We start from the raw sequence: 72,089 nt of genomic DNA, 5'->3' as shown, positions 1-72,089 counted from the left end.
GTACACTGACTGACAGTGACAATGCAACACCAAGGAGGAGTGGTTCGAAAGGGATGAAAGTTGGGGAAAAAACAGAGACGGCACGGACGAATAATTGATGTTTATTTCAAACCGATATGCAGGTTACACAATGCGCACGGCATCGACTCAGTAGGATGTAGGACCACCGCGAGCGGCGATGCACGCAGAAACACGTCGAGGTACAGAGTCAATAAGAGTGCGGATGGTGTCCTGAGGGATGGTTCTCCATTCTCTGTCAACCATTTGCCACAGTTGGTCGTCCGTACGAGGCTGGGGCAGAGTTTGCAAACGGCGTCCAATGAGATCCCACACGTGTTCGATTGGTGAGAGATCCGGAGAGTACGCTGGCCACGGAAGCATCTGTACACCTCGTAGAGCCTGTTGGGAGATGCGAGCAGTGTGTGGGCGGGCATTATCCTGCTGAAACAGAGCATTGGACAGCCCCTGAAGGTACGGGAGTGCCACCGGCCGCAGCACATGCTGAACGTAGCGGTGGGCATTTAACGTGCCTTGAATACGCACTAGAGGTGACGTGGAATCATACGCAATAGCGCCCCAAACCATGATGCCGCGTTGTCTAGCGGTAGGGCGCTCCACAGTTACTGCCGGATTTGACCTTTCTCCACGCCGACGCCACACTCGTCTGCGGTGACTATCACTGACAGAACAGAAGCGTGACTCATCGGAGAACACGACGTTCCGCCATTCCCTCATCCAAGTCGCTCTAGCCCGGCACCATGCCAGGCGTGCACGTCTATGCTGTGGAGTCAATGGTAGCCTTCTGAGCGGACGCCGGGAGTGCAGGCCTCCTTCAACCAATCGACGGGAAATTGTTCTGGTCGATATTGGAACAGCCAGGGTGTCTTGCACATGCTGAAGAATGGCGGTTGACGTGGCGTGCGGCGTGCGGGGCTGCCACCGCTTGGCGGCGGATGCGCCGATCCTCGCGTGCTGACGTCACTCGGGCTGCGCCTGGACCCCTCGCACGTGCCACATGTTCCTGCGCCAACCATCTTCGCCACAGGCGCTGCACCGTGGACACATCCCTATGGGTATCGGCTGCGATTTGACGAAGCGACCAACCTGCCCTTCTCAGCCCGATCACCATACCCCTCGTAAAGTCGTCTGTCTGCTGGAAATGTCTCCGTTGACGGCGGCCTGGCATTCTTAGCTATACACGTGTCCTGTGGCACACGACAACACGTTCTACAATGACTGTCGGCTGAGAAATCACGGTACGAAGTGGGCCATTCGCCAACGCCGTGTCCCATTTATCGTTCGCTACGTGCGCAGCACAGCGGCGCATTTCACATCATGAGCATACCTCAGTGACGTCAGTCTACCCTGCAATTGGCATAAAGTTCTGACCACTCCTTCTTGGTGTTGCATTTGCTCTGTCAGTCAGTGTATTTAATTGATTTAAGGTACAAGACTTATTTTAACATACGCGCGAGAAAAGACATCGCAAATGTGCTATGCTGGTCCATTAATAACCGATGTAATCGCCTGGCTCTTGAATGCAGGCTTGCAAACGTGCATGCATTGTGTCGTACAGGTGCTGGATGTCAGCTTGTGGCATGGAGTTCTATGCCTGTTGCATTTGGCCGGTCAATACAGGGACGGTTAGTGCCGGTTGTTGATGACGCTGGAGTTGCCGTCCAATTATATCCCATACGTGTTCGACTGGGGATAGATCGGGGGATTGAGCAGGCCAAACAAACATGACGACACTCTGTAGAGCACGTTGGGTTACAACAGAGGCATGGAGGCGTGCATTATCTTGTTGGAAAACACCTCCGGGAATGCCGTTCATGAATGGCTGCACCACCAATCACCAAACGGACGTACACATCTGCAGTCAGGGTGCGTGGTATAACCACGAGAGTGCTCCTATTATCATAGGAAATTGCTCCCCAAACCAGAACTCCCCGTGTAGGTAGTGTGTGTCGACGCCGAAGACAGGTGGAATGCAGGTGCTCACCTGGCCTCCTTCTAACCAACACACGGCCATCACTGGCACCAAGCAGAACCGGCTTTCATCGGAAAGCACAACAGACTTCCACTCCATCCTCCAATGAGCTCTCGCTTGACACCACTGAAGTCGCAGACGGCGGTGCTTTGGGGTAAGTGGAATGCACGCCGCAGGGCGTCTGGCTCGGAGCTCGATTGCGAACAGTCTAAGGCTCTATAAGATGGGTATGCTTAGCGCCATTTTGGTTCGTACATGTGCAGTGGGCCATGTGGTCAAACTCTAGTTTCTCCTACGAGCGATCGCTTGGTCACATTGAACGTATTGCTTTCATCACCGCGTGCATGGGCAGAATAGTGCTACGTTTGTGTGGATATTTATCACATAATGGTTGGTGTTCTGCACCTAATTGTAGTAATGTCTCTACTGCGGAATAGAGGTTGCTTAGATTCCCTGAGATCTGCATTATGCCTCCAACGCCTTCTACTTCAATTGCTGACTTAAACGTGCATCCAGCTCGCACTGACATTACTACACACCTTAATTCAGTCACATTGATCATTCAATATTCAGTTCTGCCCCAGAGTCTGGCAACAGGAGTTCAACAACCAAACACCACAGTTACAATATTTGTCAAAACTAACTTCATATGCTGCCTGCTGTCATTTCTTGATGGATACAGTACTTTTGCATCCATCTCTTGGCACAGGCCAGAGTAAAGTGTAGCTTCCACCGAAGTCCCAGTCAACATCCATGGCTGTGACAATATGGAAGTTGCTGGGGTATGGGTAGTGCTGAGTAATGACTTTCAGAGCACAACTAGTGCATCTGAGTGTTATGAAAGGTGCTGCTCATAGGGTCAGTCGTGCTGCAATAGCACTTTCTGACCCAGTGAGGAAAGCAATGGCAAACTACCTCACTCCTCATCTTGCCTAGTACGCCTCATTTTGGTGCTGCCATTGGTGTTTGGGGTTTCCTTATAACAGCACAGCCTTTGGTGGTGCTATTTGAGGATCCAACCAGCCTCTGGGCTGTTGACCTGACGGACATACAGACAAATTCATATGGCAGAAACAATTTGTTTAACATTGGTGGTAGTACAACAAATGCATGATTGAAAACCAAGATCTGTGGTAGGCCTATATGCAGACATGTTTTAAACTATGAGCATTCTGACTCAAACTCTAAAACATTCGTATTTTTTAAAAATTTTGGTGATCTAAAGAAACCAAATTGTGAATTTATGAAATTAATTTGTAACTGTGAGATCTTCTATAGGGACTATATAATGCAAAATGGTGCTAATCTTGTAATGGAGAAAATTTTGAATGATAAATGTACAAGTACATGTTCTCCAATTTAAAAGAAAAAATTGTTGGACACTTCATCAAAATCAAAATTCGATCCTATGCTGTTGTGACTCTAACAAGAATGTACGGAAACGAGATCAAATGTATGGGACAGCTTCGGAAAATAAGAGAAAATTGTAAACAAGAAATTGTATGCTATTGTTTTGTAAATACTGTACTAAAAGGAGACAGCAATTTTGTAAAATATTACTGAAATATAATGTTTTTTTTAATGTGCTGTCTGAGCAAGTTAACCAATGTTGCAGCCCTTTAAAGTTTAATAAGGAGAGTCGTGTTGAGAAACCATAGTACTTCCCCTCAAACCAGAGGAATCTCTGTAAAACAAAGTACTGTTAACTTTGCCAAAGTCAAAAATTGTCAATATTCTCCACAGCCTGTGCGTCACTGGTAACTGATTAGCAGTGCAATACTTCAGATTGGGAGAGAAGAATCAGCTATAGAAGTAGTTACTCTATTCCTATTTTCTTCCTGAATGTAATTTATAATAAAATAACATTTATTTCATGAATGTTCGGTTGAATAAACTAAAATCCTCTGTTCATTATAACTGAATAAGCTCATGAGATTCATAACAATCGCCAAAAATTAGGTTTAATTTTTACGTAGAATGTATTTTTTTAAATACTGGTAACTTAAATAAGAAAAGGGGCTAAATTTTAGAAGAAATAAATAAAGAATCCCAGTTACTTGGGTTTGTTCGTCTTCGTGCATCACATTTCAGCGTTACTTTTGTTCGAAGAATTGTCTCTTTTAATTTCGACAACATTGAAAATGGCGCTGTATCAATTTCACGGAAATATGAAATACCGACTGAGATCATATGGTATCAAAATCTTCTATCACAATTTATATATCTTCAACACTGACCGATTACCACGTCAAATCCCCAGATTTAAGAATGACAGTAGCCTAAATCAATACCACAGTGCCCCTCATTTCATTTGACGGTACCGCGGCGCATAGCTTACGAACATTCTACTTATCAATAATAATAATAATAATAATAATAATAATAATAATAATAATAATAATAATAATAATAATAATCGATTTATCATTAAGCTATTTTTCTAATACTTCTCCAGTGAGAGTACATGCCTAGTTTATTTGTTTGTTAAAAAGCAAATTATCAACGACCTTGCTTTTACAATCTCCGTCTCGAGTAAAAATTACACAATAATGTACGAAATATACTAATATTTATGCATAGTAACCGTTTGAGTAATATTGAGAATGAGTAGGCCTATTTTTATAGTATGTTAGTTCAGCATTATTTTCTAGCGTGGAGAACAGTGAAAAGAGGGATATACAAGACTAGGGCGGTCAACTGCCTTACCAACGTAGCGCAGGAATGAACCATAATGGCGGACGAGCATATCTAGTCTTTAGAGAGCCCTAGAACTGTCCGTTGCGTCACGGTGGTGCCAACTGCCGCTCGAATTGCTCCTGAAGACGCAGTCCGCTGCGCCACATCCATACACCGAATACAGCGGTCCTCCCTCTCGGTGGTGCGACAGGAGCGTGCAGAGCCCGGTCTTCTTGCGAGCGTACTTTCTCGTAACCATTGCTGCCAGCACGCATGCACAGTGGAGACAATTCTGCCAAGTCGTTCTGCAATAGCCCTATTATGCGGCCTCGTTCAACCGCAGTGAACTGTTGATACTGGCCTCTTCGTCGTCGTAAGGACATTCTTGACCCACTCAAAGTCACTCCGTTCAATCTCACAGGTAACTAACGCTCTTGCACAGTACAGCCCGTGTTTAAAGCAAACTTAATGTGCAATGTCATGGAGTCGCTACAAGCGCCACGGGAAATTTAAATCAACGTCATCTTTCAGATGTTTTAAAACACACCTGTCAACGTTCGTTAATCTAACACAACGCCTTCTTGGTGTTTGGACCTTCTTTCCGCCAGTGTATTTCAGCTTAGAACCTTCGACCACCGAGCTCGATAGCTGCAGTCGCTTAAGTGGGGCCAGTATCCAGTAATCGGGAAATAGTGGGTTCGAGCCCCACTGTCGGCAGCCCTGAAGATGGTTTTCCCTGGCTTCCCATTTTCACACCAGGCAAATGCTGGGGCTGTACCTTAATTAAGGCCACGGCCGCTTCCTTCCAATTCCTAAGCCTTTCCACTCCCATCGTCGCCATAAGACTTATCTGTGTGTCGGTGCGACGTAAAGCAAATAACGAAAACAAAAAACAAAAACAAAAGAACCTTCGACCGCTAAGTTACTGTCATCTAAGGTTCAATACTGTGTGAGTAAATTCAAAGAATTTACGCTCTTGATGGCATATGTGCTGCGGGTCAGTATTTCTACCGAAACATTATCACATAGCGGTTTTCGCAAGCGCAACGGCGATATTTGAAATTACTTCATTCGGAGTATCTAAAAAAGGGTATCATGTAACTTTTAGGACAAAATGTTATTCAGAAAATAAATCATTTTCAAATATCTGTAAAGAAATAATGTGAATCATCATCATCATCTTCATCTTCATCTTCATCTTCTTCTTCTTCTTCTTCTTCTTCTTTTTTTGCTACCGTTCTCCCACACATGTGGGATCGTGGGTGCAAATTGCGTCACACACATGTGGATTTGGCCCTTTTTATGGCCGGATGCCCTTCTTGACGCCAACCCTATATGGAGATATCACTAGGGGTCGGATGTTTAAGACCTAAAAATAGCCCAAATAAGCAAGCAAATATGACCTCAAATGTGACGAAATATGGCGCAAAAATTAAAAAATATGGCGCAAAATTTACAAAATATGCCCCGAAAATGATTAATCTAAATATGGCCATTTTAAAATAAATTATGAATCGTAACGGCGACTCCTTTGATACACATTTGTATTTATTCTTACTTTCATATTCATTTTCTGAATATACGTCTTTAGCAGTTTTTCACTGTCTATTGCCCTTGATTCACTTATCAAGCATTTGTTAATACATACCTGTAAAGTAGCCTACTAATTTCACTAAGATTGTCAGATCAACAACATTTTGAAAGTCAGAACTTGTTTGCACTCTGTATTGATGGTTTGAAATACGAGAAAACTGGAAATTAATCTATTTTTTTAACATTTTGGAACTTTTAGCCCAGATTTCATTAATATTATTCAAATTCGTTAAAGTTTAAATTGAGTACCACGAAACGAATAATTTATATGCCTTTCAATACATCGCGATAGGGCGACAGGCCCTATAATGCACTCACATACGTTTTTCATTCTTCTCCGCGGCTGGAATGGAAGTGTACGACAAGATTAATGTTTCGTGAACACTTGTTCGATTCGGTAAGTTGAAGATGATTTTGCACAGCTACAGCTGTCGTCATACCGCCGAAACATGACCAAAATATGACGTTTCTACAAAAATTGCTCAAATATGACCCTATGACAAAAAATAGCCAAAATATGCATTTATATGACAAATAAAGGTCGCCTAGTTGTAACCATGCCAACGGCCGTAGCCGTGTTGAAACACCGGATCCCGTGAGATCTCCGAAGTTAAGCAACATTGGGCGTGGTCAGGAGTTGGATGGGTTGCCACGCGCTGTTGGTGGGGGGTAAGGGAATGGAGGAGCGGAAAGGAACTGGCCACCCTACCGCACGTAAACTCCGGCTAAGGGACACCTCTGCGGAGGTTCGGACCTGCCTTCGGGCAGAATAACCCTTGAAGTTGTAACCATAATCACCTGACTTGTACCAACATCCAATCAGGCAAGAAAATAGACAAAGAAAAAATATGACTTTTCCTAAATATCCGAGCCCTAGTAATCACTATTGCGTGTTTCTGTGGTGGTCGGTAGTGTGGTATCTTCTCTGAATATGATGAGGAGTGTGCTGGGACGGACACATAACCCAAGTCCCCGTGCCAGAAGAATTAATCAGAAGCGATCAAAATCCCCGACCCGGCCGGGAATCGAACTCCGGACCCTCTGAACTGACTGCCAGTAAGCTAACCATTCAATCAACGAGTCGGACTAAAGAAATAATTTGAATGTGATATGAAAATCAACATTTCGAAGATCGATGTGATGTCAGTATGGAAGAAACATAAGAGAAATGAATGGCAGGACGAGAATTCTGAACTGGAGCAGGCGGATAATTTAATGTATTTGGATTTGTGTTCTAATAATAATAATAATAATAATAATAATAATAATAATAATAATATCGGCTTTACGTCTCACTAACTACTTTTACCATTTGTGGAGACGCCGAGGTGCCGAAGCTTAGCCCCGCAGAAGTTCTTTTACGTGCCAGTAAATCTACCGACACGAGGCTGACATATTTGAGCACCTTCAAATATCACCGGACTGAGCGAGGATCGAACCTGCGAAGTTTTTTTTTTTTTGCTAGGGGCTTTACGTTGCACCGACACAGATAGGTCTTATGGCGACGATGGGATAGGAAAGGCCTAGGAGTTGGAAGGAAGCGGCCGTGGCCTTAATTAAGGTACAGCCCCAGCATTTGCCTGGTGTGAAAATGGGAAACCACGGAAAACCATCTTCAGGGCTGCCGATAGTGGGATTCGAACCTACTATCTCCCGGATGCAAGCTCACAGCCACGCGCCTCTACGCGCACGGCCAACTCGCCCGGTAACCTGCGAAGTTAGGATCAGAAGGCCTGCACCTCAACCGTCTGAGCCACTCTACCCGTCGAAGTGTGTTCTCATAAGATGAAATGAAAAATGAATTGGCGTATGTCTTTTAGCGCGGGGAGTGTCCGAGGACATGATTTGACACCCGTAGGCAACTTGAGCGTCGTGACGAGGACGACGCATACACCCAGCCCCCGTGCCAGAGAAATTAACCAATGATGGTTAAATTTCCCTACCCTGCCAGGTATCGAACCAGGAACCCATGTGAACAAAGGCCAGCACGCTAACCATTTAGCCATGGAGCCGGACTCTCTTAAGATGGTACTGTACTATGTGAAATTGAATCAAAAGTCAAGAGAGTTAATGCAATGAGCTCAGAGTTGCTGTCAACGGTATTTTGTAAGAAATAAGTAAGCTCCCAGTCGAAACTATGTTTACATCTGTCTGTTTACACACCGACTTTGCTGTACGGGATTGAAAGATGGGTAGACTCGCGATATCGTATTCATAAGTTGGAAGTAACAGACATGAAACTAGCGGGTATGATTATAGGCTAAGGCAACACGAATCTCTCTTGAGCACCTACATTTGAAATTCAATTACTTTTTGCAGGTAAACACCAAATATGTCACCAGAGGTATTTAATTTCCGACATCGTGCGACATGGAGGGCTGAATGGACCTCTGTCCACCCTCCAGATATCCGAATCCGTCTGTCGCGTTTCAACGCGCGTTCTTGGCATCTGGAGACAGTCTACAGCTCTGATTCATATATGGAGATCGAATTGTTGTTGTTGTTGTTGTTGTTGTTGTTGTTGTTTGAGTCATCAGTTCATAGACTGGTTTGATGCAGCTCTCCATGCAACCCTATTCTATGCTATTTTCATATCTACGTAACTATTGCATCCTACATCTGCTGTAATCTGCGTATCATATTCATACCTTGGTCTACTCCTACCGTTCTTACCGCCTACATATCCTTTAAAAACCAACTGAACAAGTCCTGGGTGTCTTATCATTCTCTCTCTTCTTCTCGTCAAATTTAGCGAAATCTATCTCCTCTCACCAGTTCGATTCAGTATATTTCCATTCGTGATTCAATCTATCCACCTCACCTTCAGCATTCTTCTGTAACACCACATTTCAAAAGCTTCTATTCTCTTTCTTTCTGAGCTAGTTATCGTCCATGTTTCACTTTCATACAATGCCACGCTCCAGATGAAAGTCTTGAGAAACATATTTCTAATTCCTATATCAATATTTGAAGTGAGAAAATGTATTGTCTTAAGAAAGCTCTTCCTTGCTTGTGCTAGTCCACATTTGATGTCCTCCTTACTTCTGCTATCCTTAGTTATTTTACTACCCGAGTAACAATATTCATCTACTTCCTTTAAGACTTAATTTCCTAACCTAATATCTCCTGCATCACCTGCTTTCGTTCTACTGCACTCTATTACATTTGTTTTATTTATTTTCGACTTGTACTTCTTACCCAAGACTTCGTCCATACCATTCAACAACTTCTCGAGATCTTCTGCAGTCTCAGGTAAGATAACAGTATCGTCGGCAAATTTCAAGGTTTTTATTTCCTCTTCTTGGATTGTGATTCCCTTTCCAAATTCCGGAGATATAATTAACAAATAAAATGTCAAGCCCATTCTAATTACTTTATTTCAGCAATTCCTTTCACATAACACGTAGTCTACACCAAAACTTGCATCCGTTACCCCGACATAGCTCCATTGGCAGTTTTTGTTTGCAAATAAATGAATAGAACCTAATTAGATTCTAGGATGCTCTGAAGGAATAGACGATGTAAGGAAGCCTTCCTAAGAATTATGGAATTTATGAATGAGGGTGCTCATTATTAAACACCTCTGGATATCCACGAACAAAACATAAAGAACGCACTCGCTGAAAGAATCACTACATAAAGAATTGTGCGACTACCATGTTGTTCTCCTGCTGAACTCATTGGCCTCCAGAACAAGGAACATTGTAATTTGAATCATGATTAGAGATTTGGTCTCCGTTGTCAGTACAGGAACCTAATTTTTAATGTAATGTAGTGTACATTGTGCCGAAATTGAATATTAAATAACTCATTCAAAATGTTATTTAAATGGGCGAGTTGGCCTTGCGGGATATAGTGGGTTCGAACCCCACTGTCGGCAGCCCTGAAGATGGTTTTCAGTGGTTTCCCATTTTCTCACCACGCTGTACCTTGATTAAGGCCAGGGCCGATTATTTCCCATTCCTAGGCCTTTCCTATTCCATCGTCGCCATAAGACCTATCTTTGTCGGTGCGACGTAAAGCAAATTGTAAAAAATAAAAAAAATAAAAAAAATAAAAAAATAACAGGCCCGATCCTCTATTAGAAAAATGGGACTAATGGATAGACATACATTCAAAATGTTAACAGAAAAAAATGGAAAATTGCACGATATAACTTAGGTTTGGAAACCTAGAGGGCGAAAATATCTTCCGTGAACATGCGCCTGAAAGACAAAATTACTGCTATATCGAATTCAACGATACTACCTTCTGAAGCTTTTTGAAGTTCAAACTTCATCATATCAATATTTTCTATTGTTTTATTAGAAAAGAAGGCATTGCGAATTAGATCCAAAAATTATTTTAATCTCATAATCATTTTTAATCATAATTTATTTTATATTCTAGTGAGTGGATAAATTTTTAAATTTTAAATATCACGTATTTTCGTTACATCACATACCATTTCGGACCGATGACCTATCTGATAGACCCCTTTAAACAAGAATCATCATCATCACAATCATCATCATCATCATCATTATCGTCATCAAACTTCATCATTTTATGTCATTTGTTAACGACTACCTTGTGTTCTTATTTCATGTTAGGGGTTCACAGCTTCAAAGACTTTTGGAGATCACATGGTCTCATTTGAATCCATTTACTGGTATCATAATTCCTCCCTTTCCTCAGAGGAATGAGAGAGTGGAATGGCGCCCGTGGGATCCCAACTTAGTATATGGCATAGCTTTTATCTAGTTGTACCAACTGTACCATTTTATCCTTCCTATCCGACATTTCTTCGCCAACTATCTATTACTCTCTTCCAGAGATTTCCTCTGATCATCGTTCCTATTCTTTAGCCGAACTTCTGCTAACCTGAGTGAGATTTGAAGAGATTTCACAGTGAAGTGTTTAATTTGTTCCAATCATCTCAAAGGTACTCTACCTCTAGGAGGCTGTGCAGTAATTTTTCCTTGAATCATTTGTTCTTGAAAGCTAGTACCATCACATCCGTTCGGCTCCATGGCTAAATAGCGTGCTGGCCTTTGGTCGCCGGTTCTATTCCCGATAGGGTCGGGAATTTTAACTTTAATTAGTTAATTTCGCTGGCACGGGGGCTGGGTGTATGTGCCGTCTTCATCATCATTTCATCCTCATCACGACGCGCAGGTCGCCTACGGGAGTCAAATCAAAAGAACTGCATCTGGCGAGCCGAACTTGCCCTCGGACACTCCCGGCACTAAAAGCCACACGCCATTTAATTTCACGTCGTACAACGTGCCCAAAGTATTGGGGAATTCGACGTCGACAAATCGTCGAGAGCCTGAAACAAATACCAAGATCATTTTTAAATTGGTACGTTCGTTCTTATTGTTATCAATAGAGCCCTGCGTGGATGTACAAAATAATATCCGCATCCGCGAATTGTTATCCGCATCCGGAAAAGGTTATCCGCGGATATTATAAATATTTACCTACAGTACATTACACCCAAGGTATTGAAACAGATAAATCTATTAACATAATATAATAAGCCTCACACCTGACACCAGAACCCCTACAGTCACAGGTTTATGAGTGATTTTCTCTTGCAACAACTACCGACGTATTGACCTTTGTTCCTTCCTTCCATTAATTACGGACAGGAGCCAGGTAGGCTACTGTCAGATTTACGGCTTTATTGGCTCAAGGCTCTCACCATTCTCCCATACCAATGTCAAGGGTCGCCTAACCACAAGCAAACTTAAGGATATACCTGAGTGAAGGTCAATAAACATCATCATTTAGAAATTATCAGTAAAATTATGCGCACTGGCATACAGTTTGCATCCGGCAAGAGAAAATAACTTTTCGGATATCCGCATCCGTGCAGGGCTCTGGAGCAACTGCAACCAGCAGCACATTTCGAAGACGTCAATTAGTTTCACATCAGATGCCCTCAGTGTCCAGAATTCTGCACCCTACAAGAATCTGGAGGACACTTGAGTTTCCATGAGCTGATTCTTTGTGCTTTACGTTATCTGCCTGTTGGACCAAATATTCGTAAAGCTGATCACTGCACTGCGAGCAATAGATCTGCGTCTTTTGATTTCTATTCTGCAGTTGCCCCGACTAGAAATGAATGATCCGAGGTGGTTGAATACAGTAATCACTTCAATGGGTGGTGGTAAGTCCTGCAGTTGAAGAGTCTGCCGTTAATTGACAGTCATTAATTTCTTTCTTGTTGCAAATTGATGTCCAGCATGTGTGTAAGTTTTTTACAATGGACTTTATGTCGCACCGACACAGATACGTCTTATGGCGGCGATGGCATAGGAAAGGGCTAGGAGTGGGAAGGAAACAGCCGTGGCCTTAATTAAGGTACAGACCCAGCATCTGCCTTGTGTGAAAATGGGGAAACCACGGAAAACCATCTTCAGGGCGGCGACAGCTGGGTTCAAACCCACTATCTTTTTTTACAATTTGCTTTACGTCGCACCGACACAGATAGGTTTTATGGCGACTATGGGATAGGAAAGGGCTAGGAGAGGGAAGGTAATGGCCGTGGCCTTAATTAAGGTACAGATCCAGCATTTGCCTTGTGTGAAAATGGGGAAACCACGGAAAACCATCTTCAGGTCTCCTGACAGTGGAGTTCGAACCCACTATCTCCCGGATGCAAGCTCACAGCTGCGTGCCCTTAACCGCACGGCCATCTCACACGGTATCTATAAGTTGAGGGATATCCCTGGCAAGTAAAGTGGTATTATCTGCAGTCTTCTCCCTCCTATTCACACACCAACACTTGTGATAAATTCACCGTAAGAATTAAACAGTCTTGGACACAGAATGCAACCTTATTGCACATACTTTTAGCGTAGACTTACGTTCCTCAAGAACGGGTACACGGAAATAAACATTTTAAGACGCTTTTAATTTTTGGATAGAACACGTACATCACCGAGAATATTTAACTTACGATAATGTTTAATGTCTCAGCTGACAGAGAAAAAAGAGAAGCCTACGTGATGAAAATTTAAAAATCAACATCTGACACGCAGTTTTCATGAAATAGTGCTTCAAAATAAGGCAAAATTTGTGCTAAATATGTGACGTCACACGCATACTCTCTTCTAAGATGGCGCTGTATTGAGTCGCACGCCTAATTAGAGGTCAGCTGTCGTTGTGAATACATTGTGTTCAGTTGTATTACTCGTATTATTACACCCGAACTCTTAAATTATGCATCTTATTTCTCATGTCAAAGATCCTCACTACACCGGGTTATTGGCCACATTCCAAGTGTACCACATTATATTGAATCCAATTTATTATCCACATAATATTTGTCATTTATTTCTAGCTAGTACTTTAAAAATATCATGTGTGATTATTCATCTCAGCAACCACGAAATCTATGGATTCGACAATATTTTCGATTATTTTTATGTATCACTCACCCTTCGCCCCCACCCCAAAGAGGGCTGAAGTTCGACTTCAAAAAATTCCGGAGTGTCACTATTCATTTCAGCGACCCCGAAATCTATGGATTCGACACTACTGTCGATTACTTTTATATATCACTTCCCCCTCTCCCCCCACTCCAATCCTCCTGTGGGTGGGGGCCGTAGAATATCACCCACGGTATCCCCTGCCTGTCGTAAGAGGCGACTAAAAGGGGCCCCAGGGGCTCTGAATTTTGGAGTGTGGGTTGGCGACCACGGTGCCCTTAGCTGAGTCCTGGCATTGCTTCCACTTACTTGTGCCAGGCTCCTCACTTTCATATATCCTATCCGACCTCTCTTGGTCAACACTTATTCTTTTCCGACCCCGACGCTATTAGGTTTGCGAGGGCTAGGGAGTTTTTCATTTTCATGCTCTTCGTGGCCCTTATCTTCCTTTGGCCGATACCTTCATTTTTCGAAGTGTCGGACCCCTTCCAGTTTTTCTCTCTGATTAGTGTTATATAGAGGATGGTTGCCCAGTTGTACTTCCTCTTAAAACAATAATCACCACCACCACCCACTCCAAGGGGGGCTGAACTTGGACTTTATAATATCCGCAATGTCACTGTTCATCTCAGTGACCCAGAGAAGTATGGATTCGACACTATTTTCGATTATTTTTATAAATCACTCCCCCCTTGTCCCCCACACAGAGGGGGGCCAAACGTGGACTTTAACAAAGTCCGGAGTGTCACTATTCATCTCAGCGACCCCAAAAAGTATGGATTCGACACTATTTTCTAGTATTTTTATGTCAGCCCCATCGCCCCCAAGCCCCTCAGGGTACTTGGGGTGTCTTACCCCCACAAGGTTCGTCTCCTGAAGTCGTAGGTGTACCAAGTTTGGTGTAAATCGCTCCAGTGGTTTTAGGAGATGTAATACATACGTGCATACATACACACAATGACATTTATATATGTACATATAAGTAAGCCTACAAAACCCCGCGGCGTTTCAACAGTGACTGTATACCGCCAATTTTTTGATCTTCAAGTGTTTTGATAATTACGTAATTGTCTATTCGTACAGCTCCAGTGTGGTTATCATACCGTTTCTTCATTAGGAAGACCAAATGTCTCGGAATTCTCATTTCAGTTAGCACTTCCTGAAGACTGATCCATTAAACACAATAAAGCACAACAACATTGGTATTTTAAATTCTCAATGAGCTGTCGGATCAATAAAGCTGCCGACGCAGCACTGACGTTTTTGAACACCCTCAAACACCGCGATCAGAACTGCTTACTTGACCTCAGAGAGCTAGCTTCTTTACCATCTGGGCTACCATTTGAGAATATGCTTGATGTACACAGAGCCCGATGTCGGTCAGAACACTGCTTCCAGTTAAAGTCCACCTGCCTCGTTCTATGATATTATCCAGCTGAAAATGAACATGTTGGTAGTATTTGAAGGTGCTCAGATACGTCAGCTTCACGTGGAAAAATTTACTGGCACGTCAGAAAACTCCTGAGAGACAAAATTCCGGTACCTCGGTCCCCGAGGAAAGCAAAAGTGGTCAGTAAGACATAAAACAAATAACATGATTGTTCAAAATGTACATAATTGTGTTGAAGTATACAGAAAAGCAATTAAAAATATTTGAAATATTTAAAAGTGTTCATTTGTTTGTATAATAAACATTCGGCTTTAAAATACAAAAAAACAAACAAACAGATAATTCAAATATTTCTAAATATATTAATAAAAATATGAAAACTATGCATCTGCAGATAAAATGGTGTGGCAATTTCTTTCTTTATCAGTTTACCCTTCAGACTTGGTTTCTCCATCGCACTCAGCGAGGGAGGGATCCCATCCCGATCGACTCAAGGGCAGAGTTTTGGAGCGTGAGACTTTGGTTCGGGGGATAAAAGTGCAGTGAACGACCAGTATCTCCCCCAGTGGCCTCACATGCTCTGCTGAACAGGGCCCTTGTGGGCGGATGGGAAGATTGGAAGGTATAGACAAGGAAGAGGGAAGGAAGCGGCCGTAGCCTTAAGTTAGGTACCATCCCGGCATTTGCCTAGATGAGAAGTGGGAAACCACGGAAAACCATTTCAAGGATGATTGAGGAAGTAATCAAAGCCCTTCTACTCAGTTGATCTCCCGAGGCTGAATGAACCCCATTCCAGTTCTCGTACTACATTTCACAGTCCGCGGCAGAACCTGGAATCGGACGCGGGCGTACAGGTGTGGCAGTTAATCACACTAATCAATACACCACAGAGGCGGGCGTGTGCCCATTTACGTAGTGAAATAATCGAGATCGGCTAGCACTCAAAGGGTTAACCTTAATTCGGAGTGTTCCAGTCCTCAAGTTTGTCCCTTAATACACCCGGAGCCGGAAAACGAAGTCGGGAAATGAACAGAAAAACACTTACCTCTCGGTGAAATCATCTCTAATAATAATAATAATAATAATAATAATAATAATAATAATAATAATAATATTCTTCGTCAGACGAGAACACAAAAATTCACCGAAGGAGGAAAGACGGATGATTATAGAATGGGGTAGCTGGACTAAAAGTGGAAGTAGCCGAGCCGGATACCTCAGGCGATAGAGCGCAGGCCCTCTGAGCTTAAGTTGCCGGGTTCAATCTCGGCTTAGTCCGGGGGAATTTTAAGGAGCTCAAATATGTCAGCTTCGTGTCGTAGATTTACTGGAATACTAACTAACTCCCGCAGGACAAAATTGACTCCTCGGCTCTCATAAAACCGTAAAATTAGTTTTTTTTTTACATGTTGCATTACGTCTGCCGATACAGATAGGTCTTAAGGCGACGCGTAAAAATAGTTAGTGGGACGTAAAATCAAATTACACTATTATTAAAGTAGAAGCAGGCTAGTGATTTTTCCGAGCTCTGCATTTATTCCATTAAGTGCGACTTACCAGTGATGAACCCCTAAATAAGTTACAAGTAACAGCTGTTCCTTATTTTGCAAACCCTGCCTCTGTAAATGTCATATTAAGAGTTCTGAACCCGAAGCCTATGTAATAACTTGCTCGTATTTTACATTACGGCACTGAGCGGGATCTCAGTTTATTGCATTAAGTCCTACTTGGGTATAAATTACTCGGGTGACAGTGGGCGGGATGATTTTCATCTTTTTTAACCGTTGACACTCTGCTAAAGTAACCTGCTCCGCTGGCTTCCTGCCACCATCACCACACAGTAGAACCGAACATTATTACATGCCGTGAGTACTGGAATGCATCCTCTGTCACCGCAAGGCTATATTTAATTCCTCATTCACAAGTACAGTTAAAGATGTAATATTTTTGACAGAACCAGGCGAATTGGCTGCGTGGTTCAGGCTGCGCTGCTGTCGCTTCTGTTCGGGAGATAGCGGGTTCGAATTCGTCCGTCGACAGACTTGCTATACGTCGCACCGACACAGATCGGTCTTATGGCGACGATGGGATAGAAAAGGGCTAGGAGTTGGAAGAAAGCGGCCGTGACCTTAGTTAAGGTACAGCCCCCAGCATTTGCCTGGTATAAAAATGGGAAACCACGGAAAACCATCTTCAGGGCTGCCGACAGATGGGCTTGAATCCACTATCTCCCGGATGCAAGCTCACAGATGTGCACCCCTAACCGCAAGGCCAACTCGCCCGGTTATTATTATTATTATTATTATTATTATTATTATTATTATTATTATTATTATTAGAGGTCTAGAGGTCTACAGTGATTTCACCGATATGTAAGTGTCTTTCTGTTCATTTTCCCTACTTCGTTTCCCGGCTCCGGTGCGATTATAAGACAAGCTTGAGGACTGGAACACTCCGACTCAAGATAAACTCGTATGTTCATCCCGAGGTGGTGCAGCTCTTTTAAGGCACACCCCAAATGGAGGTGAACTGCACGTACCATTCCAACCACATACCAGCCAGTCCTCTTGCCATTCATAAATTTTCGGCGGTACCGGGAATCGAACCTGGGCCCCCGACGACGGCAACTAATAACAGTCACCGTTACACTACGGAGGCGGTAATCCGCAAGGGGTTGTTTTGATCGTGGACCCAACTCGAACGTGCCCGGATTTCCCGCGATAGAACGAGATAAAAGAAATGCTCGAATTTCATTTCATCCAACATACAGAAATTGAATGATCTTATATAAGTATATAGTCTTGTATTAAAGCATCGTCCCTCCCTTGGAAATCGACAAAACAAAAACATGAAAACCAATTTATGACCAAACTTTCGAAAACAAAATGTGTCGATAACATTTCAACATCTCAATTCTGTTCGTGTTCGTTGTTTATGTGGTACCCACAAACTGTGAACCAATTTACTTGTTGGTTCTAGTATATTATGCAGGCGATTAAATCTCTGCCCAATAAAGAACACCAGTACAATATCGATTGACTACATGCCACGTTCCAGTGTGATGCTGATTCTATCGCCATGCTTGAATCACAAAGTCGATGCCAGCCTTCAGAACATTTTACACCGTACTAAAATCTTTGCTCAGCGCGGAACTTTACAAAATTCTTTCAGAAAACCTTATTTATGCACCATTTTGTACGTCGACAGTCTTATGTTTAGTAAAGTCCACGCCTGCCATCGTATAGAAGTCACATAAGTTTCATCTGTAACGTATAAAGGAGCACTTTATTTCAATCTGCAGTGATATAATTCTTACAAAATTATTCTAGAAACGATAATGTAACTGCTGTGAAGGAAATGCATTAGTAGAATCTAGAATTCGAACCGCTTAAATATTAAATCAGTAATACGTCGTTGATTGTTAAGAGGGGGCCGTGATTAACGCCCTGGCTTGGATACAGCTTTTCCACCCAGACGGCCTTGGTCCGAATTCCCGTGGATTGTAGGGCTGAGGTTATGTTGGCCCCGCTTTGTAGGGATAGCGTGCCTGCCTCTTTCCAGGAGGCCCCGGGTTCGATTTCCGGCCAGGTTAGGGATTTTTTACTCTATCTGAGGGCTGGTTCGAAGTCCACTCTGGCTGCGTGATTACAGTTGGGGAGTTACTTTACGGGGAAATAGCGGCCCCGGTCTAAAAAGCCAAACATATTGCTTGAAAATATTCATCGTACTGACCACATGATATCTCGTTATCTGCTGGCCTTCGGGCTGAGCAGTGGTCGCTTGGTAGGCCATGGCCCTTCGGGGCTGTTACGCTATGTGCTTGGGTTTGGTTTGGTCTAGGGCGGAAATTTTGCGTGGAAATTTATGCCAGGACGGACAACAGACCTTACTCCCCCAACCTAAACCCAAAACGAGCTAGTCTGACTCCAGTGACCAAAGAAATAATTGAGATAAACTGAATAATGTAGTGGACGCTGGCACCGTTGGCTCCCAACCCAATTGCCTCTGCTTAGAATCCCGGTGACTTGGAATGGGGCAGGTGACAGGAAGCGGGTCGTGACAGGAACTTAAACCATTGACCTAAAAAAAAAACTCAACCAACACCAATGTTCCCTCATAAACATGAAAACCTGCTGTTGAATTACTTTGAAGAAAAGTTGATAACTTACCCCTTATCTCGCCTTCATGTGGAGTGTGATAACACAGTAGAAATCTGTAAACTAACAGTCTAGATTCAACTACTCGTAAATCCTGGGAACACAAATTAAGTGACAAACCCTTCCCAACTCTTAAGGATTTAATTATTTTCCTCGAAAAGCGAAGAGAGGTGGGAGGTAGTTTAGAGCCTAGCAATCCCCTACTAATGTTCAACGTGAGTTCAAATCTAGTAAAGCTAAACATGACAAGATCATTCGCCACTCTAATGCATGCATTGTTGCCACTGACAAAAATAGTTACTGTGTTTTGTTCTCATGGTGTTTATCCCCTCTAGAAGTGCAGGGATATTCGTGATGCTAATTTTAAGGTCATTGTAGTCAAGCATTATCTGTACATAAACTGTTTACAGGCTGGCCATTATGACTCGATTCCTAATCAATTTGTGAAGTATAGCTGAAATGGGAATTATCGTGCTGATGTGTCGAATAACGCAGAGAAGTGTATCCTTCGTGGTATATGAACACAAGACATAAGGTCACGTAAAACTAAAAATTGGCTTGCCTTTATCATTTTAGGGAAGTCCTCGCTATAGAAAGTGATACTTATAAGTGGTAGCAACCTTTAATTCCTTATTTTGTAAAAGTGAATTATTATTATTATTATTATTATTATTATTATTATTATTATTATTATTATTATTATTATTATTATTATTATTCCCGCGTTGGCTGCTTGTTCCCTGGGAGTGTTGATCATTTAGTCAGTTCATCTGAAGAGGTTGTGCTGCGGTTCATTTTGGTACGTTTATACTTCTTTCGTCTTGTTCACTTCTCTAATTCAAATAGTTGTCAAGTTTATAACTGGGAAAACAGTTCCCTATGTGAAAGTACATTTGTCGTCTACAGTTTCATTTACTTGAACTGCGGGTGAATCATCAGCTACTTTATAATAAAATTGCACTGTATATTGCATTTTCTAAAGCCATTTTGTAATTTTTAGAGCCCAATTTTTTATTTCTGTAGCCTATTGAAAGTGCCTAAAAGTTCATATTTTTATGCCTGAAATTTCGAGGCCTAGTTATAAAATGCAGTTATTCACCACGTTCATTTTTATTATTATTATTATTATTATTATTATTATTATTATTATTATTATTATTATTATTATTATTATTATTATTATTATTATTATTATTATTATTACGGGGATTTCGTGGAGCAGAGAGGTGTAAGAATGGATGGACAGAAAAAGATCAAATCTTAATTTAAAACTCTAAAATTTGAAATTTTATTTCTTTCCCTTTTTTATTTCTGAATTCCAATCTAGATGAACAGCTCCAAATAAAAAAATAACAGTTGGATAGACAAAGGTGATCTCGTCAGCTCTAGAGATAATAATTAGAATTTTAATAAGAATAGTTAAAATTTAACAGAGGCAATAAGTGCCTATTCTAGATGGCCTTAGTGGAAAAGAAAAGGTTTACGTTATTGGCCGTAAACAAAAATGATAAAAGGTGAACACTTGCACTTCTTTCAAAATATACTAAAAATACTTAAAACCCTATGTGGGCTTACGGTCCAAAGTTACAGAGGCTGAGCCTATACTACAGAGGTGACTAGATAGAGAAAAGCTGAATAAAAGTTAAGTTCCAAAAGAAGAGATAAGGTTCAAATTTTATGAAATCATAGTCACCCCAATACCAAGTTGAATGGGAATTAAACGAGGGTTAACACTCCTTAATCCCTAATTTAGAATAAAGTCCTTAGACTTACTGGAAAATTTACAATGAAAGGTAGATTTACATTAGGAAAGAATTTTGAAACCTTTCTCTCAAGGCATCTTTCTGAGACTATCACATGATGTCTGTCATTACCTTGAGCTGGTGGGTCTTCCGATGACGGGCAAGACTTGCCCCATGCCTCCGCTACGTACGCACTATAAACCTCTTGACTGGAGCGATGGAAAAGACAACATGGCCCAAAAGGTCCCAGCTTTTATAGCGGAGAGGAGGGTTCCAGAACTCTCTGGGCCGAAGCCCAGTACACACCCTCAATTTCTATTGGCCAATTTAATAAATATCCGAAATTTGTGATTGGTGGAAAATTTACGTGAAGAAGGAATGGATAGCAGTGCTAGTAACCTAAGAACCCAGAAAAGAATCTACAAACATTACAGTTTTGAAACTCAGAACCTAAAATTGTGTTTGAAGATTAATTGTCTATCTTCCCACCAGAGCGGGCACATAAGTCGACAGTAGAAACATCTGAAGATAAAGTTCGGAACTTCTTCAGCTAGACAGTTCACTGATCGTATTACAGATGGCCTCCTAAAAGGCGCTCAGTTTCAATGTAAGGAGTGGGTGTACCTCCGGTATAATTATTATTATTTCCTGGCCCTTTTTTTTTTCAGTTATTTGTGGTCAGCATTTCTTTACGTGGATTAAGCATATTTTTACGGTCGGACGCAAAACGTATACGGATGGATGTACAGTCTTCACTACTGCGTATTTATGTGATGATTAGTTGTGTGATAAGTTGTAAGTGAAGATGTGTATCAGGGCAATCACAAACACCCAGTCCCGGATCTAGAGGGATTAACCCAGACGTGCTTAAAATCCAGCCCAGCCAGGAATATAAACCGTGCCCTTCTGAACATTATTATTATTATTATTATTATTATTATTATTATTATTATTATTATTATTATTATTATTATTATTATTATTATTTCTTTCCTTCTTGATCTCCTTACCCTCCAGCGTTGGTTTTTCCATCGGACTCAGCGAGGGATTCCACCTCTACCGCCTCAAGGACAGTGTCCTGAAGCGTGGGACTTCGGGTCAGGGGGTACAACTGGGGAGGAGGACCAGACCTTGCCCAGGCGGCCTCACCTGCTATGCTGAACAGGGGCCTTGTGCAGGCATGGAAAAAATTGGAAGGGATTGACAAGGAAGAGGGAAGAAGAGGCCTTGGCTTTAAGTTAGGTACCATCCAGGCATTTGCCTGGAGGAGAAGTGGGAAACCACGGAAAATCACTTCCAGGATGGCTGAGGTGGGAATCGAACCCACCTGTATTCAGTTGACCTCCCGAGACTGAGTGGACTCCGTTCCAACCGTCGTACCACTTTTCAAACATCGTGGCAGAGACGGGAATCGAACCCGGACCTCCGAGGGTGGCAGTTAATCATGCTAACCACTACACCACAGAGGCGTATATTATTGTTGTTGTTATTATTATTATTAGTATTATAGAATTATGCTTTACGTCGCACTGACACCGATAGGTTTTATGGCGACGATGGGACAGGAAAGGCCTAGGAGTGGGCAGGAAGCGGCCGTGGCCTTAGAGTACAGCCCTAGTATTTGCCAGGTGTGAAAATGGGAAACCACGGGAACCATCTTCAGGGCTGCCGACAGTGAGTTTCGAACCCACTATCTCCCGGATGCAAGCTCACAGTTGCGCGCCCCTAATCGCTCAGCTAACTCGCCCCGTATTATTATTATTATTATTAGGAGTGGGAAGGAAGCGGCCGTGGCCTTAATTAAGGTACAGCCCCAGCATTTGCCTGGTGTGAAAATGGGAAACCACGGAAAACCATTTTCAGAGCTGCCGACAGTGGGGTTCGAACCTACTATCTCCCGAATACTGGATACTGGCCGCACTTAAGCGACTGCAGCTATCGAGCTCGGTATTATTGTTTTTACTGAATGTGAATTTTATTCTTATTTCACACATTGATTGTCGCATTAGCATTGTTCCGAGAGTGCATTAGGTTCTGAGTTACAGCACGGTACATTTCGAAGCGCGAGAGGCAGTTCGCTGCCAACTTTAAGCCGCTTTACGAGTTGGGTGCTTGCTGTCTTCGCTTTACTGCTGACGGACTTCCCTTACGCACTGTAGTTTTTATCCTCTTTCAAAGCAAGACGTACTTAAGAAACAATTACTCTCTTGAAATTTCCTAGCATAATTCATAACGTTGTTTATTTAACGTTAGTATTCAGAATAGCCTTTATTATTTTGATGGCTAAGTCGAAGACATGAATAATCTATCGTAATTATCTTCATGTTTCTATAATTAATTCATAATGAGCTAGAAGTGGCTTGTTCTTTCATAAAAGTGACCCGAACAAGCCATTCACTGATATATGACAAATAATCGGGGAAGGGCCCATTTAGGTGAACAGTGAACACAAGCTTTATAGCCAGTAAATTGTTGTCACTAACAAGAGAACAGTTATTTATCCCGACAGTCGCTGGCTCATTTCAGAGTCAGACCAGCCCATTATCAAACAAGAAACTAGAAGGGACACATTAAATCAAGATCCGTGTATCAGAGCCTTTTAGTGGAACAAGGGAGGCGTTTAACATAGCTTGGGCACGCCGGCAATTGAGTGCCAGGTTCCAGTTTTAGATTAGGAATGTAGTTAGAACGATTTTCTTTTTCTTTATAGTAATTAGTGGACACTGGCTCACTAGCTTGTGTTGTACTCTTCCTGACCTAAGAATTGAGGGGACTGTTGTGCGGAAAAATCGGTGTCAAACTTTGCACAACTCGTCCTGTACCGTGGTCTTTCATAATCAAACATATTGTCTTTCTCTACCATGAGAGTTGCTTCTGTGGTTCACGTAGCTGTGGGCTTGCATTCTGAAGTTGGTGAGTTCGAAACCCACCGAAGGCAGAACTGAAGATACCTTTCCGTGGTTTCCAATTTCCTTACCAACTGAGACTGCACCGTAACTAAGTCTACGACCGCTTCCTTCCCAACACCAGTCCAGTTCCATCCTTGTACACATAAATACTTCTTCCGCGTATTAGTGCAACGTTAAAACCACCAACAAATAAATATAAATAAATGTAATATAAAGTCATATCTGTCTAACGCACACTTTGCTAATAAATTTAAGTTCTACTATGTTGAGGAAGTGACAGGAATTGGCACAGAGCAATTTTCAGCGAATGTTATCATTTAAACTCATTCTAAACAGCTTGAAAGTGATCCACTTTATCGGAAAAGTCTGGCTCATTGGCTAAATGGTCAGCGTTGAGGCCTTCGGATCAGAGGGTCCCGGGTTCGATTCCCGGCCGGGTCAGTGATTTTAATCGCCTCCGATTAATTCTTCTGGCTAGGGGACTGAGTGTTTGTGTTTGTCCCAACTCTTTCCTCTTCATATTCACACAACACTGTACACTACCAACCACCACACAAACACGCAATAGTGATTACATCCCTCTATATAGGGTTGGCGTCAGGAAGGGCATTCGGCCTTAAAACAGGGCCAAATCCACATATGTGTGACACATTTCGCACCCGCGACCCCATAGGTGTTGGGAAAGCGGTAGAAAATATTATTATTATTATTATTATTATTATTATTATTATTATTATTATTATTATTATTATTATCGTGGAACACATAGGTGTAAGAAGGTACCGGGGTGAATGGGCGGACAAGGAAATCAAAGCAAAGCAAAGCAAAGTCACCTCCGTACAGGCCATGAAGGCCCTTGGAGGAGTGGAAGGTAAAGGCTTCCACCATTGTTAACCTCGGCACATGATGGGGTAGAGTTGTTAGCTCTACGCCCGACCGCCTTTGCCCCCAGGAATTAACCTGATACTCATTTTTAGTGTAGACTGAGTGAACCTCAGGGCCATATGCACCTCCGGAAGTGGAAATCTCGTTTCTTAAATTTTACGAACCCACGTCCTTCCGGGCGAACCGAGCACGCCTTTAACGCCTCGGCCAGGCAGCCCCTTGCAAAAGCCTATACTTCTGTTAAAACGCTTTTTTGATATTGAAATAAATGTCTGTTCCAAATGATGCCCATTGATCATTTCCTGTTTACTGCACAGAAGCATGTTGTTAGACATCTATAGGGAAAAGGAATGATAAAGACGATCCAGTGCTAACACCGTTTGATTTTCCAGATCAAATAAGCGTACTTGCAGGTCAAGTCATTTGAATCAAATATTATATTAAGTCCCCACTTGAGCAGCTCTACGATTTTTCTAACAGTAGGTCTAGCAGTAAATTATAGGCCACATAGTATTTAAAAAATAAACTAAAATTTGTAGAACAAAGAAATATTAAGCGAATGACTTGTTAGAAATAAGCAAACTGTTACTCTGAATGAAGAGAATGCTAGGTGCAAGGAAAGGTGTGACAGCAGATAATACAAATCAGTGTCCTCAGAAACCAAACTAAAGAATTAAAGGAATAAAATTTAACTAGCAAATGTACCCGTGCTTCGCTGCGGTATCCTACGTTGACCACGGATATCGAATTAACGCAGGGAATAATATTTTAAATTGCATGTCTCTTAGCGTTATCCGAGAAACATAATGGGGAGATCCCCATACTGAGTTGCGGAGTTGTGATGACAACGGCAGACTCACTTGCCTACTGTCATTCACAACGAGTTGGGAAGTTTTCATTGTAATGGCAGTCCCCCTTGCCTACTGCCGGTCACAATCCATTTGGGTAGATGAACATTCCCTCTTTCCTACTTCCAGACTCATGCCAGTTGAGGAGTTTTCATTATAAGGGCTGACACCTTCCCTAATGCCAGTCAAAACAGAATTGTGCTGTTATCATTATAATGGAGTCCGCCTCCGTAGCGTAACGGTTAGTGTTATTAGCTGCCGTCCTCGGGGGCCCGGGTTCCATTCCCGGTACTGCCAGGAATTTAAGAATGGCAGGAGGGCTGGTATGTGGTTAAAATGGTACATGCAGCTCACCTCCAATGGGGGTGTGCCTAAAAAGAGCTGCACAACCTCAGGATGAGGACACGAGTTTACTTTACTTATTATAATGGAAGGCCACTTTTCCTAATGCCAGTCAGCTTACTGCAAGTCATACTCGAGTTGATGATTTTCGATTATAATAGCAGGCCACTTTGCCTAAAGCCAGTCACAATTTAGATGGATAAATTTGTTTATAAAGGCGGGCACACTTGCCTACTGCAAGACACACAATCGGCTAGGGGAGTTTTTAACAAAATTGTATGGTTCCTTGCCTTATGCCAGTCAAATCGAGAATGGAATTATTCATTACAAAGGTAGGCCCTCCTTTCTAATGCCAGATACCCAGGAGTTGGAGAAGGTCCCCATTCCTACTGCCAGTCAAAGTCGATGTGGGAAGAATTGATTACAATTGCAGACGCCCCTCTTACTGACCTATTGACGGTCACGATCGATTTGTAAAGGATTATTTATAACGACAGACACCCCCTTTCAAGATCGCTACAAATCGACTTCAATGAATATACGTATACATATATACGGCAGTATATGCACGTTTAAATATACTGCAGAAGTTCATTTACAGATTAAGTGTTGTTTAACGGTACGTCATATCGGCAAACGGATTGCACCGTACGGCGGCTCTTTTAGCTATCTATATGTTTAGTTCTATGACATTTTTTCGTATCTCATTTATTTATGGGTTAGACTGACTTACAAAAGTTGAACAGGGCATACTTTGGGTATAGCTTTCACACTTCATTACTTTTCGGATACTTCTGTGACAGATAGAAACATAGCATATGGCACACATATTTCTACTGGGCAGTCCAGTTTTCGTGCCGAAATTGATGATTCTATCTTTACTATAAGTGTGTCAAACTATGAAATATACGTGTAAAAAGTACACAATTACCTAAAGCCAGGAAACAGACAAATCTAACGTATAAGGGATAGAGATAGGAAAAAACACAATATGATCAAAGTTGAAGATCACTCCAAATTGAACGAAGATTGTGCCATCCATTCTGTGAAACGACTTACCGTTTATCCAACCAATACCTCGAAAGGAAGGTCTGAACTGTCATTAAAATTGTCTACATATTTCGATATTTTTCGGGGCTAAAAGTGAACAATTTTAACATCATGGAATTTTTCCGTCAGTTACAAGCTAAGAGCTATAATTTCGGCAAATTTCAATTTTTTAGCTCATCTTTTTTTTTGCTAGTTGTTTTACGTCGCACCGACACAGATAGGTCTTATGGCGACTATGGGACAGGAAAGGGCTAAGAGTGGGAAGAAATCGGCCGTGGCCTTAATTAAGGTACAGCCCCAGCATTTGCCTGGTGTGAAAATGGGAAACCACGGAAAACCATTTTCAGGGCTGCCGACAGTGAGGTTCGAACATATTATCTCCCGAATACTGGATACTTGCCGCACTTAAGCGACTGCAGCTATCGAGCTCGGTTTTAGCTCATTTGGCATATTGTGCCACCATCTTCATTTTTGGGTGAAGAGGGGTAAAATTGAGGAATTTCCTGAAAATTTTAAGCCCAAGAAACTTATATGTTATAACTTTGGATAAATATATCCGAATGTGTTCTTATGCTGATCCCCAAATTTGAAACCCCAGTGTGCCCCACTCAGAGAATTTTGAAAATTTTCGATTTTTCAGGGAATCCTGAGGTCATCAGCTTCTCTGGTACCAAGTTGTAAGTTTCTGAGATGCCTGGAAGTGCCTCATTAACTCACGTCTTTTTACATTTTTATACCTTTATATATACTGTACATAGATCGCTCCAAACCAACTTGAATTTATTAATATAGATGACCATTTACTTGTAATTATTCATAATCACCATGTGGAATTTAGTTTTAAAATGGTAGCACAGTAGTTTTATTCACGAATTTGCGCGCAGAATTTCTGCTTTTTGTCTCGAAATATCTCCAGTTTCGAGGCATCAAGTTATCATCTACCATACTGTCTTATTCGGCGTCATAGGACTAAAAATAACAATTCGACAGACATTATTTCATTCGTGAGATATGTTGTTCTTTAATACAGTCTCCTCAGCTCACTGAGGAGCTCCTTTAAGAGACGATATTGTAATATCCACTTTTCCCTAGCCATACGTTCGTTCGTTCGTAATCTGTTTACCCTCCAGGGTCGGTTCTTTCCCCCGGATCAACCTCTACGGCCTCAAGGGCAGTATCCTGGAGCTTCACACTCTGGGTCGGGGGATACAACTGGGGAGGATGCCCAGGACCTCGCGCAGGCAGCCACACCTGCTTTGTTGAACAGGAGCCTTGTGGGGGGGGGGGAAGTTTGGAAGGGATAAACAAGGAAGAGGGAAGGAAGCGGCCGGGGCCTTAAGTGAGGTACCATCCCGGCATTTGCCTGGAGGAGAAGTGGGAAACCACGGAAAACCACTTCCAGGATGGCTGAGGTAGGAATCGAACCCACCTCTGCTCAGTTGACTTCCCGAGGCTGAGTGGACCCAGTTCTAGCCCTCGTACCACTTTTCAAATTTCGTGGCAGAGCCGGGAATCGAACCCGGGCCTCTGGGGGTGACAGCTAATCACACTAACCACTACACCACAGAGGTAGCCATACGTTACTGTGCGGGAATCAACGTGGGGTTTCACTTCTTCCACTACCCCCCGAATACCACTAGAGCTCAAAATGAGTTCAACTTGCTTTTTTATGTCACACTTTTCCATTTCTTCCATGAGGCAAAGTGTGTGTTACTGTTCTGATGTTGCTGATCAATTACAGACGGAGCCGGGGAAAATGCATGAATATTTCAACCAGTGAGGGTGTCTTCTGAACAGGAAACAAACAAGATTTTATGCCAGTCTTGATAACATGATCACACCTACGTCGAACATGAATTACTGGAAGGATGTTTCCTATTTCAGAAATCCCACATGCATTGGCAATCTTGGTAGGAAGCCAGCGATTACGTCACTCGGCAAAAGCACACCTTGTTTTGAATTGGGTCATTGACTCTTTTAAGGAATTGCCGACCTCAGTGAAGCAGTCAGTTAGTCCGACTCATTAGTTGAATGGGCATAGGGTCCTGGGTTCGATTCGCGGCTGGGTCGGGGATTTTAATCTAGCGTGATTAATTCTTCTTGCTCGGGAAATGTTTTTTTTTTGTCCCAACACCATCCCCTTCATATTCAAACAGCACACCACACTACCAACCACCTGAGAAATACGCAACAGCGATTACATCCCTCCACGAATGGTTGGTGTCAGGAAGAGCATCCGGCCATAAAACAGGGCAAAATCCACATGCGCGACACGGTTCGCACTCGCGACCCCACTGATGTGGTAAGAACTGTAGAAAAAGGAGTGAAACAGTCTGTTAATCGTTGTTCTTCTGCTTTCAATAAAGCCTTTTGATCCTGGTTGTAGTCTGTAGAACACGAGGGTGTTTAAATGGGACAATATCTGAAGATAAAATAACTTCTGCAGAAAATATTTCGGACAACCAAGCATCTTTCAAAACCTATACTAATTGAGATTTTGAAGAGTGAAATAATAATAATAATAATAATAATAATAATAATAATAATAATTGTACCGGGCGGTACACCTCTACACCGTTTATTTAAAAGTTGCGCCAGTTGAAACTCCTCTTCTGGAGGAAGGTTGAACTTTATCTACTCTATTAATTCTCTACTTTCTCAGAAGATGTCACCACGTGGAAAATTTTGAGTTTTTGAACTGTGTCACTTTTGATGTGTTTTTGTTTCGCTTGAAGTAAGAAGTGTGAACTTTCTCTTCTAGAGGACACTACTGAAGATCAACAATAGTGCACCCTAGTGCGGAGTCAAAGAACTATTTTGTTGGAGAAATTTTTATTTCAAAAGTTTGTTTCTTGTTAAATTTCTTTCTGTTATGGTTTAAGTTGGCTGTTTACCCCTCTTTTTCCCCTTGTTTTAGATTTATCCAATCCCGAATTTCTTTTAGTAATTTCTGACCAATCTGGTGTATTTTCCCCCAACTTGTATCTGTTGCGGGGTCCTATCCAATAAAAACATTGTGGGCGGGTGTTTTCTTTCCCCTAACGCCTAGAAACTTCCGCGAGAGTATTTAAACTGCTGATTTTTGGGTCTCTGGGCCACTTCTGTTCCATCTTTCAGTGTGTTAAGTACCTAGCAGGAGGCGGGAGGCGCCTCTTTCTTCGGCAGCGGTCAACAATAAGGTAATGGCCGATTAATAAATTCTTTCTTTTCTTGCTCAGCAGTTTAACTCTCGGGGCGGGTGCGAAGCGTTCCACCATGTAACCTTTTCCTAAAATGTAACTAGTCTTTTCTTCTATTCTCTTGAAAAGCTACATACTGGGATAGAGAGTGCTAACCCTCTCGAGCTCCCACTCATAATGTTTTGAGGTGAACTTATTGTTTCTCAACCTATTCTTCCGTAATGTAATGTAAATTGCTATTAAGTCACCTCTGTAGTATGGGATTAGCCCTTGTAATAACGGCCTAGTGCCAAAGTAGGTTTTAAAATCAAAGTGTATTAGGAGTGCAAGTTCGCCTCCTCTCAAATTGTTTTAGAGGTCATTTAATTAACCTGCTTTTCATTTAATAGACCTCAGTAGATTGGGTATTTTACCCCTGGGTTTGTGTCCGTTGTGGACAACTTGAAGGTGGAGTTTGGTGTGGCCTGGGAGAGGCTTAAATTAAAGAGCGTGTGGCTCTTTTGGAAACGGAGTGTTGTGTGCCTCGAGGAGGCTTAACTGTGTAATTTGGAGCAAGTGCTCCAGGGTTTGATTGGGGTCTTCTGCCCCTTTGTTAAAATTTGTATATCGGAAAGTTGGGCTAGTTGCTCAAGAATTGTGAACTCAGGGCTCGAAGCCCAAACTCTGTAACCCCTGTAATTGTACATTTCAAATTGTGTTTTGGCTACTAAGTACCTGTTCTTTGTTATTACTTAATATTGAAAAGAAAATATAACCTCGTTAAATTTTACATTAACTTTGATTCCGTTGTTTAAAAACCCATTCACGCCCGCACCTTCTTACACCTCTACCTACCGCTAAAACACGGTAACAAGTGGTAGCAGAGCGTGGTTGAATGGGTCTCAATTTAGCCCCTTTTGACGGCTAAACATTGTTTGTTCCGAACTCTAACTATTTTCCCAGTTGCTGGAATTTTTTGAGTTTTTCAAAATTGTTCTGTCACCATGCCCGGCCCTCGCGATGTTCTCCTTCTTAACTATTTGCGCAAGGAGGAGTTGATCTATGAATTAACTATCAGAAATGTGCAATCTGGAGGCACGGTTGCAATAGACACTAACAAGCTTAGAGAGTCTCTTGATTTGCCCATTTCCATCCCCAATTTGGGAGAGAAAGAAATTGACGACTCTCTTTCCACGATCACGGAGAATATTACTGGGCTAGCTTCTGTAGTTAGTTTTTTTGATGAAAATGATCCGTCTCCTAATCAAATTAAGCGTGTGCAAGGCAGGCTATATCATTTTTCGAATAGGGTTAACGATCTGTTGTCTCTAAAACTGAATGACGTTCAGAGGAAGGAAGCTAGTACGCTCCTGGAAAATATTTCTGAATTATCTAGTAAGGTCACTCAATTGTTAACTGGGGAAGTTCCTCCCAAATCTGATCAACCCACCATAGTGAATGCAGGTAGTGAGGAAGCGCCTCCCAAGGGAGAAGTTAATAGGATAACCGTTGCTGCTCAAACTATCCCTGCCCCATTGGACAACGAATCTGAACGTCGTGCATCATTGAGTAACATCCGTTCTGAATTGACTTCCTTGCCATTGAAACCTTTACCTACTATGTCACCCGGATTTAGTAGCTTGCCTCATCCATTGGCAATGTTGCTCAGAGGTATATCCAAGTTTTCTGTTAATACCACCAGTGACGTAATTTCATTTTTAAGATTTCTAGTGGAATTTCAGGATCATGCCCTTGTTTTTTCTCTGTCTCCGTGTCAAATCTTGCAAATTATCTATCCGTATGCTATTGGTATTCTCTCCGACAAAATAGTAAGAGCCATAGCTGAACAGTCATCCATCGAAGATTTTCATGCACATCTACTTGCTAATTTTATTCCTGCCCGCGCAAGGTCATCTCTGATTCAGAAATACTATTATCGAGTACAGAGGTTGGATGAAAACTTGGCTGATTTCATACAAGACATTAAGTTTTATACCAGGGTGTTTGCTCTTCACTTCCCTGAGGACCAAATTGTACAAGCTATTGTGGAAGGCATTTCACCATCTTATAGGTCATACTTGTGTTTTGCGGCGTGCCCGCAAACTTTTTCTGAACTTGAAGCGTTGGCCGTCTCAGCGGAAGGAGTTAGATACGCCGATTCTTTGCGTGTAGCGAAAGAACCCCCGCCTTCCTTTAGTAACACTCGGCCTCCACCTCGCCGACCAGTCACACCCCGTAAATGTTATGCTTGCGGGTCGCCTGACCATCTTCGCAATAAATGTCCATTTGTCAAAAGTAGTAGGGCAAATAATGGAGCTGGTTCAGCACAAGGCTGTTTTAAATGTGGGGCCTTCTCACATATCGCCAAGAATTGTCCGAACTCAAATAGCACCCCCTCCTGCTCAACTTCTGGTGCAAATTCCACCTATGCCAATAATAAAAAGTGACTAGTGGCTTCGGTTGAGTCGACTAATCCATCTTCCCGAGACTCAGCCCCTAGTAAACAGATTGTAAATGCAGAGAACGATCAGCCTTCAAATTCATCTTTTGAATGCCCTAAAGAATGTCTTAGGATTGCGGCGGATGCCCCCGCACCTGTTCCTTTTCTTAAGATTGAGTTAAATAACGAGCCTATAACAGCTCTCTTAGATTCAGGTAGTGTTTGTTCGATTATTGCGGCTGAATGGTATTCTAAATTGAAATCGGTTTGTAAACTTCCTGACTATGTCTCTTCTCCTGTTCAATACGTTTCGGCTAATTCATCTCCATTAGAAATTCTAGGTTCCTTACTGGTCAAAATTCGTGTTTTTAAGTTTACATGGAAAGTTAAATTGTTTGTGGCCAAGCAATTGTCTTGCCCCATTATATTGGGAGCTGACTTTATTTCTCACACTGGTCTTGTGCTCGATCTGCAGTCTAGGTCGTGCACATTCAAATTTGCTTCTAGTTGTAAAATCCCACTATTAAAGTGTAATTCTGTGTCATGTTCTTCTATGTCGCCTATCCAGGATGAGATGTTGTTAGACCTTAGACATCTACCTGAGAAGCAGGCTGATAGTATTCGCAAACTGTGTCAGTCGTTTCCCGAGGTGTTCTCTGATACTCTTGGTGTTACTGACCTTATTGAATACAAAATTGAGGTTACGGATTCGATTCCTGTCCGTTTTCCACCGTATAGGCTATCTCCACCTAAAATGAAGGCTCTGAAGGAAATCATCGATCAGATGTTGAAGGACGGTATTATTAGGCCCTCTAAGTCAGCGTATTCTTCGCCTATTTTTCTAGTACCGAAACCCCAAGGAGGCTTCAGGCCTGTCATTGATTACAGGGCTCTCAATCGGAAGGTGGTGTTACAATCTGTGCCCCTTCCCGACCTTCATTCTTGTTTTTCATGGTTTCGTAAGGCCAAGTTCTTCACCATCTTGGACTTAAATCAGGCCTATAATCAAATTCCCCTTGCCGAAGAGTCTAAACACCTTACAGCGTTCGCCACGGACTGGAATTTATATGAATACAACCGCGTGCCTTTCGGGCTCCCCACGGGAGCAGCTGTGCTCACTAGGCTGCTAGATAGGGTCTTCTCCGACATCAAATTCGAGTACTTATATCACTACTTAGATGATGTCGTAGTATTTTCAGAGACTTTTGAAGAACATCTAGATCATCTGCGAGAAGTTCTTGATCGCCTTCGTAAGGCTGGGTTAACTGTTAAGTTGTCCAAGGTTGCCTTTGCTAAGCCCTCTATGTCATTCCTAGGGCATATTGTGTCACCCGATGGTGTAGCAGTCGATCATTCTAGAACACAGGCCATCCGTGATTTTAAACCTCCCAAGGACATTAAAGGTATCGCCAGGTTCATTGGTATGGTGAATTTCTTCAGAAAGTTCATTCCTAACTTTGCTAATAGAGCGGCGCCCTTAAACCTTCTTCGTAGGAAAGGCATCAAATTCGAGTGGGGACCTTCTCAACAAGCCGCTTTTGAAGATCTGAAATTAGCTCTCTGTAATGCCCCTGTCCTTGCTATGCCTGATTTCTCGAAGAAATTCATTGTCCAAACCGACGCATCGTCGTCAGCAGTAGCGGCAGTCCTTCTTCAAGAGACTGAACTAGGGAGGCGACCCATCGCCTATGCGTCTAGGACATTGTCGGCTCAAGAAGCCAAGTATTCCATCTATGAGCTCGAAGGTTTGGCAGTCTTATTTGCCTTAGAAAAGTTCCGTCTCTATCTGGAACATGTCAAATTCGACCTGGAGACAGATAATCAAGCCTTAAGCTGGGTCTTAGGTAGGCCGCGTCGTACTGGTCGTATAGCCCGCTGGGCTATTCGTATTTCCGCCTTCCAGTTTGATGTTAGACATATCAGAGGTACCGAAAATGTTGTTGCTGATGGACTCAGCCGTATGTTTCATAACGACGTCGAGACCCACGAACCGGTCGACAGTTCATCACCTTCCGAGTCCATGCTATCTGAGGTTAATGCCATCCTAACAGATGCTCCCATGCTTTTTAGGGATATCGAGAAATACCAACGTGAAGATCCGACGCTGGCTCCGATAATGGAAACCCTTTCTTCTGGGGAACATGTTGTCCCTTATGTTCTGAGGAATGGTGTTTTATGTTGCCCTTCGAGGCATGATAAGATGATGAAAGTTGGTGTTCCAGCAGTTCTTGTACCAATGATCTTCAAGTATTATCATGAGACCCCATTAGGAGGGCATCTGGGGATCTTTAAAACTCGTGAAAAGATTCGTGAAATGTTCATATGGAAAGGTATGGACGGTGAAATTCGGGAACTTGTAAAAGCTTGTAAATCTTGTTTGATCAGTAAACCCACCATGTCCACTAAAGTAGGCCTTTTGTCTTCTCATCAAGCGTCGCGCCCCATGGAACGCCTGTATATTGATTATGTAGGACCCTTCCCCCAGTCGAAGGGAAATGCCAACAAATTCATCTTTGTATGTGTAGATGGTTTTACCAGATTTTCTTGGTTATTTCCGGCTAAGCTGGCTACCGCTCAGTCCACCATTACCTGTCTAAATTCTATTTTTGCTTCTTTTGGTCCGTGCCAATATATTGTATCTGATAATGCTAAGGCGTTCACATCAAATCTTTTTCGTAAATTCTGTTTTGACTTGTCCATCTCTCATGTAACCACTTCTGCTTATTACCCTCAACCATCTCTGGCTGAACGGGTTAACCGTAATCTCAGGTCCGCACTTATTGCCTATCATCATGAAGATCATTCTAGGTGGGACACGTCCCTGCATTGGTTAGCTTTTGCTTTGAATTCGGCGGTTCATGAATCACACAAGTTTACTCCAGCTTCCTTGATGTTTAAGTTTGTTCCCAACACGCCGCTCTCTAACCTCTGGTCTCTGAGTGACATTCTGCCCGAGACAATAGATCCGGATAATATTAAAGATCTTTGGAAGAAGGCTAAAGCCAATCTTAAGGTATCTCATGAAAAGGTTAGGGAAAGGTATGATCGTGGACGGAGACCCACCCCTTTAAAGGTAGGTGACCAAGTAATGGTCAAAAATTTTGTTCCCGCGGGCAAGCTTGCCCCCAGATTTCAGGGGCCTTGTATCATTCTCGATTTTCTTACGCCGGTTACCTTATTGTTAAGTAATCCAGCCACCGAGAGGATATTTAGAGTTCACCTGTCCCAGGTGAAGCCGGTGTAATTTCTGTGTTAACTTGCTTTATATTATTTTGAAAGGATATGAAGGTTATATTTTTTTTTTTTTTTTGAGTTTCATTTTTAAGGCATTCTGCACTACCTATAATATTTTGTTTCAGATGTAAGCATTTTTGTAAAACCTGTCCCGACCCGTTAAACTGCCATTCTGTCCTTTCCACGGCCATTACCACGCTCCCGTCGCCTGCTCCACTACACTCAGTGGCTGGCTTAGATGAAATGCCATGGATATCTGCACGCCGCTGGCCCCTCAATCTCTTTACATGCCTGTGCCCTTAAAAGAAACATGATGGTCCAACACAATTCTGCCGCCTAGCTTTAATGTTTCAGTGCCCCCGCAGCCGCGCGGCGCCGTGCAGTAACTGGGGAGGGGAATGGGCCCCCTCCTCTCCAGCGAGGACGACATGTGCACGGCGAGCCGGAGCTCTCCTCCCGGCCAAGGCTGATGTGCGGCGCACGACCTGCTACTTGTCCGCAGCCTGTATATGTTCACCGCGGGCGCGGCGTGCTTCAACACCTCTGCTCCCCTCATAGTGCGGGCGAGCGGTATCTCAGGGTACTTAAGGGGTCCGAGCGGCCTCCTTTTGGACGCAAGCTGCAACGGCCGGTCCGGCCATCCAACTTCATCAACATCAACTACATGGACAGTTACTATAAGAGATAACTACACTTGGGAATTCAACAGCAATATTTGGTGGACATTGCAAATTTTTCCTTCACTTTTAAGTATTAAAAGCTTATCTTCAGAAATTCAACTTCTATAAACATAAAGACTTTACTTCACCTGCAACAACAAAATTTTGGAACCGACTTAAGAAATTTCTCAAATACTTCTGCAAGTTATCTTAATCTCAACATCAAAACTTGGAACTTATTTTCAAACAAAAGTTTATGTTCTTCTGTGTTACCCCTTGGAGGAACTTTTGGTGGGGGGAGGTCTGTACCGGGCGGTACACCTCTACACCGTTTATTTAAAAGTTGCGCCTGTTGAAACTCCTCTTCTGGAGGAAGGTTGAACTTTATCTACTCTATTAATTCTCTACTTTCTCAGAAGATGTCACCACGTGGAAAATTTTGAGTTTTTGAACTGTGTCACTTTTGATGTGTTTTTGTTTCGCTTGAAGTAAGAAGTGTGAACTTTCTCTTCTAGAGGACACTACTGAAGATCAACAATAGTGCACCCTAGTGCGGAGTCAAAGAACTATTTTGTTGGAGAAATTTTTATTTCAAAAGTTTGTTTCTTGTTAAATTTCTTTCTGTTATGGTTTAAGTTGGCTGTTTACCCCTCTTTTTCCCCTTGTTTTAGATTTATCCAATCCCGAATTTCTTTTAGTAATTTCTGACCAATCTGGTGTATTTTCCCCCAACTTGTATCTGTTGCGGGGTCCTATCCAATAAAAACATTGTGGGCGGGTGTTTTCTTTCCCCTAACGCCTAGAAACTTCCGCGAGAGTATTTAAACTGCTGATTTTTGGGTCTCTGGGCCACTTCTGTTCCATCTTTCAGTGTGTTAAGTACCTAGCAGGAGGCGGGAGGCGCCTCTTTCTTCGGCAGCGGTCAACAATAAGGTAATGGCCGATTAATAAATTCTTTCTTTTCTTGCTCAGCAGTTTAACTCTCGGGGCGGGTGCGAAGCGTTCCACCATGTAACCTTTTCCTAAAATGTAACTAGTCTTTTCTTCTATTCTCTTGAAAAGCTACATACTGGGATAGAGAGTGCTAACCCTCTCGAGCTCCCACTCATAATGTTTTGAGGTGAACTTATTGTTTCTCAACCTATTCTTCCGTAATGTAATGTAAATTGCTATTAAGTCACCTCTGTAGTATGGGATTAGCCCTTGTAATAACGGCCTAGTGCCAAAGTAGGTTTTAAAATCAAAGTGTATTAGGAGTGCAAGTTCGCCTCCTCTCAAATTGTTTTAGAGGTCATTTAATTAACCTGCTTTTCATTTAATAGACCTCAGTAGATTGGGTATTTTACCCCTGGGTTTGTGTCCGTTGTGGACAACTTGAAGGTGGAGTTTGGTGTGGCCTGGGAGAGGCTTAAATTAAAGAGCGTGTGGCTCTTTTGGAAACGGAGTGTTGTGTGCCTCGAGGAGGCTTAACTGTGTAATTTGGAGCAAGTGCTCCAGGGTTTGATTGGGGTCTTCTGCCCCTTTGTTAAAATTTGTATATCGGAAAGTTGGGCTAGTTGCTCAAGAATTGTGAACTCAGGGCTCGAAGCCCAAACTCTGTAACCCCTGTAATTGTACATTTCAAATTGTGTTTTGGCTACTAAGTACCTGTTCTTTGTTATTACTTAATATTGAAAAGAAAATATAACCTCGTTAAATTTTACATTAACTTTGATTCCGTTGTTTAAAAACCCATTCACGCCCGCACCTTCTTACACCTCTACCTACCGCTAAAACACGGTAACAATAATAATAATAATGATAATGATAATAATAATAACGTCCACCTCTGTGGTGTAGTGGTCAGTGTGATAACCTGCCACCCCCGGAGGTCCGAGTTCGATACCCGGCTCTGCCACGAAATTTGAAAAGTGGTACGAGAGCTAGAATGGGGTCCACTCAGCCTCGGGATTTCAACTGAGTATAGGTGGGTTCGATTCCCACCTCAGCCATCCTGAAAGTGGTTTTCTGTGGTTTCTCACTTCTCCTCCAGGCAAATGCCGGGATGGTATCTAACTTAAGGCCGAGGTTATTTCCTTCCCTCTTCCTTGTATATCCCTTCCAATCTTCCCACTCTCCCGCAAGACCCCTGTCCAGCATAGTATATGAGGCCGCCTGGGCGAGGTACTGATCATCCTCCCCAGTTGTATCTCCCGACCCATAGTCTGAAACTCCAGGACACTGCCCTTGAGGCGGTAGAGGTGGGATCCCTCGCTTAGTCCGTGATAAAAACCAACCCTGGAGGGTGAACTGATTAAGAAGGAGAAGAACTAACCTGAATGTAAGTTAAAAGAATGGAGCTCTCCTTCCCAAGTAAATGATAATAATATTAATAATTGTTACGGGGTTACCCGTGGAGCAGAAAAAGGTTAAAGAAGGTGCCGCGGTGAATGGGTCTATCTACAATATCAAAACTAATTTAAAACTTGAACTGAAGGTTATATTTTTCCAAAAAAACAACAACTTAACAATTTTCACTCGGTGAACAGAAAAAACATATCAGGTACAATGACAATCTTGAAACCAGATTAGAAAAAATCCAAGATTCAGAACCTTAACAATTTTGGGGTTCAATCCCCTAGTTTTACAATTTTAAAATGGAAGTGGTATTACTTAGTTAAGGGCAGAAATCCCCTAATTCAAGAGCACTTTCTCCCTAAATCACAATCTCAAGCCTCCCAGACGCATTCATAAATCTTACAAAAACATTGAAAAAGAGCGAACAGGCTCTTAGTATCTTCTAGCCTCTTCAAGGCAACATTTCATCAATCTCTGGTCTCTCAAACCATCATTTACAAATGGAACTTATTTTTACAGGGGTATTAAATACCCAACCTACTGGGCCTTCGTGAGATAAGAATAACAGGTTAAATTAATGTCCCGAACACAAAATGAATGGAGGCGTATACTTTCACTCCTAGATATGAACACTTAAAAACCTAAAGGGCTCTAGGCCGATGAAACAGGGGCTAGTCCCAAACTACTGAGGTGACTCGTATAGAAATTACTGTAACACATTACGGAAGTAAAACAGTTACTAAACGTAGTCACCTCAAACCAAGATGAAGGAGAGCTCGAGAGGGTACATCACTCTCTATCCCCGATTTATAGTTAAAGATGTTAAGAAATTTTTACATTTTCCGGAAGAAAGTTACATTTTAGAAAAGTAGGTTACATAATTAAAGATTTGGACCTTTCCTTCAGATTAAACTGCGGAGGTAGCAAGAAAGAATAAAGTTATGTGGCCATTATATTGTAGATGTTCTAGCTGCCGACGAAAGAGGCAGCCCGCCTCCTGCTTAAGCACACACACTCAAATAGACGACGATCAATTGGCCAAGAAACGAGAAAAGCCGCAGTTTATAAACCCTCAGGGAAGGTTCGAGATCATTCAAGACTAAACCAGCCACACCCTCTCAATTTAATTGGTTGAGTTCAAAAGTAACACTCAGAATCTAACAAGAAGCCTCTGATAGGTTGAAAATTAATTACAGAAATTAGTGATTGGCTAGATTCAAAACTGGCGGAAAGAAAAAGGAAATATTGCCAACAAAAAAAGTGAACATCAATCAGTTACAAAAACCTAGGAATACAAAACTTCTTTAAATTATAGGTTCATTCACTTTGCACCAGGGTGCATGATCATAGTTTTTTGGTAGTGTCACCTGTAGAAAAATGTCCAAACTTCTTGATGAATATCAAAACAAAACAAGGAGAAATTAATTCTGTTTAGGAAACTGCAGAATAAAAAAATTACATAGTATTTTGGTAGTGACATATTTTGATTAAAGTTCCAAGTTGGCGTAGTTTCAGTTTCACTGTTTTACCAATAGAAGAGTTCATTTAGGCGCTAATTTTGAATGCGCGGCGTTGCGGTCTACCTCCCGGTGCAATAATAATAATAAGAAAGAATTTAAAACTGAAATGGAAGGTTATATTTTTGAAAAGCAATTAGTTAACAAATTCTCACTTAGTGAGATAACAATGACAAAAATAGAAAAATCCAAGTTTACAGTACTTTAACTCTCTTGGGCTACAAGCCCTTAGTTTTACAATTTTTCGAGCTCCTAGCTCAAATTTACCAAACAAAATTTACACAAGGGCAGAAATCCCTCCGTACGTGGAGCGCTTGCTCCCAGATGCACTTTTACAACACTAGAAAAGAGCTGTCGTGCTCTCAGTTCTCAAGCCTACTCAAGGCAACACCAAAAATATCTTACAACTTTTGGCCTTCCATGGCCCAACTTACAAATTGAAACAGGGGTATCTCGTACCCAACTTATAGGGCCTTCGTATAAAAAGAAGTAACAGTTAAATAAATGGCCTGAACACAAAATGAAAGGAGGCGAATGTTTGCTATCCTAGATATGAATTCTTAAAACCTAAGGGGCACTAGGCCGATGAAACAGGGGCTAGTCCCAAACTATGGAGGTGACTCGTATAAGAAAGTAATTTACCACACTATAGAATGAAAAACAGCAATAAACATAGTCACCTCAAACCAAGATGAAGGGCGGAGCTCGAGAGGGTACATCACTCTCTATCCGCGATTTACAGTTAAAGATTTATTAAGTTTTTACATGAGGCGAAAGGAGATATACATTTCAGAAAATTTGGTTACATAGTTAAAGTTTCGAACCTTTCCCTCGGATTAAACTGTGGAGCTAGCAAAAAAGTAAGATGTTAGATGGCCATTACCTTGCTGAAGAACTGCTGCCTGATGAAAGAGACGCCTCTCGCCTCCTGCTTGACACACACACTTAGTTAGATGACGATGAAATGGCCAAGAGACGAGAAAATCCGCAGTTTATAAACCCTAGGGGAAAGTTCGAGACCTTTCATGAATAAACCAGCCACACCCTCTCACTTTATAGGTTAAATTCAAAAGTAACACTCAGAATCGAGGAAGAAGCCTGTGATAGGCAGAAAATTCATTACAGAAATTAGGGATTGGCTAGACTCAAAACTGGTGGAAAGAAAATATAAATATTGCCAACCCAAAAATAAATGAACATCATTTAGTAAAAAAAAAACTTATGAATACAAAACTTCTTTAAATCTAAAGTTCTTTCACTTCGCACCAGGATGCATGATCATAGTTTTTAGCAGTAACATCTATTGAAGAAAAGTCCAAACTTCTTGATGAAGGGCAAACAAAACAAATAGAAATTCACACAGTGCAGGAAACTTCACGATAACAAAATTTCATCAGATTTGTGTAGTGACATCTTCTGAGTAAAGGTTTAAGAAGGTCTAGTTTCAAGTTCACGGTTCCTCCAGTAGAGGAGTTCTTTTAGGCGCAAGATTTAAATATGCGGCGTAGAGGTGTACCTTCCGGTACAATAATAATAATAATAATAATAATAATAATAATAATAATAATAATAATAATAATAATAATAATAATAATAATAATAATAATAATAATAAAGTTGGAATGAGGAATTAAAGAAGCACACTCTCTCTCACCCTCACTCGATTTAATGTTATATATTTCTACCTTTATTTTGATAGACGCATTACTATAACCAAATTCTTCAGTGGTTGCCTGGTGTACATAATTCACCTCCCTTATTGAAATTTGCTATTATTTGTAGGACTGAAAAGAAGCCACGCTGTATTAATACACACACACAAATATATTACACTCACATATGCCCGAAGTCAATAAGAATACACAATGGATAAGTCTGCAAACCGTACCAAAGTCGTGACAAGACAAGCTTAGGTTAGGTTAGGTTAGGTTGATAACGAAATTTTCTTCCATTTGAACTGAACTGATATTTAAGAGGATGTAATGCTGCTTTCCTTTGCGGACGAGTTCTTGCAATTTTCTCTTGCTTCTTAGACATGCTAATCAAATTATATACCTAAGTATTGAACGAAATAAGGTCGTAATTAATAAAATGCTGCTTTCGTCATTTCACATCAACTACGTTATTATCTTATTATCTTGCAAGTTATAAATTTAATCTTTTGGCATGCAGGTACCCTTTTCTGCTCTTCAGGTGAGAAATTCCTCGTACGTTAAAATACTGACAGATTTGACGTACAAAGACAAACCTTTGATGGAGAAAATCTCATTTGTTCGACCTGATCTCATTTTCATTGTTCTGTAACAGTGCGACACCTTCAATTCTGGGCGTTCCTACAGCATCTGTACGGGTGAAATGTCACAAAGCATAGGGACAAAGTATCTTTTGTCATGTAAACGAATTACAGATATCACGGTCGCTCAAGCACGAATGCACCTTTTGTTCCTATTTTAACTGTGTGAAAGGGAAGGAAAATTTTGTCTTGAAACAATGTCAAGTTGTGTTACTCATTGTTCTTGCAGGTTTTTATTATGAAAATATTAATATGAAACACATTTACTTGCTATGCAGTTGGGCGAAAACATCATTTATATGACTTTAAAGGTTTATGAAGCCTAGCGAAAATCGATTCAGTTTTTTCACGCTATGAAACACCCGAGATGACCATGTAAATATTGTACGTTACCATTCGAGTGGACATCATATTACTGTATTTCATATCCTTCCCAGAAACTTGGATTAACAACAATGATAAATTATATGCCAGCCTGTAAATAGCGAAAGCACAATTAGATCACAACCCCTAAAGTAAGTCAGTAAAAAATGTCTTTTAGTGGAAAGCAGACCAATTGCCCGACGGCTGCGTTGTTTGGACTTGGCTGGAACAAATTTTGATGTACAGTTTAGACGAAATTTCGGGTCCTTATTTTTATCATTCCTGGTAGTACAGATCATAACAGAAAACCTTCAGTGTCACAAGCCAAACCAAACCAAACCCCATGGCACGACAGCCCTTGAAGGGCCTTGGCCTACCAAGCGACCGCTGCTCAGCCCGGAGGCCTGCAGATTGCGAGGTGTTTTGTGGTCAGCACGACGAATCCTTTCGGCCGTTATTCTTGGCTTTCTAGACCGGGGCGGTATCTCACCGTCAGATAGCTCCTCAATTCTAATCACGTAGGATGAGAGGACGTCGAACCAGCCCTCAGGTCCAGGTAAAAATCCCTGACCTAGCCGGGAATCGAACCAGGAGCCTCCGGGTGAGAGGGAGGCACGCTACCCACACACCGCGGGGCCGGCCTTCAGTGTAACACTAAAATAAAAACTACCATTAGGAAAGCAAGAAATCAGAGATAAACAGTCCCTTCTATGTTAGAAAAATGTCCCTCATATTACGTAAAAGAATAATGAAATCTTATGTTTGGTGTGTTGAGCTGTATTGTGCTGAGACCTGGATGTTAACCATGAGTGACATTAACTGGCTAGAAGCTTTTGAGATATGGTATTGGTAACCCCTGGAGTGGGGGCGTTAGAATAACACACACAGTATCCCCTGCCTGTCGTAAGAGGCGACCGAAAGGGGCCACAGGGGTTCTGAACTTCAGAGCGTGGGTTGGAAACCATGGGGTCCTGAGTTGAGTCTTGACATTGCTTCCACATACTTGTGCCAGGTTCCTCACTTTCATCTATCCTATCCGACCTTCCTTGGTCAAATCTTGTTCTTTTCCGACCCTGATCGTAACAGAACACTCGAGGCCTAGGGAGTCTTTCATTCTGACGCCCTTCGTGGTTCTTGTCTTCCTTTGGCCGATACCTTCATTTTTCGAATTGTCGGATCCCTTCCATTTCTTTTTCTCTCTCTGATTAGTGTTGACGTCGGCTGCAACGGATAAGTTGGGTGGAGAAGAAGACCAACACTGTGGTATTGAACATTGTCCAAGAAAATAGACAGCTGTTAGGTCAGATTAGGAAGAGACAACTCTCTTGGATGGGACATAGGCTTCGATACAGGAATGTTATGATGGGAATTTTGGAAGGTAAAATACCAGACAAACGCCCTCGTGGAAAACAAAGAAAGACATTCATGGTGACATTACTTGTGAACTCAAGATGCAGGAGCTATGCAGACGCAAAACGTATTGCACACGATCGGCTCAGTTGGAAAAGTCTCATCGCAAAGGCAAACTAGTCTTTAAACTGAACGACTCAAAGAAAAAGAAAAAGAATGTCTTACTCACATCCATTATGTATCAAACTTACAGATAGCAAACACAGCTCACCTATTCTTTTGTTCTACGTAAAGTTCAATTGAGAAGAAAATATGATACAACAGGAATGGCAAATATTATTCTAAATAGCACTGATCAAGTTATCTATAACATGTCCTTTTAATTTTCATTCACAAGATTTATTTACAGAATATAAATTTAGGTTGAAATAAACTCAAGCCATTTAATTAAACAGTTGAACGAAAATATTACGACCAGCACAGTATAGTGGAGGTATACTCCATTGTCTTGTAGTAGCTGCATATATACAGATCACAGGCACAGAAAATAAACTTTTACATCATGTACTTTGTGTTGTACTGATTGCTACAGCAGTAGCAGCAGTGACTTTGATAACGGTCAACCTGTTACGACCATAAAACTTAGTCCAGAAATGTCTAATGTCACATAGATCTTAGTATTAGGAACCTTCGACCTGGTAATAGTCAGCCAAAAGTCATCTGTGACAGCGGAGAACACATGCTTCCCAACAAGATAGAGGTAAACTGAGCAATTACTCCCGCTACGTTAATGTTTTAATTTAAGTGCGCGGAGAATTTTAACACTACACAGTACAATTATTTCCATTTGAGTACTCATATTAACCGTTGTCCACCACTGTAATCATCTCCAATGTGCACGCAGGGGCAGAGGTAAGGAAGCGTCTGGGGTGAATGGCTGGACAAGGTAGCATTTAGAGTGAAAATAATTCTAACAAAAAAATGGAAATTTTATTTCTTTCCTCTCTTAAAATCCAAATAGAGAATGAACGATTTAAAAAGAACCAGAAACACACGTGAGTTCAGAAATTCCTTGAAAATAGTAATATATAACACAGACCTCATCAGCTCCCACAATGCAGCGGACTTAGAAGTCCTTAATCGGGTACAAGTTTAATGGGAAGAAACTCCCAGTTATTATACTACATATCGAAGAGCATAATCGCTCCTAACAGGTACAACATTATAGAGTCTGAGCTCGAATTACGTAGAGGTTAGCCTCAATAAAGCAATATATCGCTTGCTACTTTTCCGGTTACACTGGTAACCAGTTTGGTGACACAATTTCATAATGTTCATAAACAGTTTGACCCACGGTGGGATTATCATTTACAAAATTTCACCAAGAGATGGAGTACTGTTCCGCAAGGAACCTAAATTTAGACACGGTTACCCGCAAACCATAATGCATTTACAGGGGCGTATTACTCATCCTACTAGGCCTTACGAAGGAAAAGACAAAGGTCATAAAAATACAGGCCATTAACAAAAGGCAAGGAGGCGACACACTAGCAGCCCTTGAAAGAATATTCTGGAAATGAAAAGAACCTAACTGGGCTTAAGGCCCAATAACACAGAAGCTAATCCCATGGTGAAAGGGTGACTAAAAGAGGGGCATTAAAGTTCGAGACTAATGTCCAAATTTAGAGGTTGAAAAACTTTAGTCACTCAGCTCAAAAGTAGAAGGGGAAAGTTCTGAGGGTAACCACTCGTGCTCCCTTACATTAAATAATTTTCCCAGTAGGGAATATTGAGTCCCAAGACTGCCCAGAAGGACCTAAATTATAGCGAAAAATTAAAGCTTCCATTTTAAACAAAAGCGCTGAAATCTTCACCTCAGAACACACACCGACACAATCACATATTTAGGTTTATTATGCCATTACCTGTTAGCTCTGGATCTTCTTCATGCCAGCCGCCCTCTGCCTCCAGCCTCCTCTAACCTCCGTGAAGTCGCACTCTCAATCACCGGAGTAAATCAGACAAAACAGCCCTAAAGCGCTTTCCTTAAATAGCTACTCAGGAGAAAGGTCTAGATTATGTTAGAATCCAGAGCGCTGATAGGCTAAATTTTCATACACTCCCCGGGGTTCTGATTGGTTAGATAACTTAGTTACAGGCATGTGATAGGCAGATTACATTAGAGGAGGAACCAGGTGAAGTGTTGACAACGTCGGCACATTAAAGAAAACAATAATAAATAACAAGGTTTACCAACTAAAACAAATTAAATTTCTCCATAGATCAACTGGGGCTTAACCCACCGGAAGATCGCTAGAAAATAGATCCTAGAGCCATCCAACCATTGGAGAAACAAGTTTTACAAAGTCTTAAGAGTTCTTAATCACCATCAGAGATGGCCATAGTGGAGAAGACGTACAGTTCAAATAGCCGGGGAGGTTCTACCCCTGGTACAGTAATAATAAAAACTAAGCCAATGACCAACACACTATAGTTATTTTAAGGGTCTTGGGTCTCCTAGGATGATCGCTAGCAGGCGAGATGTTCTGTGACGATTTCCTCAGTCGTATTATTTGATTTTCTTGACTGTATTCACGCTCTTCCAAATAATATAACTCGTCAGTTGGGCCTGCGAAGCTGAATGAACCCCTTTTTAAACTTCACACTAGGAATGAAATCCTTGGACAAGTCGGGAAAAAGACCAGTTTAAAAAATGCTACCCATACATCACATGTTTGCCAGATTACACATACAGTACTTAATTTTCATTATCGATTGTTATGCCTTTCAATGTTCATATGAACATATGTCAGAATTGCATGTTCGCCATGGTAGATGGCATTGCTATGCACAAATTCATTTCCCAAAAACAACACTGACAGCGTGCTTCTTCGTGATGGAGATTGAGTTGTGAGTAATCGTGGCGTATCAGGAACAAGCCGAGGTGGCATTCACATATGGACAAGCACAAGAGAATTGTCAAGAAGCCGCACCGATTTACCGAGATAGCACCACCCGAACCACAAAACATTTGCAGCCATTTGTCATAGTAATTTAATATTGTGTATAATTGTTCTGTTGCAGAATCAACCACCGTCCATTTCTGTACATATGTTGACGCTTTTATGTTCCTTTACCTGTTCAGGAACCACCTCCTGAATTTTAAGTTCACCCTGTACAGTACAATAAATTAACCTCACTAAGAATATTGTTAGCAGAAGTACCCTGTGATTTGCGAACGACTTGAAATATGGACGTGTCACCTAGCTATTACAGGCTTTCTCCAGGGATCTCCATCAAACTTCTGGAAAAGTGCTTCTCACCGATTACGACAAGACCTGACGGCCAGCCTTCTTATGAAATCCATAATATGTAAGAAATGAATTATTGGAAGTGTCAGCGAAGTCTTCAGGCCGGATTATACATTTGCAGACGAATATATACTTCAATATCTCAAGCCCACAGTGAAAATTTATATTCTAGAGTGAGTAACTCGGTGTATAATTCAGGTAGGAAGTTACTCCAGTTTTGCTTCGGCCAATCTTATAATTAATAATTTCACCCACTAGAACTAATGCCATTCTAAAGAAGATTTATTAAGAGATTGTAATCCTTCCACAGGGTTTCTTAGAATACATTTTATTAAAATATTTTCCACCGTATGAGAGTGTTTGATCTATAAAGACATTCCGGTTTAATGACTGCATTGTAGTGTCTTAAATTATTATTATTATTATTATTATTATTATTATTATTATTATTATTATTATTATTATTATTATTATTATTACGCGATATTTTTATCTAAGATAAATGGGATGGATTCATAAAACAACCTTCTGTGGATGAGGGTGATATTATTCATTCACGGCATCCACTGCCCATCGTAATTGGGGACTATACGAGACACCAGAAGCTCTCAAGTTGGGAGCGTAGGTTGGCAACCGCGGTTCCCCTAGCTGAGCTCTCTTAACTTTCATGTGTCAGATTTCTCACTTAAGAACTCCAGACCGACCACCCTTGGTCAAATCTTGTTCTCTTCCGACCCATAACTGTATCTGATTTGAGAGGCCTAGGGAGCCTTTTCATTTGATGCATTTCATGGCACTTCCCTTTCCTCTTCTGAGCCCTCAATTTTCGAAGGGTCAAACCTCTTCTATCCTTTCCTTTGATAAGAGAGGATGGTTCCCTAGACCAGTTCCTCTTAAAATAATAGTCACCACAGCTACGACCATTGGGAAGCGACATAAAGGAAGATGGGAAAAATTATTAAACTAGATTTGTGTATAAATCGCAACAAATCCGGTTAAAATGTAGAAAGGCAATTTGTGAGACATTTTAAATAAATACAAAATAAGGTTATTCGTGGGTACTGGTATGGATGGAGTGGGAGTGTGAGTTTCGTCCATACAAGCACCTTGTAATGTAATGTAATGTAATGTTTTATTTTACCTGGCAAGATTAAGGCCTTCAGGCCTTCTCTTCCATCTAACCAGGAACTGAAATATACATATGTTGCATTGTATTACAATAACTACGTCTAATACAAATTAAATTAATAATAATACAAGAATGGTGAGATTACATTAAGATGAAATGAATTAAGATTAAATTAATAAATTAAGATTAAGTTAAGATTAAATTAAGATTAAATAAATCAGACATAAAAAGGGATAAATTCTTAAAACTAATATCCTACATGTAAAAAAAAAAAGCAGTACATAACATTTGATTTTAAAGACAAATCGGATAAAAATTTTAGACTCTCTACCAGGACATCCATAACAATAGAATGGTTGTAAGTAGCAGCATCAAGTTTACAGATGATCCTTACTGGTGCATAAAATGTCTCCAAAGTGCTTCCTTGAAAGTGTGAATAGCGCTTAACCCCCTGATATTTTCGGGAAGGAGGTTCCACTCACGGCAGGCAATTACTGTGAATGATTTATCATAGATGGCAGTTCTGTGGGTAGGTAAAGCAAGGATGGAATTATTAGTGGATCTGGTGTTTTTTTTTTTTTTTTTTTTTTTTTGCTAAGGGCTTTACGTCGCACCGACACAGATAGGTCTTATGGCGACGATGGGATAGGAAAGGCCTAGGAGTTGGAAGGAAGCGGCCGTGGCCTTAATTAAGGTACAGCCCCAGCATTTGCCTGGTGTGAAAATGGGAAACCACGGAAAACCATCTTCAGGGCTGCCGATAGTGGGATTCGAACCTACTATCTCCCGGATGCAAGCTCACAGCCGCGCGCCTCTACGCGCACGGCCAACTCGCCCGGTGATCTGGTGTTAAGACTGTGATAAGAGGATAAGTATTTGAAATATGAAGTAAGGTAAAATGGTTGTGAAGAATGAAGGATTTTATGGAGATGGCATAGGGAATGCACAGTGCGACGGATCTCTAGTCGGGGCCAAGATAGATGGTTATATGAAGGAGTTACGTGGTCATAGTACCGTAGGTTACAGACGTATCTCACACAAGCATTTTGACCACGTTGTAATCTGCTCAATAACTTGCCTCGAGCGTCTCTATAAATCGCGTCACAATAGTCGAAATGAGGGAAAACCAGACTTTCTACCAACATTTTTTTTAGTTTTTCAGGAAATAAGTATTTATACCCGCGCAGCATGTGCAATGCAGAGAATATTTTCTGGGTGATGTTCGTGATATGCCTTTTCCATGACATGTCATCATCGAAAGTAATGCCTAGGACTTTTACTGATGACGTGAATGGTATGTTAGTATTACACAACCTTATAGATGGAATCTCTGGTCGATTGACCTTCGTGAGTAGTTTTGGGTATCCAAGGATGATGGCTTGCGTTTTAGCTGGGTTTAACCTAAGCCCACATCTCAAAGACCAAGAAGAAAATGATGTTAGATCCTGATTGATTTTGTCTATGGCGGAAAGTATTAGATTTGGAGATGTATGGAGGTACATTTGTACATCATCAGCATAAATATGGTATTTGCAATGCGTTAGGTTTTGGGAGACATCATTAATGTAAATGGAAAAAAGAAGGGGTCCTAACACTGACCCTTGGGGCACACCACACTGCACAGACCGCCAAGTTGATTTGTTTATTCTATCTGTAACACACTGCCGACGGCCATGCAGGTAGGAATGCAACCAAAGGAGGGCGCTGTCCGAGAAATGGAGGGAATACAATTTCGAGAGCAAGATGTCAATGTCAACAGAGTCAAAAGCTTTGCTCAAATCTAAGAGTATTAAAACTGTCACTTCCTTGATGTCCATAGCTTCTCGGATGTCTTCTGTGACCTTCAGTAGTGCCGTTGTAGTACTGTGTGCTTGACGAAAACCAGATTGTAGTGGGTCAAATAAGTTGTAAGTCGTCATGTAGTCTGTTATTTGTCTATGAGCGATGAACTCTAGCGCTTTGGATAAAGCAGAAAGTATGCAGATGGCTCTGTAGTCAGATGGTTCAGAAGGGGAAGCTACTTTTTTTAGAGGACGTATAATGCCCGCTTTCCATTTTTCGGGAAATGTGCTGTCTACAAGGGAAGAGTTAAATATGTTAATTAGTGCAGGTAATATCACATCCAGAATAATTTTTATCATCTCTATTCCTATCCTGTCATTTCCTTTTGCCGTTGATGTTATCCGATTTATAGCAAACCTGACTTGTGAGTGGGTTGCTGGACGGAAGTAGAAGTTTTCTCTATCTGTTCGCGTCTTTGCATAATTCCCGTCTAGAACTTCCTGTTTCAGCGCTGCATTTAATGTGCAGTTAGATGAAAAATGATCGTTCAGTTTTTCCAAGGGTATATTTATTTCGTCATCGTCTCGTCCTTTGGTAATTCCAAAGCTCTTTATGGATTTCCACAACACAGCTGTTGAAACATTTGGTTGAATTAAACTGTGGGCGTGTCGTAGTTTCGCATTTCTAATCTGTTGGGTCGTAGCGTTTCTCAGCCTCTTATAGTTCAGTAGATTGTCAGGAGTGCAATGTTTCTTAACTCGTCTATAAGTAGCATCGCGTTCAGCCATTAGTGCTCTAATCTCATCTGAGAGCCAGGGAGCTGGCTTCCGCGTAACTCGAGCCTTCTTTTCAGGGGCGTGTCTATCATACAGTTCAGTCATATGTTGATTGAAGAGAGTTACTTTGTCATTTATGTCTTTAAGTTTAAATATGTCATGCCATGGCACTGCAACTGCGTCTTGTAAAAGTTTAATCTTATCAATTCTTCGTAGATCTCTATATGAAATTATTTTCGATTTGAACTTGGGACTTTTAATAGAATAGGCCATAAATATAGCATCATGTCGCGATATACCCGGGACACTAATTTGACCGTGATGAAGAACTAATTCAGGTTGGTTAGTGGCAATGAGATCAATTAAGGTGTGTGATGTGTCTGTGTGATGTGTAGCGTTGAGAGGGAGAAACGTTAAATTGCAAGCTTTAAATGATGTTAAAAGTTGGGTTGTCTGAGGAGAGTTAGGTTCAAGAAGGTTTATGTTAAAGTCGCCCATTATAATTATATTTGAGTAATCAGTGACTAAATCTTGTATTTGAGTCTCTAGATCGCATAAAAAACCCGCTTTCGGTGGCTTATATACTACACCCAGAAGACATTTAACTTCACTCACAGTTATTTCCAGGAACATGAACTCTTGAAAGAATTGTCTACTTCGTTCAAAACCTTGTTTTATACGCTTTTCTTGTTATTTGCTTTACGTCGCACCGACACCGATAGGACTTATGGCGACGATAGGATAGGAAAGGGCTAGGACTAGGAAGGAATTGGCCGTGGCCTTAATTAAGGTACAGCCCCAGCATTTGCCTGGTGTGAAAATGAGGAAACCACGGAAAACCATCTTCAGGGCTGCCGACAGTGGGGTTTGAACCCACTATCTCACAGCTGCGCGCTCCTAACCGGATGCAAGCTCACAGCTGCGCGCTCCTAACGGCACGACCGAATCGCCCGGTTATTTTAAATGGAAACCAGATGTGAACTCAAAAAGATGTACCTATAGGCACCTGTGTTCTTTGCCACAAATCTGCTTCGTATTAAAAATAAAAGTTTACATGAGTTTCCTGTGTCCAGTCTTAGAATACTTTCCTAAGCATCTAGGTGTAGGCTCCCCAGAAACCGAAGGCCTCCTCGCGCTGGTACGAGCGGTGAACAGCCGGCAGAACAGTTACCACCTGGGGTCGTGTCTTCTTTCTGACGACTCTTCATGATGCTTCGTTGTGGGTCTGATCGCTCCTTCCCGGTATTATTACCGAGACTGTAAGCCCCTGAGCTGGATAATAGGCCGCTCCTGTGGAGTACAGACGTCTTTTGCAGCCGCTTCACTGAAGAACAAACGCTGCTCTCTGAAGATGGTTCCTCCGCTTTATCCACTGTTGGGACATGGATGTCCTCATCCGCTTCACCATAACCGTGGAGGTACTACCAGCTGGGCCAGCTGGTCAAAGGTTTTAAATAGGTGTTACCCTTCTATCACTCACCCTTAGTCCTGACTTGTGACAGGCAGAGCCTGACTTCCAAAATACTGGAACCAGGTTGGTGGGGTTAGTATTAGAAGGATGGTGAAAAAGTATGAGAGTTTTATGGTGGAGACAGAACGCAGAATACGGAGAGGTCCTTTACCTGAGGAGGGAATGAAAGCGCTCATCGATGGGTTCAAGAGATACTGGAAGGATGTCAAAGCCGGCAGACGAACAAGACAGACACTGAAAATGAGATTGGTTGTTAACACGCCGTCCATAGAGACTCAATTCAGAAACAAAACAAAAAAGTTTACTTGATGTTGGAGTTCGGCCTTGCTACTTAGAAAGCCTGATAGTGTATGTTTCCATGCTCGAAAACAAATACGGTTAGAGAAAGCAAACATAACTGTTGCACGGATTTAAAGTTAAAAATTTCATGATTGTTCCGTATTGCATAGAGAAATATACAATATTAAATAGAAGGTCACCGGGCGAGTTGGCCGTGCGCGTAAAGGCGCGCGGCTGTGAGCTTACATCCGGGAGATAGTAGGTTCGAATCCCACTATCGGCAGCCCTGAAGATGGTTTTCCGTGGTTTCCCATTTTCACACCAGGCAAATGCTGGGGCTGTACCTTAATTAAGGCCACGGCCGCTTCCTTCCAACTCCTAGGCCTTTCCTATCCCATCGTCGCCATAAGACCTATCTGTGTCGGTGCGACGTAAAGCCCTTAGCAAAAAAAAAAATAGAAAGAAGGATCCACCTTTCCATACTCCGTTGTTAAGTTGAACCAAATAGAAGTTACAACCTAGAAATAAAATTCAGGAAACTCAATCGTCAAAATTACCAGTGTTTCGCCCAGAGTGCGGCATGGGCTCATCAGTTGGATACCGCACCTTTTCCAAGACACTGGCCGGCTAGTACGCCGGTAGCGACACCACTGCAAGCCATACATGTGATAAGCATAATGCAGTGCCGACGTACTACGCGAGAATTGCATCTCCACTTGCTATATTGTCCTCCCGGGCTAGCATGACCAAAATATGGCTTCCGATTGAGATAGCTAGAAATAAAATTCAGGAAACTCAATCGTCAAAAATTACCAGTGTTTCGGCCAGAGTGCGGCATGGGCTCATCAGTTGGATACTGCACCTTTTCCAAGACACTGGCCGGCTAGTACGCCGGTAGCGACACCACTGCAAGCCATACATGTGATAAGCATAATGCAGTGCCGACGTTACAACCTGTTCATTTGGGACCGGTTTCAACACATTTGAAGTGTCATCATCAGCCAATGAGCAAAGCAGTGCAAAAATTAAGTCATAAACGTCTAAAAACAACTAACACAATGATCACAGGCAAATATTTAACACTATTTCGTGCCGCAGCAAATGCAGTTGAAGTTCATAAGCAGGTCTAGTACAATCCTGTTATGCCGCATCCACATATGAAGACGTAAAAAGATGTTGTATTTGAGATCGATAACGAGTTAAAGGACTTGTTCTAATATGCAAACTTGAAGGATAACGGCATAACAGGATTGTACTAGACCTGCTTATGAACTTCAACCACAGTCTAATATACACAGTCGCGAAGCTCCTTAGTAATGAAATGGCATCCTGTTGTCAGGCGGAACGACACTAGCGCTCGTAGCGGCCAGCAAGCTCTAACTGTCCGGAACAATTCTCTACCCAACAGTTGAATGCACTTTTCCACGTAAATTATAAACTGTAACCACCTCGACAACTATATTAATCGTACATTTTAATAAAATACGTTGATACACTAGACTACAGCGTGGTAATAATACCGAAGGAAAACAACAATAGTTTATTTTCGAAGGAACAGCTTATCATACCACTGTAATTAAGGTCTTAGCCATTTTCGAAATCCTATTATTGAACTGAATTTGGTAATTTCACATACATCATAAAAATAGTAATGAACTATAAAACAATTTAAATAATATTCAAACATCTCAGGAACCTAAATGGCTGGATTTTGAGCTTTTTTGTTTTATGACACTGAAAACTTTCATTGCAAAATATCACGAGGTAATCTAATCTTAGTTTCACAAATAATTTCAACACTAATGACTTAGTACCTTCACAGCATTAATGTGGAAAATCAGGTGTTAACATTAGGGAATTAATAGTATACTACATCGAAGTTAGTGAGCATACAGCCCATGTTCTCTCGGCTCCTCTGACAAACGCGCAAGTGGCTGGGCGGCTTATCAGCTTACATTTCGGAGATAGTGGGTTCGAACTCCACTGTCGCCAGCCCTGAAGATGGGTTTCCGTGGTTTCCCATTGTCAAAACAGTCTGTACCTTAATTAAGGCCATGGTTTCTTCCTTCTCGCTCCAAGCCCTTTCCTATCCCACTGTTGCCAAAAGACCTATCTGAGTCGGTGCAACCTATGACTGTGTGTTGTGCTCCTTTTGAGACGGGCTAATCATCTCTTATCAATAACTTTCGGTTCGAAGAAATCTCCGGAGATTCCATACTAATTTCTTCTTCTCTGCTGACATAAACTGGCTGTCTCCAAAATGATTGGAACATAACGTGATGTTATTGTACAAATAGTTCGTATTTTTCTTCAATAAATCATCCCCCCTACTATTTACAAGCAATTTCCTTGCCTTTCTTCCTTTCTTAATCCGTTTACCCTCCAGGGTTGGTTTTTCCTTCGGACTGAGTGAGGGATCCCACCTGTACCGCCTCTAGGGCAGTGACCTGGAGCGTGAGACTTTGGTTTGGGCGATAAAACTAGGGAGGAGGGCCAGTAGCTCGCCCAGGCGGCCTCACCAGCTATGCTGAAGAGGGGCCTTGTGGGGGATGGAAAGATTGGAAGGGATTGACAAGGGAGATGGAGGGAAGCGACCGTGGCCTTAACTTACGTACCATCCCGGCATTTGTCGGGACAAGTGGGAAACCACGGAAAACGACTTCGAAGATAGCTAAGGTGGGAATCGAACGCCATTTCTACTCAGTTAACCTCTCGAGGATCAGTGGACCGCGTTCCAGCCCTCGTACCACTTTTCAAATTTCGTGGTAGAGCCGGGAATCAAACCCGTGCCTCCGGGTGGTGGTAGCTAATCACATTAACCACTACACAGAGGCGACAAGCAATTTTCTACACATTGAAAATCAAAACACCGCTACGTGTTAGAGGTTACGGTTGTATTAAAACGTTATTTAAGTTCATATCATTGGATGGATTTCACTACGAGTTACATTCCTGAATCAGTGATGAACGAAATGCCTACTTATCTGAAGTTAATTTCTGAATCTTCACAATATTGTTCTCTTATCCGAAAATTTAAACAGTAATTAAGGCTTTAATGTTCAAGATCTTTAGACAGCCTAAAGAATGATAGCTCTGGTGTCTTCTTGTAACTGAGCAATTTATTGCGCCACACACACCTCCTTTCGTACATACCATGTCAATTTAATAGTAAACCGATCATCTATAATGTAATTACCTCACGCTTACCTCGCAAAACGTATACAACTTACACATCCCAGAAGACCGGCAGCTTGCTGGCCACGTGGAGCGCTGCAGTCGCATGGATGAAAAAAATAAGCCGAGCTTCGCGACTGTGTATATTAGACTGTGCTTCAACTGCATTTGTTTCGGCACGTACCACTTGGTGTTCTTCTTACTCCTTTGACTGTGATCATTGTGTTATGAACATCTATTGGAATTGCTTCGGCACAAAATAGTGTTAAATGTTTGCCTGTGATCATTGTGTTAGTTGTTTTTAGACCTTTATGATTTAATTTTTGCACTGCTTTGCTCATTGGCTGATGATGACACTTCAAATGGGTTGAATCCGGCCCCAAATGAACAGGTTATAACTTCTATTTGGTTCAACTTAACAACAGAGTATTGAAAGGTGGATCCTTCCTTCTATTTAATATTGTATGTTGCACGGATATCAAACTATCAACTAAAAATTGACTGAAGTCTCCGCTAATTAATAACTCTCAATGAAAGTATTACCTTTGGTAGTATTAGAAGCATAACTGCTATATGATTTAATCCCTAGATATCACTGATTAACAATTTCGTTTATTATTCTGCCAAAGAGAATTCTCATCTGCATGGTTTAGCCTAACATTTTCAATAGTGTACATCAGCCAGTTAACGAAATCACAGACTCTCGACTATTTCAGTTTGCCAGCCTGATGGTGATGTTAATGCGCTAATTAACATCTACATGCAACCGACGTGATGTGTTACTAACGAGTGGAATAAACTGGGGAAAACATCCATTAAACCATGGCTAATTCAACTGCAACCATTTAATACGCACACTGATGTGATTGATTTCGTATTTTGCGTTACCTGCATTACAGCATTTGATACTTCAGATATGTATGTGGATAATGAAGGGAAAATTAGTCAATTATCGAAGAGTTCTACTAACATTACTGCAACACAATTAACATGAGCATTCCATTATGCTGAGTCAAACATTGTACGGAATTCAGAAATGTTTTGATATAACACTGGAGGTTTATTGGAAATTTGAATTCTATAAATAGGTTTGTACCTCTGTTATGAACTTAATCTAATTACGATATATTTAGTTGCCTTATCAGCAGGCTCAAATTTCATTCATGATTATGTCTATTCAGTGTAGCGACTAGATTCTCCCAACAGTGAGTCACTAAAAAATGAAATACATTTGGAAGTTTTCATGTTGTACTGCTTTATACAAAGAGAATAAGCACAAAACTATTCGTGGATTCACTTGGTTCTGCATTAGTAAACAAATTGTAGAAGGCGATGAAAAGGTCTAATAGACCATTGATGGGAAATTCTTCATACTACTGGTCATAAGACTGTTCAACAATATCTGAGAGATAGAAAACTTTTCTTATTTTTTTAGAATCCCTCCGGGATGAGTGATTCTGATGGTAGAGCGCTGGTTTTCTGAGACCAAGTGCGGGTTTTCAATCCTGGCTCAGTCCGGTGGTACTTGATAGTGCTCAAATACGGCAGCCCCTATCGGTAGATGTACCGGAACTTTAACCCTCTACTGCATGAATTATTTTTCGTTTCCGTTTGGTGAAGAAAATTTCAAGCTTTAATGTTCAACATACGCTCAGTGGTTTGGATATACCAGCAAACCACCGTTTTGTGAATTTCACTGGATTCAAAAGTAAAGTGGAATGTATAGGTTTTCCTAATATTTGTTTTACGTCACACCGACAAAGAGAGGTAGAGAAAGGCTGGGACTACACGGTAACGGCCGTGACGTTAATTAAGATCCACTCCCAGCATCTGGCTGATGTGAAAATGGGAATCCGAGAAAAACTTCTTCAGGCCTGCCTGCAGTGAGATTCAAACCCACGGTCTCCTGAATGGAAAATGACATCAACGTGACCTTAATTGCTTATAGATTTGGTGTCTGTACAAGTTTCCTTGATCTCCTTGTATATACTAATACTCGTCGCTCTTTTACTATCATAAATAGTACCGGGCGAGTTGGCCGTGCGGTTAGGGTCGCGCAGCTGTAAGCTTGCATCCGGAAGATAGTGGGTACGAACCCCACTTCCTTCCAACTCCTAGGCCTTTCCTATCCCATCGTCGCCATAAGACCTATATGTGTCGGTGCTACGTAAAGCAAATAGCAATATATATATATATATATTATAAAGAGTAAGAACGAGTCTAATGAACCAACAGGGCCTACAGTGAATTGACTTTTGATCGTTTACTTTCCTTTGTGATGTACGGGAGTTGTAATCGTAAACTTTATTTTGACACATTAGTCGGCATCTTGTTGATGAGCTACGGAAGTTCCATTGCAATCTGTTTTTTTTATGTTGAAAGCATTTCTTGCCAACTTCTTCTTATTCTTCTTCTTCTACCTCCTTTCCCACACCTGTGGGGTCGCGGGTGCGAACTGTGTCGCACATGCGGTTTTGGCTCTGTTTTACGACCGGATGCCCTTCCTGCCGCCAACGCTATATGGAAGGATGTAATCACTATTGCGTGTTTCTGTGGTGGTTGGTAGTGTAGTGCGTTGTCTGAATATGGAGAGGAAAGTGTTGGGATCAGCACAAACACCCAGTCCCCGGGCCAGAAGAATTAATCACACGCGATTGTATTCCCCGACGCGGCCGGGAATCAAACCCGGGACCCTCTGAACCGAAGGCCTCAACGCTGACCATTTCAGCCAACGGGTCGGACAAATTGCTACAAAATATTGAAATTTTTAAGAACAGTTTCACAAGGAAAATTGAGGTCATATGACAAATATTCTCATCTGCGTCTGAACTTCCGGATAAAATGTAAATTCATGTAACACACTGGGATAAACAAGAATGTATGGTAGCCCTACTGTCACACTCTTAATAGCACAGTATAACCCTCATCTCTTGAATTACACTTTAATGACGGACCGAGTCACATGCCCTTAATTTTATAGTTGTTATGAGCATGGTAAGCATATTGCACGAGGATCCTGCCACCCTGTGAATGGAAGATACGTTACAGAAACTTGGGAAAGGCCTAGGAGTTGGAAGGAAGCGGCCGTGGCCTTAATTAAGGTACAGCCCCAGCATTTGCCTGGTGTGAAAATGGGAAACCACGGAAAACCATTTTTAGGGCTGCCGATAGTGGGACTCGAACCTACTATCTCCCGGATGCAAGCTCACAGCCGCGCGCCTCTACACGCACGGCCAACTCGCCCGGTTGAAATGCAATGAAAGCCGACATTCAGCCTTAGCATTTCTGACTTAAAAATATTTGTGTTTACCTTCTACGTCTGTCCCTGGTAACACCTTTGTATGAAGCAATCTCAATTCTTATTTCGCAATAATGGTATGTCTAGATTAATACACAGATGTATTCTATCGGGCGCTATGCATGGGGGCTATATATGGATTTATGGACCTCAAAATAACTTATTCAATTCAGAGCAGTCTCAAACATCCTTCGTTCTAAAACTAGAATCAAGCTTTAAAGTCACGATTGCAAGACCAGCATGAAAATCAATGACCCTCATCTGTAAAACATGAGAATATAAATCGATTCCATTTTTAGATATATTTATATATACATTTTAGTAAACCTATGAAGAGGGTAGGCTTGTGTTCGGATCACAGCATCGGATTTCCGGTCTTGAAAAAATATATCTTCCCTACATTTCGAATAGGCTTATACAGGGAGGTCAAAAACAATGTGAACCGGGTACATGAGCGTTAGAATGTTGGTCATACTGATACATAATAGATACCTCGCATCGTTGTCATGTTGTCAGTTGCTGGAGTTAGCCAATCAGATCGCTTTGCGGGTGACTTCAGATGGGCTTTGCGAAGCGGTGTTATTAAATCTTTGCGTGGCTTATGACAGGCTTGAGAACGCCAACAGAAGAAATAAACTTCTCCAGGGGAGGAACTTGAACAAGGACCTCCTTGCTGATAGGCTCGGCCCATAGCAAGCACGCTACGGTGGCATTGTATGAAACCCATGGTATGTTAGTGTTTGATGCTCATTTCTCGGCATGAATCTCAAACCCGACCAAGCTTCGTGCTGATTTAGCAATACCACCTTGTAAAGCCCATTTGGAATCGACCTCGAAGCGATCTGATTGTCTAACTTCAGCAGCTCACACGATGACAACGGCGTTATATATCCACGTAATTTTTTCACATTACTTAACAGTGTGACCAACACTCTAACACTCATACACTCAGTTCACGATGTTTTCGGCCACTCTGTATTAACGGTAGTCGTCTGCTGGAAGTTGTGTCGTGGTTAGATCATTAATCAGGCCCTGAAGGTTATGGAATCGAATCCAAGTATGACTTAGCATTTAAAAGTGCTTTGAAGCGATACACCAGTTTTCATTGCTTTTCTGGCCCATCAATGAGTAGCATTTAGGACAGATTTTCGGCACTCCGTCAGCTCTTAAGACCACTGTTAATTACATGCATATTAAACAAGTATTATCCTTAGCCTCCGTGGCTCAGGCGGCAGTGTGCCGGCCTCTCACCGCTGGCTTCCGTGGTTCAAATCCCGGTCACTCCATGTGAGATTTGTGCTGGACAAAGCGGAGGTGGGACAGGCTTTTCTCCGGGTACTCCGGTTTTCCCTGTCATCTATCATTCCAGCAACACTCTCTAATGTAATTTGATTTCATCTGTCAGTCATTAATCATAGCCCCAGAGGAGTGCGACACGCTTTTGTAGCCGGCACAATTCCTATCCTCGCCGCTAGGAGGGTGGGGGGAGCGCTTCATTCATTCCATTCCTGACTGGAAACAGGCTGAGGACTTTCTTTTTTCATTATTATTATTATTGTTATTATTATTATTAGGCCTATGTCAATTCCCCATATGCCTCTTAAATTTGTGTTTTTTTCTTTTCTTTTGATAGTGGCTTTACGTCGCACCGACACAGATAAGTCTTATGGCCTAGGAGTTGGAAGGAAACGGCCGTGACCTTAAGTAAGGTACAGCCCTAGCATTTGCCTGGTGTGAAAATGAGAAACCACGGAAAAACGTCTTCAGGGCTGCCGACAGTGGGATTCGAACCCACTATCTCCCGGATGCAAGCTCACAGCTGCGCGCCCCTAACCGGACGGCCAACTTGTCTGGTATATTAAAGATTAAAAAGGAGGACAATCCTATTTGTGGAGCTTGAGCACCTTCAAATACCGCGGGGCTGAAGTGAAATCAAACTCGTCAACCTGAGCATAGAAAGTCTGCGCTCTACCGTCAGAGCCACTCAGTCCAGTAGTAGTAGTAGTAGTAGTAGTAGTAGTAGTAGTAGTAGTAGTAGTAGTAGCAAATACACTACAGAGAATACGTGCAACTTTGCGAGATACCGCAAGACATTGATTACTAGCGCTCCTAGCGTGACGCCTTGAAACCGAGTGTAGTAGTTCACTATACACTATAAATTATGCCGATAGTGTCAGGTTTCAAGTCGTCTTTAATTAAAAAGTGGTTAAAGGAGTTTCCCCATTTCACATCGGATGGTAAAATTGTATTCTCTGACGTTCGCAGCAAAGAGGTGAGTGAAACATGTTTTATATTTACCCCTAACGAGTTATTATCTATCAATTTAGCAATATAAATATAATATTTTAACTGACGCCGATTAATATACGTAAAATTGAAGCTGTCTAAAAATATTATAGAACCTATTTTAAAGTCTATTTTAGGCAGCTAAAATAACATTTAAGCGCCTAAAAGTCGGAGGTCTTGCAATTACTATTGTATGTTTCTGTGGTGGTTGGAAGTGTAGTGTGTTGTCTGAATATGGCAAGAAACGTGTTTGAAAAAACACGAACACCCAGTCCCCGAGGCAGAAGAATTAATTAGACGCGACTGAAATCCCCGACCCTGTTGGGAATCGAATCCGGGACCTTCTATAGCGAAGGCCTCGACGCTGACGAAATCATTATTGGGTTTCATTATTTCTGTCAGTATTAACATTCGACCTTCGTAGTAGAACAAAGCAAAAATCATTATTTAGTTTCATTACTACTATCAATTTTAACATGCAAGTTTTAACGCCTTATGTTCAAGGTCGTGCCGCCAGAGTGCGCCACTGTCAACATGTCTCTCAGTTTAGTACGGGAGAATACGGAACTGTCCAATATCGTCCATAGTGTTATTATTATTATTTTTTTTTTTGCTAGGGGCTTTACGTCCCGCCGACACAGACAGGTCTTATGGCGACGATGGGATAGGAAAGGCCTAGGAGTTGGAAGGAAGCGGCCGTGGCCTTAATTAAAATACAGCCCCAGCATTTGCCTGCTGTGAAAATGGGAAACCACGGAAAACCATTTTCAGGGCTGCCGATAGTGGGATTAGAACCTACTATCTCCCGGATGCAAGCTCACAGCCGCGCACCTCTACGCGCACGGCCAACTCGCCCGGTCGTCTATAGTGTATTTGGCAGTAGCAGTTCCTGCGAGTCCGCTATTCTTGGAATTTAAAAGGGGTTCTCTAGCATTGAGAGAATATCTCCGAAGATAATTGCCGAAAACTCCAGTTTCATTTTGGAATGGTAATACCTTTCATCCTCACTATTTCTATGTGACGATAACGGCTTACATCATACGAAGAATGTAAAATCTAGCTCATTTGTAGGGCTATGATTTTATTTAGAACAGCATTGAAGTGTCTTATGTTGCCCTCTTCTATCCAAAAACGGGCTGAGTTGCTCAGACGGTTGAGGCGCTGGCCTTCTGACGCTAACTAGGCAGATTCGATCCCGTCTCAGTCCGGGGGTATTTTGAAGGTGCCAAAAGGTATTTGAAGGGACCAAATTTCGGCACTTCGGCGTCTCCAAAAACCGTAATTTTTTTGTTAGAGGCACGAAAAGACCAATAACATTATTATTATTATTATTATTATTATTATTATTATTATTATTATTATTGTTATTATTATTATTATATCCAAACGGCGACAAGTTGACTCGTCATGCTGTGCAAGTAAGTAGCAAGGAATTTCCTTCCATTTTTTTCAAAAAATATTTTATTTAAATTCTTTAGATTAATAAGGGTGAAGAATGTTAGAGTCGACGAGGTCAGTAACACGATGCGTGGCATCATAATTTTGAAATCAAGATTATGAGAAGTCATACAATACTTCATGTCCTAGAAAGCTTGCGGACAATTACGATAAGGCAGTTGTCAGATGAGTTTTAAATTATTCTGTTTTGAAGAACATGATATAAGTACTAAATATCAATCTAAGATCATTATTCATGTTAATATGCCTTTCATCATCATCAGTTATGTGACTTCCAGCGAAAATGACGTGTTGCTTGTATGATATAGTAGGATTATTATCCCACTGCTAACTCTAATGTAGTGTAACTTACGACCTGACGTCTTCAGTATATAGTACATTAAAAAGCTAATTTCAGGAGTAAGTGATACCAAGAGATATTCACCTAACTTTTACAGAATATGTATTTTGGTGGCAATGATTTATCACTTTGATGATGATGATGATGATGCTTACTGTTTAAAGGGGACTAACATCTAAGGTCATCGGCCCGATTTATCACTTTAATGGCCAGTAGAATTATACTAAAAGATTTAATCAGCAAAGAACAACGAGTTAGGTTCCCCTCTCACTTTAATGGCCAGTAGAATGATACTAAGAGATTTAATCAGCTAATAACAACGAGGTAGGTTCCTTGGCTTCTGACATATTTTTTCGTTCACGCTTTATATATCATGTTGCTTTCCTACTCTCTTAGAAAAATGAACACGGATATTGCGATTGTCATCAAGGAACAGAATTTTTAGAATTTAGATGGAGAAATATTAATTGCCGCCCCTGTGGTGATGTGGTTAGTTGCCATCCCCGAAGACCCTGGTTCGATTCCCGGCACTGACACGAAATTTGAAAAGTGGTACAAGGGCTCAAACGGGGTCCACTCTGCCCCGGGAGATCAACTGAGTAGAGGGGGTTCGATTCTCATCTCAGCCGAAGTGGTTTTCCGTGGTTTCCCACTTCTTCTCCAGACAAATGCCGGGATGGTATGTAACTTAAGGCCATGGCCGTTTCCTTCCCTCTTCCTTGCCTATCCCTTCCAAACTTCCCATCCCCACAAGGCCTCTGTTCAGCATAGCAGGCGAGGCCACCTGGGCGAGGTACTAGTCCTACTTCTCAGTTGTATCCCCGACCTAATGTCTCACGCTCTGGGAACTGCCCTTAAGGCGGTAGAGGTGGTACCCCTTCTGAGTCCGAGGGAAAATCCAACCCTGGAGAATAAACGGATTAAGAAAGAAAGAAAGAAAGAAAGAAGAAAGAAAGAAAATATATTATTTGTAATATGTTAGATCTGGCACGTAAATAACTCCTGTGGGTCTCAGGTCTGGCGTCTTGTATCTTCGAAAACTGCATTAGTTAGTAGGACGTAAAATCAAAAACGTTATTAATTATTTATTGGTAATATTAATAATAATCTGGTACTATTTATATATTTTTGTTAATTGTTTATGAAGACTCATTAACACAGACAGAAAAGAAATCGCCGTGGTCTTAATCATAGTATAACCCCCGTATTTATTATTATTATTATTATTATTATTATTATTATTATTATTATTATTATTCTTTCTTGCGAACCGGCCAAACTTAGGACCACGCCAATACCACTTCACTTCCTTCTAATCATCCCTTCTTCCTTCCTCTTTCTCCACAGTGCCTTCATTCTTTCAGAATGTTGCGCTCTTCTCTCTTCAGTCCATCTTCCCCCTCTGCGCTCTTTCTTTTCTTCAACCAGAACTTTTATGTTGGAAAGTCTTTTCCTGAATTGGTCTCTATCACGACATTCTTCATCTGCAATTCCTAACCTCTTGAGTTCTTCCTTCAACTGCTTGGCATATCCCCCCTGGCTCTTCAAGTAGTATATTTTATTAAAAAATTGTTTATTTAACCTTGTTGGATCCATTCTGACCATGTGTCCATAGAATCGCAACCGTCTTTTCCTTATTGTTGTTTCCAGGTCTTCTGTTCTTTTGTATATCTCCTTATTTGAGCTTAATCTGTAGTTTCCCTCTACCACCCTTGGGCCGTAAATCCTCCTCAATATTCTCCTTTCAATCTTTAGTAGTTTTTCCAGGTTCGTTAGTGTTGCTGTTTCCACCCCATACAGAATCACTGGTTTTACCACAGCATCATAATGTCTTAGTTTCGCATTGATAGAGAGATTCTTTTTGTTGTAAATGGCTTTGGTGGCAATGTTTAGCCTTTCCAACTTAAGTCTTCTATTTTCCATGGCCTCTTTATCCATCCCGTTGCTGCTGATAATTTCTCCCAGGTATTTAAACTGCTTTGTGACCTTCACTTCGCCATATTTCGTCTTCATTGTTCTTTTCACATAATTCCTGTCCGTGCTCATCATCTCTGTTTTCGTGAAGGAGATTTTTAAACCTGTTTTCTCGGCTATCTCCTGTAGTTCATTTAGCTTTGTTATTGCTTCCTGTTCTGTCTCAGCGAAGAGTGCCAAATCATCAGCAAAGGCCAAACACTTGGGTTTGACATGTTTATTTTTACTACCTATTATAGCACCTGAGCCATTATGTTTCCACAGTGTTTTCATGACCTTATCTAGAACCACGTTGAAGAGTGTTGGGGATAAGCTGTCACCCTGTCTCAGACCTGTTTTTATGTGGAAGGGTTTGCTGATCTCTCATCGAAATTTCACTTTGGATATAGTGTTTGTTAGTGTTAACCTAAGTAAGTTGAGTGTTTTTTGATCGATGCCATATTCTCTCAAAATTTCCATCAATGTGTCTCTATCTATTGAATCGTATGCTTTTTGAAAATCAACGAAAGAGATGAAGATGTTCTTTGGCCGCGCATTGTAATATTTGATTATCATTTTTAGACTCAGGATATGGTCCTGACAAGAGCGCCCTCTCCTGAAGGCATCTTGATACTCTCCCAACTTGTGGTTAATTTGCGGTGTCAGTCTGTTAAATAGGAGTTTAGAAAAAATCTTATACGTGACAGATAAAAGTGATATTCCTCGGTAGTTGTTGACGTCTGTTTTCGGTCCCTCTTTATATAGTGGGTGTATTAATGCCACTAGCCAGTCTTCTGGTATTTTCTCATCTCTCCAAATATTCCGGAACAGTTCTGTCACTTCAGTGATAAAGGCGTCATTGGCTATCTTCCACAGTTCTGCTATTACTCCATCTTCACCAGATGTTTTGTTGTTCTTTAGGGAGTTTATTACTTCCCTTACTTCTTCCTCATCTGGTGGTTCAGAGTCTGGGTTCTGGATTGTGTCCATCTCAATCTCCAATTTTTCTCGTGGTGATTCACAGTTAAGGAGGTCTTCAAAGTACTTTGCAAGGATCTTACAGTTATCTTTATTGTTGAGGGCAAGAGTTCCGTCCGTTTTCTTGAAATGCAGGCCCGGTGCTATATAGCCTTTGATTCTATTTTTAAAGGCCCTATGGAATAATCTGGTATTGTTTTTCTTGAAGTTTTGATCCATTTCTGTGACTTCTGCCCTAAGGTGTTCTCTTCTGACTCTTCTCAGTGTTTGGTGGGTTTGTTTCCTTATTTCTCGTGATTTTTCCAAATTTGTCACAGTCTTATACTCATTCCATGATTTCCATGCCTCAAATCTTTCTTTGATTGCATTTTCACATTCTGCATTCCACCATGCATGCTTGCTTCGACGTTTCGTAGACGCTAATTCAACTGCTGGTTCCTGCAGATTTTTTGTCACTTCATTCCAATTTTTTGGCACCTGTAGCTTTTTCCTGTATTCTTCCCTCTTTTCTTGGATGAGCAATTCACGGTCAATTTTTGGCACTCTATTGCCACAGATATGTGTTTTTCGTCTGGGTATGAAATTCATCTTAATCTGTGATAAATAATGGTCTGATGTTACATTAACCGCTTTTCTAACTTTGATGTTATGAATTCCCTTGTAATTGTTCTTGGATATCGCTACATGGTCCAGTTGAAATTCGCCTAGCAAGGGGTTTAGTGATACCCATGTTTTATTTTTGTTGGGGCGTGCTTTGAAATGGGTAGACATGAGTTTGAAGTTGTTCATATTGCTATTGTTTTTTTTTTTTTTTTTTTTTTTTTTTTGCTAGCTGCTTTACGTCGCATCGACACAGATAGGTTTTATACCGACGATGGGACAGGAAAGGGCTAGGAGTGGGAAGAAAGCGGCCGTGGCCTTAATGAAGGTACAGCCCCAGCATTTGCCTGGTGTGAAAATGGGAAACCACGGAAAACCATCTTCAGGGCTGCCGACAGTGGGGTTCGAACCCACAATCTCCCGAATACTGGATACTGGCCGCACTTAAGCGACTGCAGCTATCGAGCTCGTCGCATTAATTTGATGTAAAGATCAAGAGCTAATGAAAACTATCTTTAAGTTTGCCATGACGGGATTCAATCCACGTTCTCCTTAAAGCACAACCTGTTTCAATTCACCAGCTCACTCAGTAAAACTTCTTTATCATGTTTAGAAACTTAAAATAGCACACGCACTGACAACTTTGACATAATATAATAATGCTCAAAACTCTCAGGGCCTGATTTTTTAATGTTTCAATTGTCAGACTCCTCCCCTCACCTCTGACTCAATTGAGAAGTTCCTCTCCTTTAACTTCGACCCATAATACTATTTCTTTGAACATGCCTAATCCTTCATCCTACGTCTTCTCATATTTTATTTCTTCCTATGCATATACAATGTTTAAATTTTGTATTCGCTATGTATGTCACATTGATCGTGAAAATATTCCTCTTCCTACGCCTCCTCTCTTAATGTGTCCCATATATCTACATTAATGGGTCCATTTTTAATTTTATATCTTAGCCACGTATGTCATTATAAAGTAGAGTAATGGGTGTGCGCTGACAAGCTAAGGCAGTAAAGACGTACTCGGTTCACCCGCAAGAACGTGGGTTCGGTTCTCCATCAGGACATGGAAAAAATTTAAAACAAGACTTCTATTTCAGAAGAGGTATATGATCCTAGGATTCATTTATCCTATACTACAAATGAGAACATGATCAATTCCCTAGGGCAAAATTGGCCGAGGGACCAACTAACCGCTCTATCCTATTTATTCAGAAGTTGCGAGTAGTGGAATATTTTGCCTTCAACTACTTCAGCGAGCCTTCACAGTCTGTGAAAAATTTTATTTGTGTTTTCGGGACAATAGAATTCGGCCTTCACTTAAGATAAATAACATAAAATAGGTAATTTGATGATATGCACTGGATGGAGATAGTATGATAAAATTAATGGTGAGGGGAGTACTGGTATTGGGTAAATAGTGGAGTGGGTGGAGTTGGGTAAATGGTGTGTGATTTTGTAAAGGTAGGGACTGTTTGTTTGTGATATGGCAGGATGGAATGTAATTGCTAACTAGCGTTATTTTGGTATTTATCGGGAGTAGGTCAGGGAACAATGAATGTGACGCAAGATGATGAGTGCATAAGGACACGTGATGAGTGTGCTGGAACGAGGAGTCGGTGACTTTTACAGATAAAATGATCTTGTATAGGATATATTTAGTATGTTAGGGTAGTTAAGGGGTATTTCGTTCAGGTAGCTAGTTAGTATATAGAGCTTCAGTTTAGTATTATTTGTAGAGTATTATTATTATTATTATTATTATTATTATTATTATTATTATTATTATTATTATTATTATTATTATTATTATTGTAGAGCCTCCGTGGCTCAGACGGCAGCACGTCGGCCTCTCACCGCTGGATACCGTGGTTCAAATCCCGGTCACTCCATGTGAGATTTGTGCTGGACAAAGCGGAGGCGGGACAGGTTTTTCTCCGGGTACTCCGGTTTTCCCTGTCATCTTTCATTCCAGCAACACTCTCCATTATCATTTCATAGCATTTATCAGTCATTAATATCACCTTGGGAGTGGCGACCCCATTGTAATAATAGCCTATATCTGGTTCATTCATTACATCACTGACCCGGTCAAAGACTGGAAAACAGGCTGTAGGTTTTCTTTTCGTTTATTATTATTATTATTATTATTATTATTATTATTATTATTATTATTATTATTATTATTATTATTATTAACTTTTATTGTGATCCTGTATTTGGGCTCTGAACGCCTGTTATGTTCAAGAATAAATACTTATACTTATAAAATAGGTGTATTAATTGCAATCTGGAATCAAAGGTGAAAAAACAAGAAAGCTTGCCTTTAATAAACCTTGTTATCATAAGATCACAGAATCTACAGTTTAATGTCTTATGAGGATCTGCTATGTAGATCATAATCCATGATATTCTAGAATGCTTGTTTTGGGTAGGAAATTACTAAAATGTGCATTAATTTTACTTCCTTTTTTATTTTTACAATTTCGTTTTAAGTCGCACCGACACAGATAGGTCTTATGGCGACGACGGGGTAGGGAAACGCTAAGAGTGGGAAGGAAGTTCCCGTAACCATAATTAAGGTACGGACCCAGCATTTGCCTGGTGTGAAATTGGGAAACCATGGAAAATCATCTTCAGGACTGCCGAGAGTGAGGCTGAAACCCACTATCTCCCGAATCCAGCAAGCCGATAGCTACATTGTCACTTGTTTGGTGTACTTAAAAATTAAGCAAGCCTGTAATTTTGCATGGTCATAATCAGAGGAGAGGTTTACTTACAATCTGAATGGCAAGGGCATATCTTATGGTTTCAAAAATCCCATTTTCATTAACCGGAATTCGAACCGTGGCCTGGGTGAGAAACCAGCAATAAGTCACTTGGCTACCTCGCATCCCTAAGTGCATCGTTCTGAACCCCCTTACCTGCTTCTGAAATGCTATGCACCGCAATGTTGCACCGTAAGCAAGCCAGATATTTGGTCTTTACAATAAACCCTGAATTGTGTTTTGCACGTACAATTTAGGCTACTCAGGGGAACCTTATCCCAGATATTGGTTTATATTTAATTATTAAGGGTAATTTTGGCCTTAAGTCATGCGTATTTGTGGTAGTTACAGATGCCCATTAAACTGCAGTAGGATACCAGTAATAAAATATAGGACATATAATTACTTGGAATATACCAATGGAGTTAGTTCCTTGGATCTTACGCGACGTACCTCACAGAACTTGAATGGGATGGGAAGTTGAACTCTAAACAATATTGACTGTACTAATTTCACCAGCTCATAGCGACAATTATGTGATTTTTGTCTTGATAAGGGAAGTGTCTCTGAATCTCCCGGGCTCGGTGGCTTAAGCAGTAAAGTGTTGGCCTTCCGAGTCCAAGCCGACGGGTTCGATTCCGGCTCAGTCCAGTGGTGAAATGGCGTACAGCTTTTAGTGCCGGGAGTGTCCGAGGACAAGTTCGGCTCGCCAGGTGCAGGTCTTTTTTATTTGACGTAACGTCTGGTATGTGAACGTTAATTTGGTAGATGCGGTTCCAATGATCATACAGCATACCTTGAGACCTTAGCTACTCAGGGTATGTCAAATCGAAGCTATACTCCATCTGTAGGCGTAGCCATGCATCAAAATGTCAGGTGACCCTTACAACAAAGTGCATAGCGATGTGCCCGTGTGTCATTGTGAGGTACACACACTACTGCGGTCATTTGAACACGTTGTACGTAAACCAGCACATCCCATGAGACATCCTAACGACCTTCAAGTCGCAAGGGCCGTCACTTGGATCCAGGAAGGATGGACTTTTCGTCGTGTTGCTGTGGATCTCAATGACTCGCCGACAGTTATTCAACGCTTGTGGATTCGCTACAATGAGACAGGCCAATTCACAAGAAGGGTTGGACAAGGTTGTGGACGCATGACAACCCCACACGATGACCGATATCTGAACATTTGTCCGTTGCGGCATCGTTCAGCAACTGCCAGAGAACTGCAACAAGACCTCAGGAGGGTCACTAGAGTCACAGTGTCTGACCAGATAGTAAGGAAAAGGTTAAGAGAAGTGTCCTTACGACGCAGATGTCCTGTTCGAGTGACCCGTTTAACGCAGCAACATCCCGCTGCTCGCCTCCTGTTTGCCCGTACCCACGTCAACTGGCAATTTCGCCAATGGAAACCTGTGTTGTTCACAGACGAGTCCAGATTTCCCCTGACACAGCGTGATTGACGTCAACGTGTATGGAGACGCCGTGGTGAGCAGTACATACCACATGTTATCCAGGAAGGCAACCGATTCGTACAAGGTTCTGTGATGGTGTGCGGTGGCATCAGTATTGCTTGCCGTACGGATCTTGTCGTTCTCCGTGGTAATCTTACCGCTGCGGGGTACATCAAGCAGATACTGTTACAGCATGTGTTGGTTGCTGAATACGGTGTTGGCCCTGAATTCGTACTCATGCACGACAATATCAGGGCTCATGTATCGCGCATCACCAGACCTGTCTTGCGAGAAGTGGACATTCAAGAGATGGCGTGGCCAGCAGTGAATTTCGACCTTAATCCCATCGAGCATGTGTGGGACAAGCTTGACAGAAGTGTTGTTGGGCGTCCTGTTCCACCACAGACTCTCCAAGACCTCGAACAGGCTCTCATTGAAGAATGGGACCTGATACCGAAACGTGACCTCCATCGACTTATACGGAGCATGCCACGTAGGTGCCAGGCGGTGATAAATGCTCGTGGAGGACATACACCCTACTGAAGCTCTACAACTGTGATAAAAATCCACCCTGGAGGATTGTTATCACTTTGTTTTCGCTCCTATTTGGACATTTCCGTTTGTGTTCTGAAAATTAACATCAATCCATCGACGTTCTTTTGTATACTT

The sequence above is a fragment of the Anabrus simplex genome, chromosome 4, assembly GCF_040414725.1.
Source record: "Anabrus simplex isolate iqAnaSimp1 chromosome 4, ASM4041472v1, whole genome shotgun sequence".
Taxonomy (NCBI): domain Eukaryota; kingdom Metazoa; phylum Arthropoda; class Insecta; order Orthoptera; family Tettigoniidae; genus Anabrus; species Anabrus simplex.
The sequence above is the reverse complement of the archived record's forward strand: the minus strand, read 5'-3'. Positions refer to the sequence as shown.